The sequence below is a fragment of the Macrotis lagotis genome, chromosome 1, assembly GCF_037893015.1.
Source record: "Macrotis lagotis isolate mMagLag1 chromosome 1, bilby.v1.9.chrom.fasta, whole genome shotgun sequence".
Lineage (NCBI taxonomy): Eukaryota > Metazoa > Chordata > Mammalia > Peramelemorphia > Peramelidae > Macrotis > Macrotis lagotis.
In genome coordinates this window covers 218,006,350-218,078,438 of record NC_133658.1, presented here as the reverse complement: position 1 = coordinate 218,078,438, position 72,089 = coordinate 218,006,350, and the positions used below count along the sequence as shown (strand labels likewise).

At 36.5% G+C, this 72,089-nt stretch overlaps 1 protein-coding gene across 2 annotated transcripts; it reads left to right on the top strand.

Moving 5' to 3' along the window:
- The first annotated feature begins 27,664 nt into the window (after window positions 1-27,664).
- LOC141504562 (14-3-3 protein theta) lies at window positions 27,665-60,597 on the top strand. Of its 2 annotated transcripts, none has more exons than XM_074209643.1 (6): window positions 27,665-27,686; window positions 29,138-29,489; window positions 54,776-54,899; window positions 55,726-55,889; window positions 56,483-56,578; window positions 59,530-60,597. In XM_074209643.1, exons 2-6 carry the CDS (start codon window positions 29,196-29,198, stop codon window positions 59,587-59,589), a joined length of 738 nt encoding a protein of 245 aa, XP_074065744.1. In that variant the 5' UTR covers window positions 27,665-27,686; window positions 29,138-29,195; the 3' UTR covers window positions 59,590-60,597. The 2 variants fall into 2 exon arrangements, with proteins under 2 accessions (XP_074065744.1, XP_074065743.1); XM_074209642.1 differs by lacking the exon at window positions 27,665-27,686 and adding an exon at window positions 28,410-28,590.
- Window positions 60,598-72,089: the final 11,492 nt, after the last annotated feature.

Below are 72,089 nucleotides of genomic sequence, written 5' to 3'. Positions count from 1 at the left end.
CTCACTGCACTACCTAACTGCCCCTACTGGAAACAAAGTAAATCCTCATTGATGGGTTATTCAAAAATTGAAAATTCAGATATTTTGGAGGGGTTGAATTGAGTATTTTCTGAGGACCCCCTCTAGTCCTAAAATTGTAAGATCCTTCTCTGAGTCTTAATTTCCTCTTCTAGAAGTTAAGGGATTGGCCTAAGTGATTTCCTGTTCTGATTCTATGTCAAAAGTCACTTGCAGTTCTGACATTCTATTAGAAATGCCAATCTACTACCTTCCCCAATCTCCCTACTAATATTCAACTGACAGAGATCATCTTTAGGGAGAGCTCTTCCCAGAATGAAATGTGTTTCCAAGCCAGAACTTTTTTAAACTAGACCATATATTCAAAACTATGCAAAGGTATGCAAAGCCTTGCCAATATCAGCCCATTTTTTTTAATGAGGCATGGAGAGAAAATTATGATTTTGTCTGTTAGTGCTAAAAAACACCCAAGGCTCAAACACATAAATACCAATGACTCTTTGATACCATATTTCCCCATGTATAAAATACACCTTAATTTTAGGGCCCAAAATTTGAAAAAAAAAAAATATATATATATATATTATAAAGTTATTGAACTCAAGTTTTATTCATTATAAAATTCAAGGACCTTCTGCTCATAGCTTTCAGGCATCTTTTGGGCAAGTCCAGTGCTTGGACTCATGCTTAGTACTTTCTATTTCATGAACCTAAAGCACCAATTCTGACCTCCTTTGAAATCGGTAACTTCTTTTTCATCAGCAATTCATCTTCGTGGACACAGAAATTCCAATGGCCCTTTGCTCTTCAATTCCTTCTTACATCAGGCCATTTTGCTGATTTGTCTCTCATGGCCTTCTGCCTTTTCATTTTCTGTAGGTTTTCTTCTTCCAGTGGCCAGTCTCAGATTGTTTTCTCATTTAGAGGAGGACCAAACTGACATTCAGCAGTATGATTTCCATTCATGTTTGCAAACTGTATCAGACAAAAATCTTTTCTGAGCTATTTCTAGGTAGAACATGGCAAAATGTCATCTAATACACCAGTAACAAATGTAAAACAATGATTGCAAAGACAAGTGCAAAAAAGTGGGAAATTCAAGTTAAAAAATCTACAACTGGGGTGGCTAGGTGGTACAATGGATAGAGCACTGGCCCTGGAGTCAGGAAGTACCTGAGTTCAAATCTGATCTCAGACATTTAATAATTACCTAGCTGTCCTTGGGCAAGCCACTTAACCCCATTGCCCTGAAAAAAAAAAAAAAAACTACAACCATTGTATAAGACTTCCAGTTTTTAGACCCCAAATTTTTCTGAAAAGGATGTGTCTTATACATGGGGAAATATGGGACCTTCTACCAGATAAAGCGGATTGCCCTCCCCTTCAGAAGGCTGAGCTTTAGGAACAGGAAAGCTTCAATTGTTCAAATTGTGCTAGTGAAGACAACTCAAGCTACCTCACTCTGAAACTGCCAGCAGGTAGCAGATTAAAACTGGGAGGCAGAGAGATTTAGGTGTTGCAGCTCCAGAAGTTGATTGTACTGACAGGAAGGCATAAAAGAGAACCAAATGAGGACTGATTAACTAGAATCACAAAATGTAATAACTGGAAGGGACCTTAGAGATCTTTAAATGGAGTTCCAGAAATATCAAATGACTTGTCCAATGTCAATAGCTAGTAGGTATCAAAACCAAAACTTGGACTAAATTTTTGACTCCAAATCATTTCCACTATGGGATGGGGAGGGGAGGGGATGGGAGAAGAGGGGAGGGGAGGGGGAGAGGGAGGGTCATTTATTTCATGCCTACAATAAGATGGGCCAAGTTTCACCAAGTGTTTTACAAATATGGTGTCATTTGATCATATAATGTGTTGATGTGCATTCTTAAATGATATGCATTCATCTTGGGGAAGCCTTTCAGTTCTGTGCTGGAAGTTGCCTGAGAGCTTAGACAAAGAAACGGAAGACCTGGGAGTGGTGACTGTCACAATAGTGAGATCCTTAACAGTTATCTACTGAACTTTTCTTTTGACAGGTGATTCTCAACTATGCAGTTGTACCCCTAGAGGAAGTACCATAGCTATTATAGGGGGACCTTGAGACCAAATTTATGACAAATATTGTTAATTTGATTCTTGTTCCCACAAAACATTTGTGTGAACAAATTAAGTCTCAGAGAACAGCTGATGAAACACATTCCTCTCATTCTTCTCCAAAGAGAGATGGTAGATTATAGGTCCAGAATATCACATTTGATACCATATATGGTTATTCTGTTGGTTAGTTTTGCTTAACTAATTTCTTTGTTATAAGGGAGAGTTAATTGTGGAAAAAAATAATGACATTTGTAAAAACAACAACAAAAAAATTAAAGCTAGTGATAAAATTTAAATATTCAGTATGACAGTACAATAAGCAAATATTATTTAGATTGCAAGACTTCACACATACTCATTACTGGGTTTTTTTGAGGTTCATGTAAATGCTGTTGTGATTAACAAAATACAAATTTATTTAAAAACCTTATGGATGAGGTAGCTAGGTGGTACACAGGAATAGAGCACCAGCCCTAAAGTCAGGAAGACCTGAGTTCAAATTTGACCTTAGGTATTTGATACTTACTAGTTGTGTGACCTTGAGCAATTCACTACCTCTGATTGCCTAGCCAAAAAACAAAAACAAAAGAAAAGCCTTTTGGCATTCATAGTAAATTCTTTTTATGTATTGTTTCATTCAACAGATATTAATAATATAATTACTATCTCTTCAGAATCAAAGAAATTTTCTAACTCTGACAAAGGGTCCTCATACTCCAATAGACTATTAGCCATTGTCCTTGGTGTGTCTGTATTTGAGATGTGTTTTCCCCTTCAAGGCCACCCTTGAAGTTCATTTTGGCCTGATTGGACTTGGATACAAATGTATATGTGGGAGAACATGGAGAAATCAGGGAGGGAAGGGACACATTGTGATTTGCTCCCTAAAGATGACCCTGTGTGCACTATAATCTGAGAAGTTTAGAGCGAGTTCCATTCTATTTTCTAACTAGTAAGGGATGTTTCCAGACCTAACTTCCAGAGCACCTCCCTTCTTAATGAAAGTGTAGTAAGTCAGGAAGCTGGTTTCAGAGCCTGCCATCTGTCATTACCAAGGCAATTTACCAGTTAATGTAACAACCTAGGATTTTAAAGTTGGAAGGGATCCTAGAATTCATCAATCAATCTAGTCAAATTCCCTCATTTTAGAGATAATGGAGCCAAGGTCCAGAAAGGCTGGGTGACTTGTTCCACAGTTGGCAAGTGATAGACATATCTGGGACTTGAACCTAGACTTCTTAACTCAAAACCCTGGGCTCTTTTCAATACATTCTACTCAAAAAAGAAGACAAATATCTTGGAGTTTTCCATCATCCATCCTATGGAAAATCAGTGAGCAAAGAGTTAATTCTAATCTCAAGTCCAAAATTTTTCAGGGTCTGAAAAACTATATTTTCTAGAAAAAGATCCAGATCCAATCCTATGTTCCCTGTTTCCCTCTCCCTCTCTTTTTAAACTCAATGAATTGGAAGACTTTCCTGAGCAGCAAAGTTAGGCAAGCAGCAGTTACTAAAGAGCAATACAGACTTTCCAGTCACAAATGACCAGGGCAGAATTTGAATTTCCATAAGGAAGTCTGTGAAAGTAGGAGACTCTTCTCTACCAGAGATTTGATTGACATATGAAAAGGTATTTTCTATTTCTATTTTTTAGTAAGTAGTAGTTTATTTTTTCCATTTAGATGTTTTCAACATTCATTACTAATAAGATTTTAAATTCCAAATTTTTCTTCCTTCCTCCATTCACTCTCCTCAAAACAGCAAGAGATCTGATAAAGGGTACACATATACAATCATGTTAAACATATTTCCACATTAGTCATGTTGTGCAAGAAGAAAGAGAAAAGCAATGAAAAACAAACAAAAAGTATCCAATCTGCATACAATCTCCATAGTTCTTTCTCTGAATGTACTTAGATCACTGTATTGCTGAGAAAAGCTAAGTCAATCATAACTGATCATCCCACATTGCTTCTGCTTATATATACAATGTTCTCCTGGTTCTGCTCACTTCACTCAGCATCAGTTCATGCAAGTCTTTCTGAAATCTACATCCTGATTATTTCTTTTTTTTATTTATTTAACGATTTTGTTTATATGGGGTTTTACAATTTTCTCCTAATCTTACTTCCCTCCCCTCCAAGGCAATTTGTCAGTCTTTACATTGTTTCCATGGTATACACTGATCCAAATTCAATGTGATGAGAGAGAAATCATATCCTTAAGGAAGAAACATAAGGTATAAGAGAGAGCGAGATCAGACAATAGGATATCAGTTTTGTTTTTTTTTTTCTAAATTAAAGGTAATAGTCCTTGGTCTTTGTTCAAACTCCACAGTTGTTTCTCTGGATACAGATGATATTCTCCGTTGCAGAAAGCCCCAAATTGTCCCTGATTGTTGCACTGATGGTATAAGCAAGTCCATCAAAGTTGATCATTGCCTCCATGCTGCTGTTAGGGTGTACCGTGTTTTTCTGGTTCATCCTCATTATTTCTTACAGAGCAATGATTCTCCATAACATTCATAAACCATAACTTGTTCAATTTGCTCAGTCATAACCTAATTCTCTCAATGTCCAATATTTTGCCACCCCAAAAAAGATTGCTATAAAAATTTTTGTAGGTCCTTTCTCCTTGTTCATGATCTCTTTGGGATACAGACCTGGTAGTGGTATTGCTAGATCAAAGGGTAGGCACAGTTTTATTGCCCTTTGGGCATAGTTCCAAATTGTTTTACAGAATGGTTTGCTCAGTTTATAACTCTACCAACAATGCATTAATGTTACAATTTTCTCATATCTTCTCTAACATTTATCATTTTCCTTTTCTGCTATATTAGCTAATCTGATAGTTATGAGGGGGGTATTTCAGTGTTCCTTTAATGTGCATGTCTCTAATCAATAGTGATTTAGAGCATTAAAAGATGCTTTTTAGAAGGAGGCTTTTCAGGATATTTTTGCTCAGGGAATCAAGATTTAAACCTATATCATACATCCAGAGCTGAAAGGGACCCTCAAAGCTAGCTGAGCCAACCCCTTTATCTTGCAGTGAAGAAATTGAGGTGAGGAAATTCGATGACTTGTCAAATATTAATGAGTAGAACAAATGGGATCTGACTTTTCTTTCCTCTTATTATACTAGCAGCTTATTCTAGAAGACAAAGAATGTCTCCAATAACTGATTATTATAACTGACCATTGATTGGCAGCTGATCATCTCTGAAGATGGAAACCACTCCTTAAACTGGGTTAACACCAGATTGCTTGGGGTTTGGAGTTGCTGTTTTACATTCTTTTTTACAATGATTCATAACCTTCAGCAGGTGGTTTCCTCCCAAAGAATTACAGATACCTAGGTCCCAGGCGGGCGTGTGCCCCAGACTTTTTTGAGAAGAGTTGATTTTCACTTCCTCAAAGCCTTAAGGTTAAGGATTTGGGGTCAGAGGACCCGGATTTGAGTTTTAGCCCTAACATTTATCCCTTTGTAACCCTGGACAATGTACATCCCCCTCCCTCTCTGGGGATCAGTTTCCTCAATTGTAAAATGGAGCTAATACCTGCTCACATAGTTATTATATGGAACTATCAAAAGTAAGTAAGATTTTAGGGTTTTTTATTTAATTTTTTTTTGGCAAGGCAATGGGGTTAAGTGGCCTGCCCAAGGCCACACAGCTAGGTAATTATTAAGTGTCTGAGGTGGGATTTGAACTCAGGTACTTCTGACTCCAAGGCTAGTGTTCTATTCACTGTGCCATCTAGCTGCTCCCGAAAGTAAGTAAGTAAGTTTTAAACATATTTCTATAAGAAGTGACTGGAAATTCCCCTATTTCATATATCCTCCTAATAATCAAATTAGGGAATAGAGAGGAATAGGTAAGGTCAAAACAAAGCACTCCTGATAATCAAGCCAAATAGAATTTGAAGAGACTACTTAGAGAAGACTCCTTTTAGAGTAAAACAAAAGGGTCACCTACCAGTGCCATTAATAGACCACTGAGGTAAAGACTCTCCCTTTTAATAGAATGCCTATTCCCCATCCCCTCCTCCTCCATCTCTTGGATTTCCTCCACCTTTTCCACACTGCTCCCCCCCATCCTACATTAGTGTCTATATATTCATTTTTGATTGGCTAAGCCAAAGGTGACATTTTTAGATCACACCTTGAGATCAACACAGAATCTGTTCCTCTGTGAGGGGTCTGGTCCTAGGGTTCAACACCTTCTTTCAACATAGAGAAATAACATGAAAATGAGTCTTCCTGAGTCTAACCCTAGTATTCTATTCATTGGACCACCTAGCTGCCCCAAATCATCTCATTCAATCTGTGTTGCAGTTCAATTGTTTCAGTCAAGTCTGACTTTCATAACTCTATTTGGGGGTTTTTCTTGACAAAGCTACTGGAGTGATCTGCTATTTCCTTCTCCAGCTTATTTTACTTATGAGAAAACTGAGGCAAACAGAGTTAAGTAACTTGCCCAAATTAATGTTTGAGGTCAGATTTTTAAATCAGGAAAACTTATCTTCCTGACTCAAGGACCAAGCACTCAATCTACTACACTACCTAGTTGCCCAACATAAAGCAAAGTAAATACCAAAAGATGTGTGACAAGGATTGGGGGCAGGGAATGGGGAGGGGGTCAGGGTCACAGAAAACCTGGAGCATTTATAAAGACAGAAATATTGAAATATAATGAAGAGGACCTCTTGGTTCACCCTTCACTAGATTTAGGTTCCTTAAAGGCAGGGGCAGTAATTTTCATCTCTATATAGCTACCCCCAGAAGTGAATATTGGATCTTGACACAGTAGGTACATATGTTAATATTGTATTCATTTCCTTTGGCAGCTTAGTGCTTGTACACTAGCTTAGTGCTAGTCTCAGCTAAAAGAATGAGTGACATCATCCAAGTGGTATTTGCCAGTGAAACATAAGACTATGAGGGGATGAAAGAATAATTGGCAGGAGAGGAAATGGATGGGGAGAAAAGTGATGATTCATGTGTCAATTGTGGGGCAAAGAATTAATTGACCCTCTGAGGTTTCTTCTGAATGTAAGATTCTAGGATTCTCTGAAAAAGAAAAAGAAAGGGAAAGAAAGGGCCTTTATATAGGGAAGAGAAAAGCACCATTCTTCTTTTTGTCTTCCTATTTTAATATTTTCTGTTTGAGTTGTAAGAAAAAGCCTTGAGGGTATGGATGTAGCCAGGTGACTGACTCAGAAAATTCTAGAGCTATTTGCTAGAGTAGAAAATGTATCTGTAATGTTCAGTTGACATTGGTCCTATAATCCAATTGACTTCGAAGGGTCTTCCTGGAATATTCTAGAGAAGCTAGATAATTAGTCCAAGACATTTTACTTTGTTTCTCATCCCACCCTGCCTATCATTGTTTTTGACTGAGCAGTGATTGGTAGTAGCAGGGAAGGTTGTTACATCTTCCTTATCCTTCATCACTCATATTCTAAGGAACAATACTTTTTACTCCTCACAGATTATCTTGTGAGGCATCTAAACTATGTAGTGGATAGAGAGCTAGGCTTGAAATCAGGAAGACTTGAGATCAAATCCAGCCTCAAACATTTACTAGCTAAATGACTTTGAGCAAGTCACTTAACCTCTCTATGCCTCAGTTTCCTCTAGTTTAAGATAGGGATAAAAATAGCATTTCCCCCTAGGACTGTTGTGAGGATGAAATGTGATAAGATTTATAAAGCACTTAGTAGGTTATCTGGCATATAATAGAGGTTACATAAATATTTCCTGCTATTATGATTCCTTAATTCAGTAAAAGCCCAAAGCACAGATTCATTCACATATTTATTAAATGCCTATTGTATCACCTTCTTATCCTAGAAGGTCAATAATAAGCATAGCTAAAGTATATATTACTAATGATTACTAGTATATATATATATGTACATTACTTTATATTATTTAATACTCACAACCCTGAATGATAGGTGTTATTTTTATCCCCTTTTTATATATAAGGAAACAGAGAAATTAAGTGATTTGGCCAAAATTGGTATCCAAGATAGTATTTGAATCTAGGTCTTTCTCACTCTAAGACAAGAATTCTCTAGATAACATAAAATCATCCCTGTGCTCATGGATTTTACAGTATAGTAGGAAGATTAGAAACAAATACAGATTATAACACATATTAAAATGATAAATGGAGCTTTATATGAGAGCTATAAACATAGAACCCTGTGTTTGGGAGAGCAAAACAGAGCTGGGGGAAAGGGGAAAGAATGAAGGAACGTCTTCACTCCTCTCCTCTTTACAAAGAGCCTCAATCAAAGGACTTACCTAAGGTCACACAAATAGTCAAGTAGTAGAAATGGAATTTGAACCCAGCTCTTTTGACTCCAAATCCATTAATCATTCTACTTCATCTGACTTCCTGCCTCATAGGAAAGTGCCAGTTGCCAATCATATGTAGAATATATTCTGTCCCTTTTAATTTCTTCTTTCACCTACTGCAGAACAGTTCTTCTAATTCCTATTCCTTCTCAGGCTCTCTTCAGTTTCTCCTTTTCATTTTCTCCTATCAGTTTGTTGCTATCACACTTTTATAATATTTTTGTATTCCTTCATTTTAGGTACTACCTTCCAATTGAAACCTGATTCCCCTGCCTTATGGGGGTTTTGTGAAGAGCAAATGATATGAAACTCTGAAAAGTTAAACATTCTGTACAAATTAAAATGATATTTCTACTTTCCAATGTCACACATTTCTGAAAAAGCACCAGTTAACAAGACCTCAAGATCTGAAGGAAAGGGGTGCAAATGGTAGGGTGGAAACCTGGCCAAGGATTATGTATTATTATTATTTACAAAAGTATTACAAAAGTGTGACAGCAACAAATTGATAGAAAAAAATGAAAAGAAGAAACTGAAGAGAGACTGAGAAGGAAAAGGAAATATAAGAACTATTCTAGGGGCAGCTAGGTAGTGCAATGAATGGAGCGCTGGCCCTGGAGTCAGGAGGTCCTGAGTTCAAATGTGACCTCAAACACTTACTAATTACCTAGCAGTGTGACCTTGGGCAAGTCACTTTAACCCTTTGCCTTGCAAAAAATCTACTTTCTGTCTCCATCTGTCCTACTCCCTCTACCTCCCCCCCTCCATGTTGACTGTGTTATTGGAGGCACTAGACCATTGGGAGACAACTCATTCATAAGGGAGCACAGAGAAACTCAATGAAGACAAACACAAGAAAACACAGATAAATGTGGACAGAAGTAGCTAAAGAGATCCAGATCTCTTTCACAGTGAAGGACAGGGAAGATGTAACACCCTTCATTGTGTTCACTACAAACTCTACAAAAATACAGATTCTTAGAACCCAGCAGAGAACCATTCCTAGGAGAAACATCATGAGGTCTCTTTGAAGGGAGAAAAGGAAGTCTAGTAACCAGAAGTGAGATTCCCTTTTACTTGATATGTTTTCTACACACATCTCAAAGCCATTTTACTCTGTTTAAACCCACTCTCCCAAGGGATCTTGTGTGAGCAAAGGTAAAATTTGTTCCCAGTTTAGAACTACTACTCACAAAATGCCTTCTCAGTAAATATCTTTTCTAAAAAGTAATTGTATGACTGGTTGATGTCAAATTTAAGACAGATTTGGTTATTGTGGTGTTTAGTTTTGGTAAACTGATTTTTTTCTTCTTCATTTTTTTTCTTCTTTTTTAATATGGAATAGTTAGTCTTCTGAGCTAAGGAAGGAATAAAGGTGCTGCAAAAACAAAAGATATCAATAAAAACTTACTTTTAAAACCATAGCATAGAGTCAGCTAGATGGCACAGTGGATACCGTTCTGACCTTGGAGTGAGGAGGACCTAAGTTCAAGTATGGCTTCAGATACTACCTAGCTGTGTGACCTTGGGCAAATCACTTTACTCCATTACCTCTCCCTGCTACCTCCTCAAAAAAAAACACATAGTGCTTGAAGAGAAAGTATATTTATTGATAAATATCAACCTAACAGGGTGTCTTATCTCTTTAGATTTAATAAATATTTGTTGATTAATTGAAAAACCTGCTAATATCTAGAAAGAACAATTAGCAAGTTCTTGAATTATCCTCTGCAAATAGCTCTTTATTAATTAACCTAACAGTATATTTCTTGATTTCAGTCCATTGCTAGTAATTAATTAAAACTAAATATATTTGTATTTCACAAAACAAAATCCCTAAATGACCTAAGATCATTCCACTAGGAAAAGAACAATGATCCTAAAAATACTATTGAAGAAAAAAAAATATGATGTTGAGAAGAAAAAACTGAACATGTAGTCAGAAGACTCATAGTTGTAATTCCTTTTCTTCCATTTACTTTATGAATTTGATTCTAACAAATCAATTAGAAACAAAGAATGTTAACTCTAGAAGAACCTAAGAAATCATCTAATTCAACTTTCCTAAGACCCAGAGAACCATGTGCTGTTAACCAAGTCACTTCCTCTCTCTGACCCACCTATATTGGTGAGATTGAACTAAATTATCTCTTAAAGAGGTCCTCTGTAGCAGTGAAAGCTTGAGATACTGATATCTTTCCTTTTTTTCACCCTTATTAATGAATTCCTCTATGAAATTACTATTTTGGGGTGGACATAATCCTAGACTCTCGAAGACTGAGTTGACTAGAGGGTAAGGGCAATGAGTATGGTAATAGACCTTGAATTCATTTCATATAAAGATCAGTTGAAAGGCTTTGTTGTTGTTTAGCCTTCATTTTTGATGAAAAAAAATAACACAGGTAATATCTTAACTTGCAGGTAAATTTAATTTAAGTGAGGCAGAGTTGTACAAAGTTGTCAGACTTACTCTTTCTTCCTGAGACTTTGAAGTCCAGTGACAAGAGAAAAAGTCAAGATGATGGTGATGACCCAAGATGCAGTGAATGATCTTGGCATCTTTAATGTCTAAAACCAAACTCTAAGTGCTATTCATCTGCTATTTCATCCAGTACCCAGTAGACACAAAAGGTGTATAAGCAACCCTGAAAAAAATCTTAACAAGTCCTCACACCAAAGGTGATAATTCTACCTGAAAACCCACATACAACCCAGTTGAAGGACTAGAGACATTTACATGAAGAAAACTGAAGGATCATAGGATAGCTGTTTTAAGTATCTGAAGGGTTGTCAAGTGGAAGAAGGATTAGGTTTGCTCTGTTTGTCCCCCAAGGACAGAACTAAAGAAATTGAAAAGAAGCAAATTTAAACTTGATATAAGGAAAAATTAGAGCTATCCCAAAATTGAATGGACTACCTTGGAAAGTAGTGAATTCCTTCTCCTCAGAGGTCTTAAAGTTGAGACTGGACAACTACTGTTCTGATCAGATGGTCACTAAGGTCCTTTCCAACTCTTAAATTTTATGATTACATGACTAGAAAGTAAGAACTGGAAGTTCTACTGAACTTAGAAGGTTTCATAAATTAGTCTGGTAATATATTAAATTGTCTGTTTTGAAGCACAGCCTAAGTTCAGAGAGACTCTCCACTAGGTTACCCAAGAGTAATGAATTTTTCTGCCACAGTCTCTCACTTTGCATCTGGGTCTGTATACAGAGTAATCACACCAATGAAATTACAGATTCTTGAAAAATTCATGGGAAGGAGGAAGAGAGTAACTTGCAGTTTTGTCAGTATGAGGAGCTAAGAAATTCTAGATGTGGAAATTCCCTTCACAGGTGCAGACTAATAATATTTTGATGCTCTTAGGGAGTTATTTATGGGAAATGAAAGGTTGAGTGATTTGGCTCTGGTCATATAATTCCTATCAGAGATGAGACTGAACAAAAGTTTTTTCCAATTTCAAAATCAGTCTTCTATTTCCCATGCCCCTTCCCTCTTTCCAGTTTTTGTCTAAAGTCAAATCTCTACTCCAAATATTCACATGGACTATTTGTGTCCAAACTGTGGAAGAGCCTTCTGAGCTTGTATTGGTCTGATCAGCCACAGTCAGACACACTATACCTTGACACTTCCTCCCCCCATAGTGATGTCATTTTGGTCATCTTCAAGAATAAGGTACAACAATGAAGAAAGCTGAAGAGAACAGAATGAAAGTTAAGGAAATGGTCTTCAGATGGGGTGCTACAAATATAAAGGAAAGAACAACAGTCACTTTCCTTCTCTGGGGCTCAGCTTCCTACTCCATTAAATTAAGGCCATGGACTAGAGGAGGTCTATAGTCCTTTTGAGCCCTTAATCCTATAAACTCCTATCTGAATCATACCAATCGCTTTTGCTTGTCAATGTATGGGGTTTTATTATTTGTATAAATTTCTCAAGACTTTGATTTCACACTGGGAAGCCCAGACATGGAGCATGATTTAACAAATAGACCCAGAGCTCCTGTTAATGCATTATAACAAGATTATGAATTACCCTTCTATTCATTATTCTTTCCTGAGACTTCAGGCAGAGTGGTACAGAGCAATCAGGATAAAATTAACACCAGGGCAAGTAAAGGGGAAAGGACTCAAGGGCTGGGTTCAAGAATTCCTCTTACAGCTAGTAATTATGTTTCTCAGGGTTTAGCCCAAACAAAAATATCTCAGACTTCCCTAGAATCCTCAATCTCCCCTCCTTTCCTCCTTTCCCCTCCCTGCTCAGATAGCTCTTTGAAGACATTATCAAAACTTATTCTCAAGAAAATATCAGCAAACTCTAAAAAGAATCCTGAATTTGAAATTTGCAAGCATGGATTGGAATTACAAATCCATTACCTACTGTCATCTGTTTGAGCAACAACCTTATTCTACTTGGCCCAAGAAGGCAGAATAAGAAATAATGGGTGGAAGTTGCTAGTAGGTAGATTTAAACTTTAATGGAAAGAACAACTTTCTAACAATTAGTTATTCTAAAGCAAAAAGAGCTTCCTCAGACATTAGTGGTTCCCCAGTCTTCCTCTCCTCTATCCCTCTGCCCCCTTTTCCCAGCTAAATCTGAATGATCATTCCTAAAGAAGATTGCAAAGGAGATAAAGCATGGATTAGGATTGATCAGTGGGTGAATGCAGTATTTAGGAGAACTAGTACCTCTGATGTTAGCCCTTTATAGAGCTGCTAATCCATCTTTGGTGTCTACCTGGCATTCAGCTCTCACCTATGACTCCAAGAAGCTGTAGCATGATCAGTGACCACACCCAGTAGTAAATGATGTTTGTCCTTCACTCTTGAAAAAAAGCATGACATCAGGAAGGTGATGCCGTGACAAGCACATGAATTGGATTTGAGTGAGGGGATGTTGTCTCACTTTCACCTCCTGATCCAGTGGCCAGATATGAATCAGGACCACTGGAGATGGTCCTGAATGTGAGACAGTCAGGGTTAAGTGACTTGCCCAACGTCACATAGGTAGTAAGTATCAGGTGTCCAAGGTTGGATTCAAACTCCCATCCTCCTGACTCCAAGGCCAGTGCTCAATTCACTGTGCCAATTAGAGCCCAAAGTGAGAGCAAAACTATCATCAAGCTAAACCAGGACTGAAACTCAGGCTAAAGACAGAGACTTGTATAGAGACTGGTGAGTAATCCACATAAAAATGATAGTCAAACCAATGAGATCTGTTGGGATTATTAAAAAGAGGGTAGAGGCAGCTGAGAAGAGAGATTAAGAAAAGCTAGAAAAAGAGACCAGGAAGGAACAATCAGAAAAGTAAGAGAAAACTCAGGACATACTAATTTGCAAAATCCCACAGAATTTCTAGGAGAAAAAGATGGTGTCAAATGTAACAGAAAAATCGAAGAAGAATGAAGTCTGAAAAAGGCCAGATTTGACAATTTATGATTGTTATATCTTTGGAGAATGCTATTTACACTGACTAATAAGGTTAGACATCATATTATAAAAGGGCAAAGACTGAATGAGGAGAAGCAGACAGCAAATGTAGACAGCTTCATTAAGAAGGTGGCCTAGGAAAGAGAAAGATGTAGAGCAATAGCTTGAAGGAATAAAGGCCTAGAGAAGACTTTTTAAAGATGGGGAAGACATGAGAAAATTTGAAGATAGTAAGAAAGGAACCAGTGAATAGGGAGAGATTGAAGATTTGGGGTCATGGATGATGATGATTAAGGTTACAATCTGCTCCAGAAGGTAGTAGTGAATAGGTTCAAGTTCACATAAAGAACAATTGTCTTTGGCAGGAAGGGCTACCTCTCTCAAAAACCCAAGGAAAAGAGAGGTCCCAAGGTTAAATTAATTGCCCAAGGTCATATAGATGGTAAATAGCTGAACCAAAATTTGAAGCCAGCTACTCCAATCCCAAAATCAGCCCTCTTCACATTATCTCACTCTTCTGAGCAACACATATACTTCTTTTAGATTTAGAGTCCTCATCTGTAACATTAGGGTGATCATTCCAATTTATGCCTAATAAGGTGTCTAATTCTAATGAACTTACTTCCCTCATCTATAAAGGGAGAAGAGTAGACTAAAGTATCTTACAGCTCAAAACCTATGCTATCCATATATTATTCTATCAAAGAAATCAAATATTTCCTTCCAGTAGAGGAGTAGCACAGCAAAGAAGACAATGTTGCAAAGAAGTTGAGGTGCTCAGAAGTCAGCAGCTGCAGCTGATAGCCCTAAGATGTTCTTACCAGTTTTAATTACTGAGGAGTATCTTGCTCTCTCAGTTTAATTTGTTTTTAAGCAATCATTCTTAGTCTCTTTGCCCCATCTTTCTCACCTATCCTTAATTAATGAAAGGCCTTGCCTCAGTCAACTATGAATTGGGTTTTAAAGACCTAGCTTTAAAAAGCCAAAATCTCCCACTGTATCCAAGCCATCTCCACTGAGCCATATCTGGCCACTGGACCCAGATGGCTCCAGAGGCGAAAGTAAAACTGAAGACTTTGCATAGCACCCCCAACCCCCAAGTCCCTCACTTAAATCCAACTCATTTGCATGTCATGGCATCACTTTCCTTACGTTATTGTCTTCAAAATTGAAGCTCAAACAACATGAGCAACAATTCATCCTGTAGGCAGATTCAAGAACTAGGTTTTTCACTGCTGGTGTTTAGAAACCAGCCTTTAACACTACCTCAGCCATGGGCTCGAGGCAGCTAGATGGTATAGTGAATAGAGCACTAGCCCTGGGGTCAGGAAGACCTGAGTTCAAATCCAAACTCAGACACTTATTAATTGCCTAGCTGATTGACCTTGGGCAACTCATTTAACCCCATTGCCTTAAATTAAAAAAAAAAAACAAAAACTTAGGCCTACAGTAAGGAGAGAGAAAAAGATAGAACTTGGTTGCTGTATAGTGAGTGGTACCAATGGAATAATCACATATTCCTGGGTCTTTCCCTTTGTTTATATGGGAATGTTTTGCCTTACACTGTGAATAAGTCCCTGGAGGACTGCCAAACTACCCAAGGTCTTGGACTTAGAGCATGACAAAGGGTTTTTACTCTGACAAGTATGTGTAACAAGGTCAGTAAAAACTGTGTCCTTGAGAGCACTTTCTGAGCCTTTTTTTTTCCTTTAGGGTGAGTCCATATCAGAGATTGAGAGATTTTTGAGCATTCTCAGGATCCTGACAAGAGTATCATATTACTCAGGTGTGTTCTTCCTAGACAATATTCATTCAATTAGTGTTTCTGAATATGTGAGCTCACCCTTTCCAAACAGAAAATGGGCAACATTCATTGTCCCTGTTTCTGAAAAAAATAAATACTTGCTTAAATTCTAGTTTTTTTACTCTCCTTCTTTTAAAAAAATCCAGTAGTTAATAGAAACTGATCTCCTCACTTATCTGGCACTTCATTTGCAATTTAAACAAATTAATTAATATAATCTGCATAGAATGCTAAGCAAATTAGTTGGATCAACAAAGTCAGAGAAAATGCATAGAAGTGACTCCTACCGAACCAAGCAAAAAAGATTTAATGATGTGGTGAATATCTGGAAAGTAATCATGACTCTTCAAAGTGGTATTTTCAAAACTGGAATAAACAACTACCAAACATATTAACCAGAACAGGTTTCTATGGGAACATTTATAAATGCATCAGGTATTATAAATGCCATTTTGTTGTTGTTTTTAAACAGAATTAACTTTCAGCATTCGTAAAGATCTGATCGACTAATCACAGGTTCTATTGATTTTCTGAATCTTAAAAGACAGCCTTGATTTCTTTGCTCTGTGAAGAACTTCAAACCCTACTTCAGTTTCTAATGTATAAAAAATAAACTGCAGAGACTTTAAACTGTAAAATTTAAAGTGGTGCAAGAGAGAATGAGATAAATATAAAATAGAGATTCAAGCAAACTGCTCTTAGAAATTTGAGGATGAGGACAGCTGGGTGGTATAGTGAATGGAGCAACTGACCCTGGAGTCAGGATGACATGCGTTCAAATCTAGTCTCAGACTCATTTGCCCTTAAGAAAGAAAGAAAGGAAAGAAAGAAAGAAAGAAAGAAAGAAAGAAAGAAAGAAAGAAAGAAAGAAAGAAAGAAAGAAAGAGAAAGAAAGAGAGAGATGAGAGAGAGAGAAAGAAAGAAAGAGAGAGAAAGAGAGAGAGAGAGAGAGAGGAAGAGAGAGCAAGAGAGAAAGAGACAGAGAGAAAGAAAGAGAGAGAGAAAGGTGAAAAGAGAGAGAAAGCAGGAGAGAGAGAGAGAAAGAAAGAGAGAAAGAGAGAGAGAGAGAGAGAAAGAGAGAGAGAGAGAGAGAAAGAGAGAGAGAGAGAGAAAGAAGAGAGAGAGAAAGAAAGAAAGAGAGAGAAAGAAAGAGAGAGAGAGAGAAAGAAAGAAAGAGAGAAAGAAAGAGAGAGAGAGAAAGAAAGAAAGAAAGAGAGAGAAAGAAAGAGAGAGAGAGAAAGGGAGAAAGAAAGGGAGAGATAAAGAGAGACAGAGAGAGAGAGAAAGAAAGAAAGAAAGAAAGAAAGAAAGAAAGAAAGAAAGAAAGAAAGAAAGAAAGAAATTTGAGAATGAAGAGATTATTATCAATTGTAGGGTGAAGAATCAGGAGAGGCTTCATGAATAAGGTGATTTTTAGATTGAGTCTTGAAGAAAAGGAGGGATTTCAACAAGTAGAAATGAGTGAAAGGAGAAGTCTAATATAGGCATGAAAGGTAAGAATAAAGTTCAAAAAGTGGCTCAATTTGGCAGGAATGTAGAATATGAAAGGAGATAAAAATGAGATAAAATCAGATTTATAGATAGTATTCATGTCATGGAGGGTCTTGAATACCAAGGCCTGGAAATGATCATTTATTCAGTAGTTTATAGGAAAAAGCTAATATGTGATTTTGAGGACAGGTGTGATGTGCTCCTAGTGATTGCTTTAAGAGGATTACACAGACAGGATTTTGAAAGTAGGAATGAAGAAATGGTAAGACCAAATGGGGGTTAATGAGAGGTGCTGAAGGCTTGAACTAAGTAGTGACAGAAAAATAGGTTTTGGATACAGGAGATCTTATTGTGGAGGAGTTGGCAACTGATTGGATATGGGTGGTGAGGGATAAGAAAGAATCTAAGATGAATCTAAGGCTATGAGCCTAGGTGACTGGGAGGATGGAGTTGTCATCAACAAAATAAAAAAATAAATAAAATGGAGGTCAAGTGAAGGATCTCATAATTTCAGGAGTGTAATGTAAGAGGAATCTTCTCCAAAGGGCTTTTAAAAAAGGCATATTAAAGATAAATAACATGAAAACAAAATCTACAATAAGAATCTACTTTATAAGAAAAAAAGATTATAAGAAAAAAAAAGATGGTTTTATGATTGGAATACTAAGGTGCAACAGAAAACGAGGTGGTACATTATCTCCGTATTTCTTCTATCCCTATTTTTTCTTTAAAAAACACTAAATACAATTTTTTCTCAGAATATGCAATGAACTGGAAGGAATCCTATAGATCATCTGGTCTAAGTCTTTCATTGTACAGATGAGGAAACTGAGGTCCAGGAAAATAAAGTGGCCATAGTAAAAGTGACCATAGCATAGCATGTCTTCATAGAGTGAAGAATGTGTTTTAAAAAATAAAAAATAGGGGCAGCTAGGTGGTGCAGATGATAGAGCACCAGCCCTGGAGTCAGGAAGACCTGAGTTCAAATCCAATCTCAGACATTTAATTACCTAGCTGTGTGACCTTAGGCAAGACACTTAACCCCATTGTCTCACAAAAAAAAAAAAAATAAAATAAAATTTAAAAAACTAAAAATAAAAAATAATACTTCATAGGTATGAGAAATTGTAGGTGGGCTGGCACAGGGAGATAAACTAGGAAAGATTTTGAAGAGAGAAAGAACTTTCAGGTCTCTTCTGACCCCTTTGCCTGATAATGTCAGTTCCTGATTTTTCTTATGGAAGTGCAAGGAGTTCAACATTGTTAAGAACCTCAAAGCAAATCTTTTAAAAAGCAAATTAAAAAAAAAAAGGCAACCTAACTGTTTGTCAAGTTCTGTGGTCAACTAGCAAGAACACAGAAGCCCAGTCAGCCAGCTTGGCCTTGATGTTCCAGTAACTTTACCTAATACAGCAACTGCTTTGAAGATCTTGTTAAGATCTTTGAGTTCTCCCAGTCATGATAACAAACTGTTCTGGGTGAATGGTCTTTGTTTTTTTAAAGAAGTTAATCAAAAGCTAGTAATAAACAAAGATGGTTCACAGATCTTACTCTAATGAACACTAAAGTAGGGAAACCTCATAACCTTTATCACAATATCACTACTAAAATATTTGTGAGCTAAGATGCTCATAGAGTAGTGCTTAATAATAACTTTGATATTTATATGCATTTTCTCTGTCCTTAATATGGGAATTCTGTATAAAAAAAAGGAAATTGTCAAATGATGGGATTGGACTAGATAAAATCCATATTCCATATTCCTTTGAGCCTATATCAAAGTTTCTTTTATCAATCAACTATTATTTTACTATGTGTGAGAGGGACAGTCAGATTTTGCTGTGGATGGAATATCATGCCTGAAGTCAGGAAGACTTATCTTCCTGAATACAGATCTGACCTCAGACCCTTACTAGCTCTATTACCCTGGGCAAGTCACTTCACCTTATTTGCCTCAGTTTCTTTATCTGCAAAATGAGTTGGAGAAGGAAATGACAAACCATTCCAGTATCTTGGTCAAGAAAACCCCATTACTGGGTAATGAATAGTCAGACACAATCGAACAACAAAATGTGTAAGGCACTGAGCTAAGGGCTGGGGATACAGAGGAAAAGAAAATGAACAAAAAAATCTCTCTCCTTGAAAGCTGAAAAAACAATATTTACAATTAGTGTTTCTGGTAAAGGCCTCATTTCTAAAATATATAGAAAACTAGGTCAAATTTATAATTTATTCCCCAATTGATAAATGGTCAAAAGATATGAACAGTTTTCAGATGAAGAAATTAAAGCTATCTATAGTCATATGAAAAAAAGACTCTGTCACTGTAAGTTGAAGAAACACAAATTAAAAGAACTCTAAAATATCACCTCACACCTATTAGACTGAGTAATATGACAGAAAAGGGAAAATGATAAATGTTGGAGGGGATATTGGAAAATTAGGACACTGATGCACTGCTGGTAGAGTTGCAAATTGCTCCAACCTCTCTGGAGAGCAATTTGGAACGTTGACCAAAGGGCAATAAAACTGTGCATACTCTTTGATCCAGCAATATTACTACTGTCCAAAAGATCACACAAAGGGGGAAAAGACCCACATGTACAAGAATATTCATGGTAGCTCTTTTTGTGATATAAAGAATTTGGAAATTGAGCGGATGCCCATCAATTGAGGAATAGCTGAACAAATTGTGGTTCATGAACGAAAAGGAATATTATTGCTCTTTAAGATTCAATGAGAAGGGAGCGGCTAGGTGGCGAAATGGATAAAGCACCGGCCCTGGAGTCAGTAGTACCTGGGTCCAAATCCAGTCTCAAACACTTAATGATTACTTAGCTGTATGGCTTTGGGCAAGCCACTTAACCCTATTTGCCTTGCAAAAAAAAAAAAAAAAAACCTAAAAAAAAAAATTCAATGAGAAGGCAGATTTCAGATAAACAAAGACTTAAAAGAACTGAGGTTAAGTGAAGTGAGCAGAACCAGGAAAACATTGTATATTTTAGACTTAGCTCTTCTCAGCAATACAATGATCAAAGACAATTCTAAAAGACCTGTATTGGAAGATGACAACCACGTCCAGGGAAAGAACAACGGAATCTGAATGCAGATAAAAATATACAATTTTCACCTTTTTTAAATTTGCTTCTTCCTTCTCATTTTTCCCTTTTTATTCTGATTTTCTCAGTGTGATTAATATAGAAATATGACTAGCATGATCATATATGTATAATCTGTATCTGATTATTTGCTCTCCTAGGATGATAAAATTGAAGGATGGTGGGGAGAAAAATGAAAGTTGAAAATAGATTTTATCCTTGTCATCATTGTTGCTTTATGTATTAGATTAGGTTGTATGTTCCCTTTTCTTAATTTAAAAATCCAATGAATTAAACTTCTGTTTTTCTATCTCTATTCTTCTACCACTATGAAAAAAAAAACTCAATTAAATTACCCTTTTCCTCTCCTCCAGTAACCCTGTCTTCTCTGAGGCTATATGAATAGATCAAAAACTCTGGAAGATCAGTAAGTCAAGAATTTCTAAGTTCATTACACTTCATTGCAATCCAACTGGTTAATCAAGATATTAAGTGATTTGATGGAGACTCATGGCTAAAAATTGTCAGATACATTATATGAATCTAGGTTTTCCCAACTCCAGGACCATATCGTAAGCTACTCAAGGATAGTTCCTATGGCTTATCCAGAAGTAGTTCCTTATATTATAATTTACACATAGTTAGAAGTCAATAGATACTTTCTGATTAAAGATCCTGGGTATAGTTGTAAGGGCCCCAACTTCTCTAGGCCTCATTTTTTTTTTTTTTTTTTTTTTTTTTAGTTTTTGCAAGGCAATGGGGTTAAGTGTCTTGCCCAAGGCCACACAGCTAGATAATTATTATGTCTGAGGTCGGATTTGAACTCAGGTACTCCTTACTCCAGGGCCGGTGCTCTATCCACTTGGCCGCCCCTCGGCCTCATTTTCTTTACAAAGAAAATGGGGCAAATGTAATAATGCCATTATAGTTCCTTATATTATAGGTTACATATAGTTAGAAGTCAATAGATACTTTCTAATTAAAGATTTGGGTATAGTTGTAAGGACCCCAACTTTTCTAGGCCTCATTTTTTTTTACCTAGAAAATAGGGCAAATGTAATAAAGGATCTTTGAAGTCCCTTCCATTCTGAATCTGTGATCCCCTGACTATTACATTCTTTAACAATTTACCTTGTTATTTTGGGAGGGTTTATAATGATTAAGTCATAATGTTTACTGATATCTATCTATTCCAATCTATAGCTTTAAAAAATACAGATCTTCTCTTGGTCTTGCATTCTCAGATTCATTCAGATTAAATAGACACATAAATATCAACTACATGTAAAGACTACTGTTAGGGAGACATAGTATTTACATAAGACATGCCCTTGTCCTTACAAAGCATACCAACAGATAAAATACAGACATAGCTAATTGAAATAAACATGACATTACATGTGCATTATACAGATGCATAATAGACTGAAGATGATCTGGAACCTGGCCAGCTGAACTCATTGGGCTTCTGGCAAAATTGATATGTATATACTGTCTGGACTAATTCAGACTTCTGATTTAGTTGAAAAAGCAATGTATGTGCAATTAAAAGATATGTGATCAAGTTTTGGCTTTGCTCACTTGGAAAAAAAGTCATTTAAACTTTTGGGTCCTTTTTTCCTCTTGATCTAGAAAATGAAGAAATTGGTTAAGAACACCCCCCCCATTTCACCCCAGTACTGAATCCTATGATTCATAAGTCAAGGAGACAGTGAGAAATGACAACATAGCATTGTATGGAATCAGATGACCTGGATTAATTATAATACCTATAAATTACATAATATTTCATTGGTATTTACATTATCTCATCATGTCCCCCCTCCACTTCTAACTAGTTACATAACCTTGAAACAAATAAATCATTGACTTTGGGCCTCCATTTCCTCATTTATAGAATGAGAGAATTGAACCAGATGATGCTTTCTAGATTTAATATCCTATGATTTTGTGATGTTTACCCTGAGATATATCCAGTACTAAATCCTCTTAGACACATCTGTCTAGCCAAAAGTAGGGATAGGCTTTTTTTTTTTTGGTTTTTGCAAGGCAATGGGGTTAAGTGACTTGCCTAAGGTCACACAGTTAGGTAATTATTAAGCATCTAAGACCATGTTTGAACTCAGGTTCTCCCCATTACAGGGCTAGTGTTCTATCCACTGTGCCATCTTGCTGTCCAGGGACACCTTTACTTGAAAATTGCATATGATCTTCACAACAACTTTGTGAGATAAATAGTCATTATCCTCACAGAGAGCAAATGATTTTCCCAGGGTCACGCAGCTAATAATACTCTGAAGCCAGATTTTTTCCCCCTTTTTATTTATTAAAGATATTATTTGTTTTACAATTTTCCCCCAATCTTACTTCCTTACCCCTACCCCCACCCCCACCAGAAAGCAATCTGTCAGTCTTTACTTTGTTTCCATGTTGTACATTGATCTAAATTGAGTGTGATGAGAGAGAAATCATATCCTTAAGGAAGAGACAAAAAAAGTCTTAAGAGATAACAAGATCAGACAATAAGATATCTGGTTCCCCCCACCCTAAATTAAAGGGAATAGTTCTTGAACTTTGTTCAAACTCTACAGCTCTTTATCTGGATATCTCCATTGCAGACAGCCCAAAATTGTCCCCGATTGTTGCACTAATGGAATGAGCCAGTCTGAAGCCAGATTTGAATTCTTCTGGTTGCCCTCAGACTTACTGTGTCACCTAACTGCCTACCAAATAAGGTAATATTTTAAAGTTCAGAGTCTGGCCCTTGGTAGGGGCTTAATAAATATTTCTTAAGATAATAATTGTAATTAGCTGGTACAATGTCTGCTACATAATAAGTGCTACAAAAATATTAGCCATAGTACAGCTAGGTTTACTGTGTCACCTAACTGCCTACCAAATAAGGTAATATTTTAAAGTTCAGAGTCTGGCCCTTGGTAGGTGCTTAATAAATATTTCTTAAGATAATAATTGTAATTAGCTGGTACAATGTCTGCTATATAATAAGTGCTATAGAAATATTAGCCATAGTGGGGTAGCTAGGTGGCGTAGTGGATAGAGCACCTGCCCAAGAGTCAGGAGTACCTGAGTTCAAATCCAGCCTCAGACACTTAATAATTACCTAGCTGTGTGGCAAACCACTTAACCCCTCTTGCCTTGCAAAAAAGAAAAGGAAAGAAATGTTAGCCATAGTGATGGGCCTTTATTATAGATAAATAAAGAAGCTTTTAGCAAGAATCATACAAGACTAGAAGAGGTGGGGGTGGGGGTGGGGTGGGGGGGGGAGGATTAGAGTGATGTCGATCTAAGTAAAGAAATCAGGGGGGATAGAGAGGCAGAGAAAAATCTAAGAAGGAGGCATAAGAAAAGGCTAATGAACCTAGCTTTTTTTCTCACAATTAATTATGGACTAAGTTGAAGGAGCTGGAAAAGACCCTAGAAATCATGCGATCCATTCCCTTTTATTTGACAGAGGAAGAAGCAGACCAAGGTCACAAAAGCAGCAAGTTGGGAAGCCAGGACATGAACTCAAGTCCCTTTATTTCTTTCCCTAAGCAGCCATGTCTAATCCTGACTCTGTGTCCTTTGACTACATTCCTGCACAGCAGCCTAGTGTGTCCGCACAAGCCTCCCTTCAGTTCTGTGATGTATATTTGTGAACAAGTGTGTATGTACTTAACTCCTCAAGAAAAAACGGTCTTTAGGAGCAGCTAGGGGGAACATTAGATAGAGCACCAACCCTGGAGTCAGGACCTGAGTTCAAATTTGGCCTCAGACACTTAATAATTGCCTATCTGTGTGACCTTGGGCAAATCACTTAACCACATTGCCTTAAATAAATTTGGAAAAAATAAATAATCTTTAGTCACAAGAAATGATCAAATAAAGATGAAAAGTATATTGGAATTCTGAATGGTAACTAATCCAATGTCAGTGAATTAAAAGCCAGATGTGAGGAGAATCTTCCCTAACTTTAACCCTGTGGGGGGAAGGGGGAGGAAAGAATGACAAGTAAGATTTTGTTCTAGTATTCCTAGTGTGAACAGAACTCATTAGTTTCTGCATTGCAGATTTAATGTAACTACTCAGTCGATTGTGAGCTCCACCAATGATAAAAATAACATGGGACAGCCTTTATCTCTCACATTTTCACACAGCACGCTCTAGATTACCTTCAAGGACTGGGGGGTAGGAGGAAACTCAGAAAGATGTAACAAGAAGACTGGTTAGAATTAGAAAGCTTCTGTCCTTACTTTGTTACATATATCTGGTATTTCCATATTATGAATGTGGACTCTGAGCTGGCTTGTATTCAATATTACGCTCCAGGACATGTATTTCTTGAAGGCAGGAACAATGTCATTACTTCTCATGTCTCCCCTACAAGGCAGCCCAGGCACTCAATAAGGAAACAATAAGTATTTATAGATTGATCAGTTATATGGCATTAAAGATATCAAGCTTTTGGACCTGTTTTTTTTCATCTGTAAAATGAGGGGTTGGATGATACCACCTAGAAAGTGCCTTCCAGTTCTAAATTTTTAAATTTTTAAAACTTTTTCTCTTTACTTCAACAAAGTTCTCTTAAGTGTTGAAGACTCTGAAGTCAAGAATGTTGGATCTTATATAGTGCTTTGCTTTTCATTTTTCTAATGTAGTTCTTGAGCAGCTACATTGCAAACCTAGGTGTATATATGTGTGTATAGTAAGTCATTTAAACTATTTGCCTGTTTCCTCATCTGTAAAATGATCAAATTAGATAATTGTAAAGCACTTAGCACCATGTCTGACATGTAGTACTATATGAATGTTAGCTATTATATTATTATATATTCAATTATATTACATAGTATTGTTTTTGTTATTATATAGCAGTACATATGTATTCTATACAATATCACATTATTATACAATATATAATTATATTATTATATATTCTTATAGCATCTATGTAATGTGTATTATTATATATATACATATATGTATGTGTATACAACTCGATTTAATTATGAATGGGATAAAACCTGTGTGTGCAAAAACCAAAAGGCAGAAGTGAGGAAGGAGGGAGTTCCTCACCTTGGGGATAATCCATGAAAAAGAATCTAGGGAGAATTTGGAGTATTATATGCAAAGCACAGGCAGCAGTTCAGTGTCACTAGATCACCAAGTATATGGAAAGGATTAAAGAAAAATTCTAAGGAAGGGAAGGAAAGTGCTGAAGATAAAATCTGTTTGCCTGTTGTCCCCCCACCCCAATTAAATGTAAGCTTCTTGAGTGCAAGGACCACTTTTTTCTTCCCCTTTCTTTTGATCCTGAGGGACTGGCACATAGTAGCTCCTTAATAAATATTCGTTGGCTGACAAATAGAGATAATGATAATAATATATGGGTATTCTGAATGAAAAAATACCATTTAGATGTTTGTGAATATTTTTTAAAAACACATTTTTTGGGCTTAAATTAGATTCTAAATTGCATAACTATGTGACAGAGATAGGACCTGAGCCCAGGGCTTCTGCCATCAAATCCTCTGTCCTTTCCACATTACTTTCTAAATTTCCACAGAAAGGTCTCCTGGGGAAAGCTAGGTAGTACAGTGGATAGAGAACAGGTCCTGGAGTCAGGAGGACCTGAATTCAAATTTGTTTTCAGACACTTAATAATTACCTAATTGTGTGACCTTGAGCAAGTCACCTAATTCCATTGCCTTGCAAAAACCAAAAGAAAAGAAAAATGAAAGGTCTCCTGATCTCCAGTCCTTTGCCTTTCCATTGCACCCTTCTGTTTGAACAGCAGGCCCTCCATCAAATAAAGACCAAAGGTATAGAATGGAACCAGCCCACTATTGTGACCAGCCTCCTATCACTTGCTTAAGAATTTATGACATAAGCCCAGTCTTCCAATGTTTTTGATTTGGCTCTTATGTCAGTCTTGTGGAAATGCATTAGTTACACAGCAGGCATTTTATCTGACCTATCATGTCCCCTTCCACATGTCCCCTTCTTTCCATTGGAATTTCTCCAAGTCGATAAACACTTGTGTCTGAAGCCCTGCCCCAGGGATTCCAGGAATAACACCAGGGCATTATGTTAGGAAGGTCAGGACATTTTTACATGAAGACATGCATTATCTCTCTCCAAACCCATTCTCTATTGCTGGTCAAAATAGAATAAGCTCTTTCCTAAATTAAATTCCTGCAAGATTTTTGAGCACTTACTATAGGTAAGGAACTGTGCATCTTTAAAGAGGTCAGGAGGTAGTGTGCTATGCTTATTTCTGGAACAGCCTTTCAACACATTCCCTTCCCTTCCTGAATTCTGCCCTTCCATTCTAGAGATTCTCCAAATATGTGGCATTCTGAACTGGGAATTTAAAGTTCCTTCCTGTTCCTTGGCCTTTACTAACCCACTCATTAAGGAATTTCAGCTAACAAAGGCATTTTCTAGTCCAAGCAACTTGTGAAGCCATCTTGCTATATAATGGTCCTTACATAGGAGGAAGAAATAAATTTTTGTGTTGACTTCCCCCTATAGATTGTAAACTCCTTGAGGGCAGCTCTCAGCACAGTGCTGGAACATAGGAGACATTTAATCCATATTTATTGGATTGGATTAGAAGAGTAACCAACCTTGAGAGAAACTTGCTGGGGGTTTTTTTTTTTTGGAGGGGAGGTTGTGGGATGGAGAGTGTATGTGGCAATATTGGAAGGAACCTTGAAGGTCATTCATTCCAGCCCTCTCATTTTAAAAAGATGAAAACACTGAGGTTCAGAAGGGAAATGACTTATCTGAGGTCATATAAAGGTGGTTATGAACAAAGTGAGAATTGAAATCCAAGTTTGTTTATTCTGGGTCTTGTGTTCTTTCTACTCTCCCTAGGAAATAACCAGAGGTCCAAGCACAGAGAGGGCAGAGAGAGAAAGAGAAGGGGAGAATGGAGTTGAGGTTTCTGCATTTCCGCAAAAACTCAGTGTGGAGAATAAAGCAGATAAACCTGGGTTGGAGTTATGGCTATTTCTCTTAGTTTCTTCCTTGACAAAATGAATGTAGGGGTGGATGAAATAATCTCTAAGATACTTTCTACTTCAAAATTTCATGATTTGCAAAGTCCTGCCCAGGTGTGACGCTCAGCTGCCATTGCCTTCCTTTCCAAGGGCCCTGTATTGACTTCCTTTATGCTGTCAAATGTTCTCGTTTTCCCTACTAGAAGGTAAACGCCTTTCTAGGAGAGATTGCTTCCTCATTTGTATCTCTGACACTTAGCAAGCGCCCGGCTCGGTATTTAATAGATGCTCATTGATTGATTGCTGGGGCCCTGGAATCAGCTATTCCATCCTTCCTTCTTGGCTGTGAAGGAGCCGGGGCTGGAAGGCGGCTCCCCGAGGTAGGTCAAATTAAGTCATTTCAACTGGGGCTGATCCTTCCTAGCCCCATTCGGGGTTTTCTTGGCAAAAGTACTGGGGGGGGGGGGGGGGTCGATGTGCCCAGGAGGAACCCGGGCAAACAGGGCTCGGGGGCTTGCCCAGGGCCACGCAGCAGCGCCGCTGTGAGGGTGACCGAGGGCCCCGAGGCAGGGAGGGTGTGGAACCTTCCGAAGCCGGCTTATCCCACAAAAACCCTCTCTTAAGCCGTTTTGCCTGGGCTTTCGCGGTAACTAACTGCCTTAATGGTGGGGCCGCGACCGCTCCCGGTTGGCAGCTGGAATCGCGTTCCCGGGTGGGGCGCGCGCGGCGGCCGCCCGGCAGCCTTTGTCCAGGTCGGGTCCGGGCGGGCCGATGATGTCAGCCGGGCCGGGCTGCGCCGGGGGCTCCAGCTGCGGCGGGGCCGCGCGGCCCGGGGCGGGCCGGCCCGGCGGGAGCCTCCGAGCTCGGCCGCGGCCCGCGCCGCGCCCAAGCCGGCCGCGGGGGAGGAGGGGGCCTGGGGCGGGGGGAGGGGGCTTGCAACTGCATCGCCATGGCAACAGTGACGTGCTCTCACCCTGGATCTAATTGGAGGAAACCCCGTGGCCGGAGCCGCAGCCTGCCGGCCAACCGAGCTTGCGGGCCGGACCCGCCCTCCTCCCCTCCGCCCCCCCCCTTCCGCGCGCTGCGGCCCCATTGGTCGGCGGCTGGGGGAGAGGCGGGCCGGGCCGCGGAACGGCCGCGCCGCATTGGGCCGCCGCGGGCAGGGGGCTGGCCTCCGCCGGCGCCCGCCTCTCGGCGCTCGGGGGTAGGGTGAGACGGGGAGGCTCCTTCGCCAAAGCCTAGAGCGGATCAAAGTAGGGGCGATCGGAGGCGGCGAAGGTGAAGGTGAGAGCTAGCGAGGGAGTGGCCACCCCGGCCGGGCCGCGGGCCGTCTCCCGCCCCGGGGAGGAGGTGGTCGGGAGGCCCCTCTGGGTGTCCCCGGCGCGGAGGGAGGGCGCCGGTGGGGGTGGGGGTGCGGCGCTAACCGCCAGCGCATCCATCTTGTGCTTCCTGGAAGGGGCCGCGGCCGGGGCGGCTGGGACCGGCCCGCGGCCCTTTCCCGCCTTCCCGCGGGCGGCCCGGGGCCCGGGGCGCGCGGCCCCCACCCCTCGGTGTCGGGCGCCACCTCCGGGGACGGGATGGGGGCTGGGGCGGGGCACCCCGCGGCCCGCGGGCCTGCCCGCGCGGAGCAGGGCCGGGGGCGCGGAGGGCTTCCTGGCGGCCGCGGCCCCTCCTCCCGGGGGCTGGGTGTGGCGGGGGCGGCGCCGGGGGGCGGGGCGGCGGCCGGGAGCGCGCCCGAGACAAAAGGCGGCGGCGGCGGCCCAGGTGGGGCGGGGCGGCGCGGCGCGGCGCGCATTGTCTGACCCGCTCCCCCGGCGCTCCCGCCCTCCAGGCTTTCGAGGATTCTTCCGGATCTGGGTCGGTTCTCTCCCGCCCCGCCGCCGCCCGCCATGGAGAAGACCGAGATGATCCAGAAGGCCAAGCTGGCCGAGCAGGCCGAGCGCTACGACGACATGGCCACCTGCATGAAGGCGGTGACCGAGCAGGGCGCCGAGCTCTCCAACGAGGAGCGCAACCTGCTCTCGGTGGCCTACAAGAACGTGGTCGGGGGCCGAAGGTCGGCCTGGAGGGTCATCTCGAGCATTGAGCAGAAAACTGACACTTCGGACAAGAAGATGCAGCTCGTCAAGGACTACCGGGAGAAGGTGGAGTGCGAGCTGAGGTCCATCTGCACCACCGTGCTGGTGAGGCGCGGGCCGGCGGGCGGGGGCTTGGGCCGAACCCGACCTAGGTTCCGAATGAGAACTAGAGGCTCCACCTTCCGAAGGGACCCTGAACAAAGTCCTTTTGCTGGTGGATTTGGAATTTGTGCTAGCAGACTCCTATTTCTGGTTCCCTGATAGATGTCAGTACTTGAGTCGAAAATGCTTTTTAATGAGCAAATCTTTTCTACAGCATACCTTGTCATCCACCCCGTATCTGTTAAGGTGTTAAAAACTATCGGGAATTCCTTTTTCCATCCATATATATATATATATATATGTACATATGTATACATATACATATATATATTTAAAATTGTAAGCAGGACTTGTTACTAAAATAACAAAAATATAAAAAAGTCTAATTTTCGAGCCTAATTTTCACCAGTTTAACAATTTAATATAAAAATATAAATGTGGCCTGAAGATTTTCCTCTCGAGAGCTTTCATAATGGCAAGTTCTAGATGGTTATATTATCTGCCTTGAGGGGGAATAATAAGTTTGGCACAATTTGCAAATGCAGAACAGAGAACACTGATTTTCTTGATGGGGGACAGGTTGGCGGTTCTACAACATAAAGACAATTGTGATTTAGAATTTTCTATTTCATACTAGGAAAATTTGAACTTGGAATTTTCAAACTGCTTCCCTTTATTAAAGGAATCTAAACTTTTGTTGTTGGCACAATTAAAAACAGATTTTTTTTAAACATTTAATCTTAATTGTGAGACTCACTACACCTTTTTTAAAAAAGCCTTTTAATATTGTGGAAGCAAAGCAGCTAATCATTTTATTTTAGGCAGTATCGGTTCTAGGAGTTTACTAACATTTTCCTGCAGTTGCCTTAGTTTTACCATGATATGTTAAAATGGAATCATTTCTGGCAAGCAGTAGGTAAGGGAAGTTTTCCAAGCTTTGAAACTGTTCTGCCTTAGTGGTAAGGGTGGATATGTTGGGTGGAGTGGGTGCCTACTGTGATTCAGCCTTGCTACTGACAGATAAAACATTTTTAATTTTTTGTCGTTGCATGTACAGAATTTCACTCTTATCAGTAAGGTTTTTAATTTAATATTACATATCATAAATTATTAATTTTTAGCCTAGGTTTATCTAGACTTTTAATCTAGGTTTTATCTAAATATATTAATGTTTTTAAAGTCTTTATGCATGATGATTCTTATTTCAGTAGTAGAAATATTTTTTAAACTTTGAATAGTCTTTGTCCCCTAAGATATTTTTATTTTTATTTATATTTATTTTATTTTTATATTTATTTTTTACACATTTGATTTTGCATTTTTAATACATATGGTTTATGGGTTTTTTTTTATAACCCTAATCAATGTTGAGTACATTTATTTTTTCTAAGCAAACATGGGGCGGGGAATGGCCATCATATGTAGCCAATAAATATGTTAAATAGGTGAGGGCACTGAGACTGTTTTGAGGATTTAGCACATTTATAATGATTTTACTTAGAATGTTGAGTCACTAGCTTTAATTCTTGAAATTCTGGTACTTAAAAGAGTCAGGGAAGTGACTGTGAACTAAAGAGAAAGTGAATCGAAGAATATTAGACAAATCATTTTGCCTTTGTAGGCCTCAGTTTCTTCTTAATTGAGGGTGATATTTGCATGAACAGAGTTTTGAGAAAAAATTAGGATTCTAATTATGAATGTGAGTGTTCATTTTTTTTGAGGGTTGGTGATTCATCAAGAGTAATTAGGATGGGGTCATGCATCTTCCATATGCCTCATCTATGCTTATTGAAGGATTAGCGTGATTTCTGGTGACCTTTGAAAGAGAGACATTGTCTCAAATTAGCTTCATAGTGTATTAATTCTATGTACCCAGTCTGGGGAAAAGGCTGGAGTTGAAGGTAGAGTATTTATACACCAAGGGAATCCAGAGAAGTTGAAACTGAGAGACCAGAAAATTATATGAGTTAGGTAACTGGGCTTGTTATTGGTGACTTAACTGTGAACTAGTAAAGAGTTTTATGGGCTAACATGGATATGTTTCATGCAGTAATTTAGGAGTAATTATTAAATATAGAATATATGTGCTTATTGATGACAAGTAGACCAGTAAAGTAATCCAGATGTTGGTATCAAGGATATATTGGGGCAGCTAGGTGGCAAAGCAGATAAAGCACCAACCCTGGAGTCAGCAGTACCCGGGTTCAAATCCAGTCTCAGACACTTAATAATTACATAGCTGTGTGGCCTTGGGCAAGCCACTTAAAGCCATTTACCTTGCAAAAAAAAACTTTTAAAAAAAGGATATATCCGAGAGGTGACATTAAGATGGTTCCAAGATTCTGTGTACAGGAGAGGGATGAAATGGAGGACCTTTTCAGTATGCTCTAGAAGATAATCATAGTGTTAATTACAATGTAAGAGAAGTCTTTAGAAATTTCCTCAGTATCCACAAAATGAGGTGATTGGATTAAATCATAGAAGAACTTTAAAAATCATCTAGTCACTTATTGGGGACCTTAATTTCCTCATTTGAAAAAATGAAGGACTGAGACTAGTTAAACTAAATTTTTCGGGTCCTCTACATTTCTTTTTGGTTCTAGTAGTAGTCTAAATGTTGTGATTGCCTTAAAATATTGTAATTCCAACAAGCAGGGCTTGGGTTTGGGAGGAATAGAAGTATAAATGGAATGAGGTTAGCAAAGTATCTCTTAGAATTGATTAGTAGGTCATTGAAAGACATGGTGAAATTGGATTGTACCCATGTGAAGTAATTGAAGATGAATAGATCTAGACAAAAATTAGGATCAAATTGGTCAAATGGTGTGTGTGTGTGTGTGTGTATAATTTCAGCAATTTAAAAGGTTAATTTGGAGTGAAGTGATGAGAAGACTTTGGGTTTGTTCATTTGCTACTGGAAGATATCACAACTGAGCTGTCTTATCTAAACAGTTTAGCCCTTCCCTAATCTACTTCCATTTCTTGCAATCTGGTCATTACATAGCTTTCCCATACTATCCTCTCCCTCTCAATAGAGGGGAAATTCTATTGAGTTTCTCTACTGAGAAAATAAAGCTATTTCAGCTCTCTTTATGCAACTCAAAACTGTTTGACATTAATCCCCTTGCTCTCACCAAGGTTTAACCCTTCTACCCATACTCCAAACCCATTCCTTCTCTTGACAGATTTACCCTTAAATCATTCTCTTTTACATTCAACTGAATTCTTCCTTTTGCACTGACTATCCTATACCTGAAAGGCATTCCTTTCTTACCTTTTAGACTCCTTAAAGATTCCTTCAAGGTTTAGTTTAGCTCAAGTTACTCCTTCTTGAAGCCTTTTTTTATTCTCCAACCCTTCTAAGTCCCCAGTTCTTAGTGCCTTCCACCCAAATTATATTTGTATGTATTTTGTGTATATTCTGTGTAAACCTCTGTTTGTACTTGTTTTCTTACATGTCTAGACTGTAAGCTCCTCCAGGGTAGTAATTTATACTTTTGTCTGTATTTCAGCACCTGGCATTAATATAATGTAAATTATTGTTGATTGCTCACCAACATGCCTAGGTTTCCTCTTAATTAACTCTTCACTTAACCAGAACATCTTAAATTGTTATCCTATATCTTGCTTCCCTTTAACAAAGCAAAACCCTAGAGAAAAATGTCTATTCTTTTTTTTAAGTGGCTTGCCTAAGGCCACACAGCTAGCCTCCCTGAAAAATGTCTATTCTTAATGGCCCTTCTTACACTTTTCTAACATTTTAACTCCTTGAATTATAACTTCCAACTTCATTACTCAAAACGAAATGAATTCCTTCAAGGTGCTTCTAATGATTCCTTAATCAACTAAGCCAACCCTTTTTTACTTTTCAGCCTTTGCTGAATTAGCAAGAGGCAGCTAGGTGGTGAAAGTGTTTATCGATAAAGCATTGGCCTTGAAGTCCAGGACAGAAGTTCAAAACTGGCCCGTGCGTGACACTTGATTCTTACTAGCTGTAGTAACCTAGGGCAAGTAACCCTGATTGCCTTGCATCCAGGGCCATCTCCAGTCATCCTGCTTCATATCTGGCCACTGGACCCACATGGCTCTAGAGAAAGTAAGGCTGGTGAGTTAGCACAGTTACTCCTTCACTGGAATCCAATTCATATGCTTGTCATGGCATCACCTTCCTGATGTCATGGTCTTCTTGGAAAATGAAGGACAAAAAATTATTAGCAACATCTTAGCCTTCGGCTTTGAGTAGCCTTTGAGGTTCTTCCTAGATTCCTCTACCATCTCATTATTTCTGTACTTCTTGCTCTTGTCTCCTAAACTCTCTTCCTACATTGAGTTGTGTTTGACTCTTAACGACTTGTTTGGGGTTGTTTTTTTGGGGGGGGGGGTTCCCTTTGGCAAAGATACTATAGTGGTTTGTTATTTCCTTCTCCAGCTCATTTTATAGATGAGGAACTGAGGCAATCCAAATTAGGTAACTTGAGCCTCACACAATTAAGGTAGTCATAAGCTGTATTTGAACTTTTGAAGATGATTCTCCTTGATTCCAAGCCCAGTGCTCTACTGTGCCACCTCACTGCCTTCATTCCTACATTTCCTATTAGAATTTTGCTATTTCTCTTTAAGGCACCACCATTCTTTTACCAGTTACTGAGGTTTATAACCTCAGAGTAAACTCTACTCCTCATTCTCCATCACCTCATAAATAAAATCACCTGCCAAATCACATTTGATTCTTTGTCCACAACATCTCTTTTCTTTTCCCTTATTTCAACTCACATGCCCTTCACTCTATGGACCTTTAACACATCACTTATAGTATTGCAATAGCATCCCAGTTGGTCTCCTGGCATCAAGTTTTTCCTTTTTCCATTCCATCTTCCACACATGACAGTTATATTCTTAAAACACATCTGATTGTGTCACTTCCCTACTTGGAAAGCTTTAGTGACTTCTTATTGCCTCTAGAATAAATACAAATACTTTTGGCATCTAAAACCCTTCACAATCTGGCTCTTGCCTACTTTTCTAGACTTATACCACTCTTTTTTTTTTTTTACATCCTCTGAGGTCTAGCCATATTGACCTATTTAGTCTTATTCACAGATGATATTCCATTTTTTCAACTGCTTCTTAGAAAGAAGTTTCTTTACAAGTGTCACTTCCTACATGTGTGTTTTCCTATATGTATATGTTGGGTTTTTTTTCACTGAATGTAAACTCTTTAAAGGCTGCACTGGACTAGCAGGTAATGTACAATAATTTTTAATTTAGTCTTGAGATAGTCCATCCAACAGTGTTTTTGTGGAGGTTTTTGTTTTGATTGGTTAAGATCAGTAAAATGACAGATAAAATTTTCAGAATTAAATTAAAAGGAATCAATTTGAGGGATATGCTAAAAAGATAAGAGGATCTTAAGTTTGTTCAATAAGGATAAATAAGGAACATAAAAAGACTTGAGGATGAGATTACTATCCACATTTTGAAAATATTAAAACCCTGCAGTTTGCTGTTCCTCTCAAAATTCTTTAGGCAGTGACTTAGAAGCAGAATGCCTAGAGTCTTTTTCTCCTGAAATATCATTTTGCTTTTACCCTGAGTATATTTAATTCATTGCAGTTGAAATTCATTTTGATTTTCAGTATGTTCAATACATTATATAGTTCAATGAAAAATCAGTAGGTATCTTAAAACTGTTTTCAAATGATTCATGTTATCCAAGTTTAACAAGCAAATCCATATAGATGAACATTAAAATGCAACCATATAAATCAGCTTAAAGGTTATGTTAAAGTTGATAATTTATAGACTTGTAATGTTGTTGATTTAAAATGACTCTAGTTTAATAGGATTCTTGAAGAAGGTTAATTTGGTTCAATTAGAATCTCAAATCAATTATAATTTTGAAATAAGAGTCCATCCATCATTGAGAATTTTATGGATTTTCTTTACAAAGCCTATTTTGTGAAGGGAAAGCATACCGAAATAATGAAGAACCTTACCTACAGAATTTTGAAGGAATAGAATATTTACTGGTGCAGTAGTCTACAATGATCTAGTAATACTGTATAGTTCCTACTGTGTACAAAGTACAACTATAATAGATAAAGGCTACTTGACCTTCCTTTATTTTTTGGAGGGTTTTTTTTAGATTTTTAAGTTCCTTGGAGCTTCATTCTTAGTTTCATGCTAAGATAGATCCATGTTACCCTTTACAGGCATGCAAAGTATTAATTGACTGCTATAAGTAAAATGAACAACGTTCAGTTATACTGAACTGTTTTCATTAAACTTCTTTAATCACTATTGTTTTATATTCTATCATTTATTCCTGCCATAGAAATTTAAGAAAAATAATCATATTTCAGAAACATAAGTGTCCCTTGTCTTGTTTTTTAAATTTGTAATAGGTTGATCAGAAGTGCTCCTGATGGACCAAGTGTATAAGAATTCATTAGCAGTTTTAATTTTGTAGATTGTCAGGGAGGTCATGAAGATACAAAAGAACACAAATAATCAGTAGTGAAAAATATAGCTATGCTCTTAAACCCCCAAATAAAGTTTAACTATAAACAAATATTAGAACAACTTTTATTGTATTATAGTTCATCTAGAAGATGGTACTGGAGCATGGATCCCTCCTATGAAAGTTACAGGGAGTGTACTTTATACTTGTGACTGACTGAAAATTATCTAAACAGGATGTGTACTTCGGTCATTTTAAATTACAAAAAGAATTAGTGAAGCTTAGTAAATTAAGGCCGAATCTTAAGAGTCAGGAAAAACTTGTTCAGGTTCTGTCTCTAATGTTTAGGTTTGGGGTCAGTTTCATCCTGCCAAATCTCTAAACCAGACAATAGGATATGGAGGAGCTGTGAATTTCTAACCACTCCAGTTCCATCTCCCCCCCCCCCCCAAAAAAAAAAAGATAGTATGATGGCAAACATCTGCATTCAGTGCTAGCTTTTCAAAAGTGCCAGATTTTTTAGGCAATATGAATCTTAATGGAATTGGATAATAGATTCAAAGATAAAGTGAAGTTCAGTTATTTTATTCCAAATTTGTATAGCTAAGATCAATACTTAGTCTTTACTGGATGCTTTAAGGTCATGGTTGTAAGGTTTCTTGGTGCCTCTTCTATGTGGAAATGCCTTGGATTTTAAAAAACTACCATTGCAGCTCAAGCTATAGCAGGTCCTACCAGACAGATCTTTTTGACGGGTCAGCCCAGATAAAAGTTTTTAAAGGCCTTATCGACAAAAAGTGAGCCACCATTCTACCTGCACTCTAGACTCTTCTTTCTTTTTTGCCTGTTTTTTTGGTTTTTGCAAGGCAATGGGGTTGAGTGACTTGCCCATGGTCACACAGCTAGGTAATTAATTATTAAATGTCAGGTCAAACACCATTTAGCTGCCCCGCTAGACTCTACTTTCCTCTGAAAACTTACCTACTCCTGGGACCCTGGGCTTTGATTGCTGAATTTTAACCTTAGTTTGACCAGACCTACCTCATTCCCTTCTGAAATATTCCTTCCTTGCTACCATTTGTTCTGTTAGAATTTGGAGGGAAGAGTATGGTGCTCCTTGAGTAGTTTCTCTTTCTTGCTTATATTTCCTCTTACCCCTACACCTTGATACAATGTCTGTCACTTAAGTACTTAATGACTTTTTATTCATTCATTTTGGTACTGGTTGGTGCTTTTTTGTTTGCTTATTTATATCACTTTACAATGCTTCTCTTTATCTTGATCTTTACGGCTTAAGAAAGTATCACTGCTGAATACCATATTCATGATGTCCATGAATTAAAAATGCCAATTGGTATGGAAATGTTTTTTAGGCTTCATAGATATTTTATATTGCCTTAATAGACACCATGAACAGCTGCAATACTCTGCAGAAAACGAAAATAAAAACTAGTATTTGTCTAATCTTGAAGTCATATGAAAAACCTGATGGAAAGTTCTTGGTACAAAGAAATGACCTCTTCATGGTACACATTGAAGACATAGACAAAAGCTTACATCTTATAAAACTCATTTTTTTTTTTCAGGAATGCCAGTGTGAATGCAGTGTGTCAGCTTGCCTCTTAGGTTGTTTCTGTCGATTGTCATGCTCTAATCTAGAAATCTCTTGTCTTTTGATACACAGTGCTACCTTCCTAACAAGTTACTATGGTAATGGTTAAGCACAAAGCAGTTTCCTTCCTGTGCAGATGCTATTCCATATTAAAGAGGAGTATATTTCCTTTTATTTCTTATTTAATCTAGAAGTGGGGAGGTTATAATGATCTTGTTGGGAAGGAGAAAAGATTGACTAAAGGAAATGGGTGAATGAGAAGTCCCTATTTTCAGGGAAATGATAGAGACAAAAATATTCTTGTTTTCTGATTAAGAGTACTTGAAGCATCAATTTAATTGCTTATGGATGAAAAGTATGCACATGATCTTTTACTGCTGAAGGACAGTAGATACGAGAAATTTTTAGTTTGATACTTATTTGGTCAGCATTGACCAAAGTATTGTGAATAATAGTATTATCAGGCTCAAATAGCAATAGATCCCTATTGACTTAGAGTACCAAAATTCAGCATTATCTATTTTGTATTTTTATTTTTTTAAACATTTTCTAATTAAATTTTTAACTAGACTACCCAGAAATTGACACCTGGTATAGAGACCTTTTTTTTTTCCTGGTTATGTTTACAGTTAAAATATCTTCTTCAGTTAGATACATTCATTTCTATTTTTTTTAACCAAGCGAGTAGTTTTCCTTTCACACCTGGCCTTTTCCATTACTTGGATTGATTTGGTACATGGTGGTTTGATTCACAATATTTCTTAATTCACCACACAAAGTAATTGTGCTAGGAGTAGTACAAAGACTAACAGCAGTCTACTTTCAAGAAGTTTGCACTTTACTGAGGGAGGTGGCCTTATTTTAGCGACATATACTCTCTAGAAATCTCTTACTAGTTAATTTTCACATCAGTAGCAAGAGATGCTTTCAGTTTTTCATGATTACTTCCAAGTATCCTTTTATCATTTCCCATAGATCTCACCACTTAAAAAAGGGAAATAATGCTGCACAAATGGAACCATGTCATCAAGGACTTCCTGTAGGTTTAGTATTTAAAATTATTTTATTCTAAAGCCTTGGGCTATTTTTAAAGTAGTCTATTTTCTTTAATCTGAAAAATGTTCCTCCCTCAAATTCCACCTAGAAATGCACCCTAATTGACTTTCTGTTTTCCTCAGGTAGATATATATATAGGTTGGAGGGGTTTTTTTGGGGGGAGGTGTTGGTTTCTTGTCTGTAGTAATTTATGAAGATAATCTACTTGGGCATGTATATGCTAATGAGGTCTCCATCAATGAAATGGTAAAAGCACAGATCCTTAAAGAATTGAATTATATTACTCACTAAAGTTGGTAGCTTGGTGAAAGCTCTCCCTTTTTTCATCTATATTCTATAACTTTAGTAAATGAGAAAGTTTGTAGATTTAGAGTTAGAAGGAATTTAGAAGTTATCTAGTCAAAATGCTGCTTGGTAGAAAGGGAAACTAAGGACCAAAAGGGCTAAGTGATTGACCCAAGGTCACACTGATAGCAAAACTAGGATTTTGTTTCAGATCCCTGACCATAAAGCTAGTGTTCTTTCCATTATATATCACAGCTTCCTAGTTAATACCAATTATATTTCTTACATTATTGTAGATAATTTTCTTAGTTGGTGCCTTTGATTCTGATTGACTAGTGTTAGAAAAGTTCTACTAATTACTTCTAACCTTCATCTCTAGATTGAAATCAGGCTGCAGAAACTATGCTTAGTACTTAGAACCTGAAATGTGCATATGGACCTGTCACTAATTCCAAGAGGATTTATTCTACTGGATGTTAGAAGAGTTCTGAAGAAAAGTCTTCACAGAGACAATTTAAAATGAATTGTAAAACAAATAGAGAAATTACAAAGGATTATAAAAAGAAAAATCACCAGGACTTACAGTAGTGTTATAAAATGTCTTCTCAAATGTGGTCTGACAGATTTGGGGAGAGGTAAGGAGGGGAACACAGTTAGCAGTGTCTAATTTTTTAAAAACTGTTGGCCATTGGAATGATGGTGTGGGTATTAGAAGCCAAAGCAAAATATTTTTAGATCTTCATTGCCCTGTGTACACAGAACAGATTAGAGATGGGAGGAGTAATGTGAAAAGTATGTGGTGAAGGTGTTCTGTGGTGAAGGTGTTCTGTAGCGTAGGTGATATAATTTGTCACAGATGCACCTAAAGGAAACTTGGATTACAGTAAACAGTTGTATTTAGCATCTGGTAGAATACTTTAATTTTTGAGTGTCAGATTAAGATTTACTTGATTTTTAATCTTGGGTTGATGCAATCAAATCTACTTTGCATTATAGAACATTGCAAAGTTTGAACAATTCATAGGACATGGTATTAAAGAGTATAAATAAATCACTGTTAGGGATTGGTCATTTAGATAATGAAGTAATGAAATTTTTAGCCATACCAACAAGGAAATAAACCAAAAATATGTTTGCATAAACCTTAGGAGTTTCACAGAAATGTAAAGGTTATTTCTCTATTTGATGATCTGGTAAGAACATAACCACCCAGGCAGGAATAGATGAATAAGTGAACAAATGATTAAGAATTTAATGAAGGGCAGCTAGGTGGTGCAGTGGATAGAGTACTAGCTCTGGACCTGCATTCAAATCTAGCCTCAGACACTTAATAATTGCCTGGTTGTGTGGCCTTGGGCAAACCACTTAACCCCATTGCCTTAAAATAATTTTTTTTTAAAAAAAGAATTTAGAGGATGTACCAAGTTAATTCTTAATACAAGTTGAAATGTGAAAATGCAAAAAAATAAAGGGTTGCTTGTGTGAGTTCAGAAGAAAGAAATGAGAGATTTTCTCATTTGGTAGATTGTAAACTCCTTACCTACAATGATTATATCTTATTCATCTTTGCATCCTTCCAAGTCCTTTGAACTTGCCAGACATTCAAATATTTGTTAAATTGGTGAGAGTTAGCATTTATGAGAACGATACACATTAAGATTCCTGATTAATGGACCAGGAATATATGTCCATGCATAAAAGTCCCCAAGCACAGTGAGAAGTACTTTCTTCTTTACTCATTCTTAAAATTAAATCTGAAAATATTTGTACCATTGACATTTTAATAGAGTGAGTTTATTAGGATAGCTTAAGCTTATTTTTTTGTCTCTTAGAAATTAACGTATCAGGGGCAGCTAGGTGGCGCAGTGGATAGAGCACTGGCCCTGGAGTCAGGAGGACCTGAGTTCAAATGCGGCCTCAGACACTTAATAATTGCCTAGCTGTGTGGCCTTGGACAAGTCACGTTGACCCCATTACCTTAAATTTATCAAGTCTATAGGGTTGCCACCTTTGGAAAATACTTTTTAAGGCATATTATTGTAAAAATATCAAGCATATTATTTTAGTTATTTACAGTTTAATTCCTACCTATTTAATAGATATCTTAAGAATCTGATTTTATCGTTCAGACATTCCTTCACTGTTGTAGATTGAAATAACTTCTGTATGATCTTCAGAAGTTGCAAGGATCAAAATGTTATATTACTCTCCCAGTAACCTAATGATAGGTTGTATTTTGGGTTGTATTTAGTTGATTTCTCTGACAGAAAAGCATGCAGGTCATCACAGGGCCAAGATACAAAGCTTTTCAAATATGGTAGCACCTGCCACAACTTGGATTTGACTGGCATGTTTTTTTTAGAACTTTGGGCTACTTCTACTTCATGATGATGAATCAGAGAAGGATTTTGTTTCATTCTTCAAATTTAGTATTATGAGTATTGCTTAATTCATATTCTACTCCTCCAGAGTGACCTAATTAAATGATGTAGTTGGTTTCACTTCTTTATTGACAGTTAAAGAAGAGGTTTACCATGAATAGACCTGTGCTAGGCATGTAAGTATTCAATTAAAATAAAAGTTTTTTTGATTGGTGGGGTTTTTTGGTGAGGAAAGGGGGAGAAACTAAATGTGTGTGCATGCATTTTAATAGCTCTTGGCTTTAAAATCATGAGTTGAAAGGAGTTAATACATGAAATGCTCTAATTGTATTTGAATTTTCTGCTCTTGATTGTGTACATGCACATATAATTGCACTTTTATTTTTTAAACTGGATCTTTGTTTTTTTGAATTTTACATTTTTTCCCCCAATCTTGCCTCCCTCCCCCCACAGAAGGCAGTCTGTTTGTCTTTGTTGTTTCCATGGTATACATTGGTTTAAGTTGAATGTGATCAGAGAGAAATCATATCCTTAAGGAAGAAAAATAAAGTATGATAGAAAAATTGTGTAAGATAATGGGTTTTGTTGTGTTTTTTTTTTTTTTTTTTATTAAAGGTAATAGTCTTTGGCCTTTGTTCAAACTCCACAATTGTTTGTCTGGATACTGATGATATTTTCCATCACAGATACCCCAAAATTGTGCCTGATTGTTGCACTGATGGAACTGATGGAATAAGCGAGTCCATCAAGGTTGATTATCACTCCCATGTTGCTGTTAGGGTGTACAGTGTTTTTCTGGTTCTGCTCATCTCACTCAGCATCAGTTCATGCAAATCCCTCCAGGCTTCCCTGAATTCCCATCCCTCCTGGTTTCTAGTAGAATAATAGTGTTCCATGACATACATATAACACAGTTTATTAAGCCATTCCCCAATTGATGGACATGTACTTGAATTCCAATTCTTTACCATCACAAAGAGGGCTGCTATGAATATTTTTATACAAGTGATGTTTTTACAAACCTTTTTCATAATCTCTTCAGGGTACAGACCCAGAAGTGGTATTGCTGGATCAAAGGGTATGTACATTTTTATTGCCCTTCAGGCACAGTTCCAAATTGCTCTCCAGAAAGGTTGGGTGAGGTCACAGCTCCACCAACAATGTATTAGTGTCCCAGATTTCCCACATCCCTTCCAGTCATTGTCCTTTCTGGTCATATTGGTGGACCTGTGATTGATTTTACTTAGTATAGTTTTGTACCTACCTGTCTGCAAATTAGAATCATTTTGTATTGTCTTGGACACTGAGAAGTTAAATGAGTTGCCCAGGCTCACAGTCAGACGCAGAACTTGTTTCAAGGCCTTGCTGATCTGTAACCCAGTCTCTAGTCACTGGGCCAACAATGCTTTGTCTTACAGGACTGCCTTTGTTGAGAACTAAGAAAAATCCTGATAGTCAGAAAAGCAAAAATATTAGCTGTGTGACTCTGGCAAATTACTTAAACCTCTGGAAAGCCAGGGAGCTCTCTTTAAAGTCTATAGGTTGAAGAACAGCCTAGTTTTCTTCCCTGGGGATGGATTCCCTTTATCAATCACATGTATAGAACAGTAAAAGAAATAAAAAATACCCAACTAAAACTTATTTTAGCTACTGAAGCATACTTAAGACTGTCAGTGCCACTGGTAATACCATTTAATAGATGTGCACAATGATTGAGGGAAATAGAGCCATAAATTTAATGTAATAAACTCTAGAGGAAAGAAGGTGGGGGGGTAAGGAGGGGAGGAATCTTTTTGCTAACCAGTCTTTCTCTGTAATAAATATTTCTGTTTTTCTTCTATTCTTAGTCATCTGTATTGAACAAATATAGGTTCTTAAGTTTATAGTTTTGTTGAAACTATATCCTTAAACGATTATCTGGAAAATCAGCTCCCTAATAATGATATATAAATGATTCTATATAGAATTGCAATGCTTCACTTTTTAAAAAAGGTAAATCATGTTACACTTGTAAAAAATACATTTCTTTCCACGCTTCACACTTAGATTCCTTAATCTAAATGCTACCTTCTCCTGAAAGAGGCATTTCCTCCCCACAATTATTTTGTGTTTGCTTTCATTAAAGTTATATTCATTTGTGCCCATGTTATTTCCTCAATAGACTGTAAACAATTTGAGAATGGGAATGGTTTTACTTATGTCAGTTTTTCCAGTGATAAGCATGTTGCTCAATAATGCTTATAGATTATTTTTAGTTTTTTTTTTTCTTGGCATAGATGAAGACAACCCATATATTCTGGAGCTAGCAAAGCAGTATTGACCTATTTTTAATTCTTATAACATCCTTACTATGACTTCAGGATGTCTGTCTAATTTAAGATTACTTATGACTAAACCAAGATTGTGACTTCCTGTGCAGCTTTTTTTTTCCTTTTAAGGAAAATGAACGTTTTTATTTCCTCACCAGTATTTTTTACTTTTTTCTTTGCTTGTAACTAAGTACTCATTTCAGAATTCTTGAATGACAAAAGAGCTTTTGGATGCTAATTTAACAATGATAAACTACTTCATTATTTGACCTTCACATTTTTTTTTCTTTGAAACTAATCTGTTTTTAATACTGGCAGACAAAAATTTGGAGGTTTTTTTTTTTATTGACTTACACCAATAAATTTTGAAAGAATACTAGAACCATCAATATATGTTTACATTTAGCTGTCATCTGGATCTTAAATTTCTTTGGTCAAAAAATGATGCAGCACCCTTTTCTTAATGGTTTTGGGATTGGTGAAGGAGAAGAGCCATGGTTTTGCTGATTGTGGTTTAACTTCCTTCCTGAGAATTAGCTTCTTTGAGTATACTTGTCTTTGGGCATAGAAATTTCTCTCCCTTCTGTTTCTAAATTTAACTGATTTAAACCCAAAGTTGAAACCTACGATAAGCCTACTAACTTTATTGGTTCCTTTCTTCCAGAGACATCTCTGGCCTAATCCCTAAATTACATTTCTTCACTAATATTACTACTAGACAGTTGATTGCTTCATTCTGGCATCTACTCTCCTCTTGTTCCTTCAAAATGTATTTTCTAATACAAATGCATTCTGCAAATTCAGAAATGGTTAAAGTAAATAGTGCATGTAAGAGAGAATCATGCCCAACAGCCACACTGTGACTTCTAAGATTTCTCACCGAATCTTTAAAATTTCCCAGTTTAGCTATTCCATCTGATCTTTTTGTGGGTAAGAATCTACCCAGAGAAAGTTCCCTAAAATGAAGGACTTCCTCAGTACTGATTTGGGATCTTCCCATTTGTGCATTCTGAACATAATTTACCTGTTCTTTAATTCCATGCCCACTTCTCGTATCTTCTCTAGATTCACAAACTATGCTTTCACCCCCATGACTGCATCACAAAATTTCAAATGCAATCAGTTATATCAGGGATTCTTGATCTTTTTTGTGTACTTTGATGGCTAGGGGAAACCTATAGACCTCTTCTTAAATGCATAAAATAAAATGCAAGAGAATACAAAGGAAACTTTTTATATTGATATATGCTTATCAAAGAGAACCCTAGATCATCTTGTCCATCCCTTCCCTATTTTAAAGTTCAGGAAATTGAGACCCAGAGAAAGTGGCCTCTTCCCCCACCCCCCACAGGGTAGTAAGTTTCATCATCTCAAGAATATAACAGACCATCACAAAGGAACAAGTTAAGTCCAAAATGTTGTAAGGTTATTATTTAATTTCTACTGTTATCCCTTGTGGAACAGACATGGCTTCTGTGAGTTATGAAAATTTTAAGACTATAGCTCCACAGTACTGTGCTTTTTTTTTTAACTTTGATTTTTATACTTTTCTTCTTGTTCCTTACTATCAGTGTACCTATAATTACCAAAACTATTTGCTGTGTATGGAAATAAAATCACAATGTTTGTAAGAATTGGGTATATAGTAATTAAATATTCCTGAGACAGGACTCTCCTAAGTAAAGTATTTGAACTTTATTAATACATGGACTTACATATCTTGGCTACTCGGATCTCTTCATTTAAATGAGGTTTAGGGGTGTCTGAATCCCACATTCAAAAGTGTTAATAAATTACACGTGTTCCAGGAATCTTCCATAGTTATTTATTTTTCATGGATTTTTTTCTAGCATTTCTGGGATTCTCCATTTTTACTATTATTAGCAGTGATGAGGATGGTACTTTTGAACTTCCTTTTTTATCATAACTTTCCTCCTATGCTTATAGGTCTGTTCTATTTAGTCCTTGGTCTGTTTTCCTTAGGTTTGGCTACAGACCTCTTTCAGCTCACTTTTTCATTTTCTAAAGAGCATGGTTTTTAACCAAGCTGACATCTATAAGTTCAATTGATCTCTTTTTAAAAGTTCTTTGACTATTGAAATAGCTTTGTGTACATTCATATTTACAATGCAAACATCCTAGTATTAAAAAGGAGTATTCAAGTTTCAACTATGTAATTCTTGGCAGAGTCACTTCTGAACCAGTTTTCTCATCTACATTATTAATTTTAGTATTGAGGGAAAATAATTTGTAAACTTTTAAATCGTTATAAAGTACCTTTTAGTATTATAAATGTGTGAATGAGTGACCTTTTGTTATAAATAGCTTTCAGTCCTCTGTTACCCAGTATCAGTGATTAAGATGTCATATTAGAATTCAGGTTAGCTAACTTAATAGCCGAGTTTTAAATGAGATCTTTTATTTGAGGTTTGTTTTTTGGGTTTATATAACTTATTAATAATAGCATTTTGTAGGGCTTTTAAGGTTTGCAAACAAAATTTAGATGTATTATTTCATTTGTTCTTACAAGAACCTTTTTTTTAGGTATAAATGCTTTCATTATTCCCATTTTAGAGAATGAATCAGAGAAGTTAAGTGATTTGCCAAGAAGTTACTCAGCTAGTAAGATCTTAATGATTATACAAGTCCAAACTGAGCACTCTCCAATGATAGTAATAAGGATAGCTAACATCGATCAAGTACTTTACAAATATTTTATCATCAACAACAATGGAGGCGGGGTGTTGTTGTTATTCCTATTTTCCATATAAGTAAATGACTTTACCCCAGGGTCCCAGCTAGTAAATGTGTTGAAGCTAAATTTGACTCATGATGGCCTAATTCTCTATCCTAAATACCCTTTACAATTTCACATATTAACTATTGACTGTTTTAAAGCCTTTCTTTTGTTCTCTTTCCCCAGAATCATCATGTTTCAAGTTTTAAATTTCTCAAATATCTTTTCAATTTGATTTATTATTTATTTTTGGAAAGGCAGTGGAGTTAAAGTGATTTGCCCAAGATCATACAGCTAGGTAATTAGTGTCTGAGACTGAATTTGGACTCCGGTTCTCCGGACTCCAGGGCCTGTGCTCCATTCACTGTGCCATGTGGCTGCCTCCAATTAATGTCTATTTTTAAATTTCAAAATTTCAAAATTCAAGGGGGCAGCAGATGGCATAGTAAATATAGCACCAGCCCTGGAGTCAGGAGGACCCGAATTCAAATTGGCTTCAGACACTTAATAATTAGCTGTGTGACTTTGGGCAAGTCACTGCCTTGCAAAAACAACAACAAAAAACTGTGAATTGATCCAGCCATTTTTTTGAAGACAATTTAGGAAGAGTGAAACAAAACCAGGACATTAATCACAATAACTTTTTTTTTCTTTAAAAAGATTTTACTCATTTTGAACTATACAATTTTTTCCCCAGTCCTGCTTCCCTTCCCACCCACAGAAGGCAGTCCATTTGTCTTCACATTGTTTTCCATAGGTATACATTGATCTAAGTTGAATGTGATGAGAAAGAAGTCTTATCCTTAAGGAAGAAAAATAGGGGCAGCTACGTGGTACAGTGGTTAAAGCACCGGCCCTGGAGTCCGCAGTACCTGGGTTCAAATCCGGTCTCAGAATAATTACCTAGCTGTGTAGCCTTGGGCAAGCCACTTAACCCCCGTTTGCCTTGCAAAAACCTAAAAAACAAAAAAAAAATTACATTTCTAAGTAAAGTCTTCCCTAATTTAAATATAAGACATTCAGTCATTTTATTAGGCTTAAATATCATTGAAATGGGGACACCTAAAAAACTTAGGTTTGGTGCCACTCATTTGAGAACTAGGGGCCTCAGGGCTTAGAACTTTTTCCTCTTCACTGGTTCCTGTAGCTTGAATAGGGGGTGAGGAGTGGGGGGCTAAGATGAGTCATGAAATAGTAGAACATGTTTTGGCTGGTGAGTCAACTTGGATTCTGCTCTTGATTTTTACCATTAAGTGGCTGTTTTATTTCAAGGTTACTTGATCTCTCTGGACCTTTGATTTCTAGCAGTACAATAAGATATTTAAACTGAATGATCTCTAAGTTTCTAGCTTTGATTTTTGTGGTTTGGGGCTAGGAAGCTTTATAAATAACCTGGAGTGTTTTTGATGTAATATCCCAAAAGATAACTTGACTATACTGCCAAAGGATCTTATAAATTTTGTGAATTATTTTATAGGGAAAATAGAGAATAAGATCATCTAGGAGATCCAAATATTTAATCTGAAACTTACCATATTATCTTTAACTTAGATGGTCCTACCTCTTGACTGCTTGACAGATACTTTTAGGAAATTCAACTTGGAATTTCTTAGTTTTAGTCTCCTATATCACCTACTTCCAAGAGTTTGAAGCTTAGAAAAGTACTAAGGGGGGGTGGCTAGGTGGCCCATTGAATAGAGCAGGGGCCCTGGAGTCAGGAGTACTTGTTCAAATTGGGCCTTAGACACTTAATAATTACCTGGCTGTGTGGCCTTGGGCAAACCACTTAACCCCATTGCCTTGCAAAAAAAAAAAAAACCTTAAAAAAGAAAGAAAATTACTTATCACAAACAAGCTCCAAAGGCAGCCCTGACATTTTAAACTTTAAAGTACCAGGAGCAAACCATGAATTTTCCTGAGTACCCCGGAATTGTAACATTTTTTCTGCTTTAGTCAGTTTTCATTTAGCATTCTGTCACTCTTCTTTTGAAAAAAAAATCTTTTATTGAGAACTTGCCTTCATGTTAAGCTTTCATTTAAAAAGATTTAGATGTAGTAGAATGACAATCTTGGTATCCTCATGAATTTTTTAGTGAGAGTAGCAAGAGATTTTTTTTTCCTCAATAGAAAAAGAAAAGAGCTTTTTAAAAAAAACCGATTAGTGGTACAGTTGATAGAGTACTGGCCCTGGAATGAGGAGTACCTGAGTTCAAGCCGGCCTCAGACACTTAATAATTGCCTACCTGTGTGGCCTTGGGCAAGCCACTTAACCCCCACTGCCTTGCAAAATAAAAAATGGTTGAACACCACTGACACAAATAATCAGGCATATAAAATAAAAAATATTTTCATTAGGGATAAATATGTTGAATTTATTGTGATAACTAAGATAGCTTTTTGTTCATCTTGTTATTTATACTGAGACTAATTGATATTCAAGTGATTTTCTAAAATCATAACTGTTAATATGGCATCCATCTGTGTGTTTTCAAGAGACAACTTCATTGTTATTGGCCCTTCCCCTTCCTAGAGAGGTAGATCCCCTTTTAACAAAGTATAATTTTGAAAGATGAAGGAAAATTTTTTTTCTTAGCACAATCAATCAACACAAATTTCACCATGGAGGCATAATATTACCCTTCTCCAAAAGAGCTAGCTAGTTTGAGGCCCAGCACAGTCTTTTATCATTTTGCAGCATTTTTTTCTGTGATAGTTGTTCTTTCATTTACATTGTTGTAACTATTTTATAGATTTACCCATTTCTTGTAAATCAGTGGTCCAGAGGCAGGCTTTAAATTGATCTGTCCTATTTTTAAAAATCACTATTTCACTATAGTGAACTCTGTTCACTAGTCATTTCTATTACCCACTCCCTCATCCCATTGGCAAAAAAATGTGACCTTTTATGAAATGGAGAAAGAGAGTAGAATTTGTTTTCTCTATAGGAAAGAAACTTAGAGGTAAGAGCTAGCTGGTAAACAAAATATTGGATGGTAGAACCTTGATAGAAGACTTAGTATAATTAAATTAATGTAAGGAATTTGTATCAGTAAAAAAATTGAGTTCTGTAGCTAGAATTAATTTTGGAGGGGGTGGTTACTCTCTTATGCAAAGATATTTTTATTGATAACTATCAAAATTATGCTGATACCTTTATTTTGAAAGGAAATTCTTGATTTAGAATAAAATGTATATTGTACAAATTTATTAGTCTCTGCATAGTACATGTTGATAAATTTGAAAATTGTCATTTGCTTGTATTACTACTTCATAATATTGAGATTTTATAAAATTTTTTCCCAAATGACTTTTATACCTTCCTAAAAGAACTCTAAAGGAAAATGTTTCTAGTAGAATTTCTTTAATAGTGACTTTTGAAGGCTCTCCTTTCTCCTCAAATATGTTCTGTCTATTCAGCATCTTAAGTAACCAAAAAAAAAATTCCTCTTTAATACCGTTGGAGGAAGCCTTCATTAATCCTCAGAGTCTTAAAACATCAGTGTAATGTTTTCGCTAAAGAAATTGTCCCAGACCAGCCTGTGTAATTTATAAGAATGTGCTGAAATTTGTGGGATATGGACCCATTTTTTAAAAAAAAAATTTCTTTTATTAAAGATTTTGAGTTTTACAATTACCCCCCATCTTACTTCCCTTCCCCTCACCCCACCCCCATTTTCTAAATTTTTAACAAAGACTAGGGAAAGATATATGACAAACCAAAATGCCAAGTCAAATATTCTCTATAGAGACTTACAATTAGCTTTATCTGGAAGATTTTTCTTAATCAAGAAGTTACTGTCCCATTTTATGTCTTAGGTTTTCATAATTTTTAAAAGCTTAATTCTGAGGTTTTAGATCTGAAGTAGCTATATCCTATGTAACTACCATTCTCTGCTACCAGACTTTGATCTCATTAGTGAACCATTAAGTAGAACCCATAATTGGTTTTGTTTTTTTTTAATTGGGCTAGTATGTAAATCTCTGCTATTGATAGCATATAGAGAGACAGAAGAATTATTCTGTACCTGTTGTTTCCTTCACAGAGAGCTAGTGACATCTGACAAAGAACCATGATACCTGGCTGAAACTCCAGGATGGAAGTAATGCACAAGTCACTTTATAAAAGCCCAACACTGTAAATCGTACGTAACAGCTATATGCAAACTAGTAGTGAAAGTTAATATTTTTAGAAGGAAAAAACCTTTATTTGGCTCTTTGTAGCCTAGTAGTTACTAATGAAATAGCTATTTCACAAATCCTTAGAACATGCAGAAGGCAGAGGAGTAAGCAGTAGCACAGATCCCATAGGAATATAAAATGATGATGGGGGAGGGGAGAATAGTAGCTATAAATACTATATCCTTTTTCTATACCAGTCTAAGATAGTTTTCTCATCTTTTAATCTCCATTTTAAACCATCTATCTCCATCCTCCTAACCTGATCCCTTAAAAGTATAAAGCTGTAAGTTTCTGATCAATGTGTGTACATACATACATATATATATACATATATATATTTTTATATATATATATATATATATTTAGTGATGAGCACTTTTTTCAGGGAAAAGTCTATTTGATAGCAATCTTGTCTTGTCTTTCATGTTGACTAATAAAGATATGAAAGAACAGTTCTGAAACAAATTGAAAAAAATTTTAGAATATTGCTCTTTAGCTCTGGGCTAATTGTCATCATTGAGTAGTGCAAGTTAAACTTATAGGAGAGAAATTAAAAATCAAATTTGTGAAAATAATTTAGATTATGGGAAGGATAAATTATTTTCCATTTAATTAAGACTATATTGAAAGTGTACAATGGTTAACACTTGTCCAGTGAACAGTGTTAATTTTATAAGGAAACAAACTCATAGATCATAAGATACACAATCTAATAATGTGATTTTTGTGTGGTTACCCACCTAAATGAGAATTCTGAAGTTGCTGACATTTCCCCCATGGCTGAGTTTGACTTTTCATGGTCCTTGATGTCATCTGACCCTACCCACCCAATTAATTTGTGGTGATTTGTTATTTTGGCTTGGTGTTTTGTTTTTTTTAATCTAGATTTCAACTGATAAAACCTTTTAACTGATAAAACCTTTTGAAGAGATATTCCCATTTCAGTATATACACCTGCTGATGCTTTATCACTTTTTTTTTTCAAAGCAGTGGGGTTAAGTGGCTTACCCAAGGCCACAACAGCTAGGTAATTATTAAGTGTCTCAGGTCGGATTTGAACCCAGGTACTCCTGACTCCAAGGCCGGTGGTCTATCCACTGCACCACCTAGCTGCCTCTTTATCACGTTTTTATTTGAATATTTCTGAAATATTTTCTAATTGTAGTTATAAAAATAAGCATATAAGCTTATATTTTTAATGATTTCTTCCAATTTACTTGAATATTATCCTTTTTGAATATGCAAAAGGACAGTGGTATCAGTGAACTATATGATAAATAGAAAATGCTTAAGTTTATTATCAGTGAATCCAAAGTGCTTAATTTATGGCATAGCTGGCATGCTCTTTTAAAGGTATTTTAAATATATTTAAGTATATTGCCTGCTAGCTATTGTAAACAAGTTTAATCAACTTATGCAAAATAGTATACATTTTGAATTTTTTATAAAATATTTATATAAAATAATTCGTTGATAGTTCTTGTCAAGTTTGTGTTTAATTGACTGAACTATTCTCATGATGTAATGTAGATTCAGGTATTCATCTCAGAATCTAACTTTAAATTTACATCTTTGATGGATATTTCCCCTTTTCATTTAAATGAAAAGAATATACTTTTATGTCTCCAACTGGATTGAAACATTGCCCAGTTTTTTGTCTTTTAGCTAGGAATTTCAGGTAGGTTACACCATGTTGGTCTACTAGTTTATGTGGACTAGCTAATTTAGACATATTTAAAGCTTTTTTTTTTTGCTAGAAAATATCAGAATATGGAGGCTTCTTCAGCCAAAAGGTCTTGTAATAAATAAATAAGTACATTTGACTTTTGATTATGGCTTGTTTGGGGCTTGTCAGATGCATTGTAATTCCTGATTTAAAAACTATAAGTTTATACTTCAGTGATTTCCAATAAACAGTTGTGATAATATACAAATGTTTATAACTAATTGATATGTTGCTGTAAGTATCTCTATTGAACCAAGGTGACTTGAGATTTGACTAGGAGATTTATAAAGCCCTAGCTTTTTTTAAAGATCCTAGTGTCAGAAGTAAGTTTTTCATGGTTTTTAATTAGTATTGCAGTTTCAAAGTGTCACTAATTCAGATTATGCATAAAATAAAAGTAGCACCAATTAAATTATAGACTTGTTATTCTGAAGTACTTAAATTTGTTTGGGAAAGATTTAAAGATTAGTTTGGTCTTGGTTTTTCAGTGAGCTTGCTTGCCAGACCTTTTGGTGAGTCATTTAACCCTTTAGCTTCAGTTTCTTCATCTATCAAAGAAAATCATTATATTTATAACTGCTTTATCATATTGAATGTCTAGAGATTATAAATTACCTTTACCAATTCAAATCACTCTTGTTTGTGATTTAGTGAATCTTTTTCTCAAAAGCTTTTATAGGACATCTTTCAGGGGACTCATGAGAAGTTTTAATTTCTAATATGGTAAACATCTATAGCTATAATCCACATAAACAAAAACTCATTGAACAATTCTCAGCAGTGTAAAGAGAGATCCTGAGACCAAAATATTTTACAATAGCCAGCTTAAATTTAAGATGCCTGAAGCACTGAAAAGTTAAATGATTTTACCTAGTCTTTTTGACTCAAAAGAAGGCATCCTATCTCCTTTTTAAACTGCCACTATTTTGAGATTCAAATGATATCATTTCTATAGCTTTATACTTTTAGCTATTATCAATTTATGGTACTAAGCTTATGAAGTAGAAATTGATAAGAAGTAAGTTTCTTCCTTACTCTAAGGATTAGTTTTAATTAGCACGTGATTTCTCTAATTCTTGAATGTTGAACTGTTATAATTAAAATACTTTGTATTCACTGATTCTCATACATTCTCTTTTATAAACGTTTCATATTAATACAAATGGATTAATGGTTTTACCACTTTTTTTTTAAGGCAATGGGGTTAAGTGACTTGCCTAAAGTCACACAGCTAGGCAATTATTAACTCTCTGAGGATGGATTTAAACTCAGGTCCAGGACTCCAGGGCTTGTGTTCTATCTACTGAGCCACTGCACTGGTTATACAGCTTTCTTAACCCAAGTTGTACTCTAAATGTCTGCTACTTTTTTTGACTACTGTAGGTCAGATTCTATCATAGTCTCAAAGGGTTAACCATTTTATTGTGTTTACCATATGGAAATTGTTCTGTTCTTTTCTAAAGAAGCTTTGTTTCTGCTTGCTTTTTTATATTAGAGGATCTCTGGAGTCTAAATTATTTGAAGACAGAAGTGGAATAGAAATCTACAAATGTGTAGTCAGCATTTTTAGAGTCAACAGCAAAGTAGGGGAGTAGTTAAATTTGGTAAAAGTACTAAAGAGAGACCTAGTACCGTTATATTTAATAACTCTGCTTTTTAAATGCCTTAATCAGATTGAAATAGCCATTGGTAGTGCCTTTAGTATTTGAATACCATTTCTGGTCACCCTGCCTAGAAATCTTGTCAGCCTGGATTAAGATGAAGACTAGAATTATAATTCCTAGTTTAAGACAAAAGTTTTAATAGTTTTATTCCTTCAAGGAGTGCTGCAAGTTTATTTTTCTCATTAAATTTATGAGTACAAGTAACTCACTGGAATAAAACTTTGTATCAGTTATAATCTGATTATCCTGTTTAGATCCCTGCCCTGATATAACATTTTTTACTCTCTTGCCTAAAGCATTATTCAACTTTAAATGCTTTTGACTTAACATGGTTAATTTTCTAAAAGGCGTTTTCATGGAGATTTGGAGTTTCATTTATATGGATTTTTTTTTAACCAATCCTTACCCTCTCCTACCCCCAAAGCGGGACATCTGTTACTATCTTGTTTGCTAAAGCTTGGGAGGTATTCTCTTTGTTATACTCTTCTACCTCCTTTCCTCTGTTCTGGATCCATGAGGAGGGTGTTTTAAACTAAATATCTAATTTTCTAATAGTGTAATAATATTTTATATGTGTGTATATATATATATATTATCTATATACATAGATATCTAATAATCCAATAATATAATATATTGACTTTGGAACCAGATGTTTGCCACAAGCAAATTAATACAAAAATGTCCAGGAAAACAAAGTTAAAACAAAAGCAAACTGATCCCTGCCTTCTAAAAATTTGCTCTATAGTAACTGATCTAGTATCTCTGTTCAGTTAATAAGTAAAATATACATAATGCAGAAATATATCATAAATGTTACCTGAAATTAAATGACTTATAGTGATAATATACCTGTTTTGGTATGGCATTTTTCTTTCAGGAATTGTTGGATAAGTTTTTAATAGCCAATGCTACTAATCCAGAGAGCAAGGTCTTCTATCTGAAAATGAAGGGAGACTACTTCCGGTACCTTGCTGAAGTAGCCTGTGGAGATGACCGAAAACGTAAGCATGCTTGTTTTGATGCTATTTAAACAATTTGCAAAAATTTTTAAGGCATACTCAAACAAAGATCTATACAGTGCCCCAAATAATGGGGAAAGGCACAAAGTGTGTTGTGATGGGTTATGGAGTCTATGAGGAAAAAACTAATGACCTCTCATCCTTCCCCTTTGTCCTTCCAAATATTGCAAGTTCAAGGATCTTTGATTTCTTTTTTTTTCTTTTTTTAATTTATTTTTATTAAAGATATTATTTGAGTTTTACATTTTTCCCCCAATCTTGCTTCCCCCCCCCCCCCGCCCCCAGAAAGCACTCTGTCAGTCTTTACTTTGTTTCCATGTTGTACCTTGTTCCAAAATGGGGTGTGATGAGAGAGAAATCATATTCCTAAAGAGAAGTCTAAGAGGTAACAAGAAGGGATCTTTGATTTCATAGGTTGTAGGTATTCCTTCTACCACACAGATTGCAGGGTTTGTTTCAGAGAATTACTGTGTGAAAAAGAATTCATCCCCTGTAGCCAACCTTGTGATGCATCTTTAATTGACCTTTTCTAAAACTGAGGGTTGTAGGACCCTAGAGAATCACTGTAATTTAAATCTTAATTTTTTTTTCCTGTCTTCATTAAACTAAACCAAACACAGGACTCGACTGATTTTCATATGTAATAAATACTGATTTGGTTAATTTGAATAAAAGTCTACAGTTTTAAATGAAAATTCGAATACTAAGAGAAGTGTTGCTTCCACTAAAACTTAAACTCATGACAAAAGGATGCTAAATAACCTAAGTAAGAATTTTCATTATTATATTTTTTTCTCCCTATTTGTAGAAACAATAGATAATTCCCAAGGAGCTTATCAAGAAGCATTTGACATCAGCAAGAAAGAGATGCAACCTACACATCCAATTCGCCTGGGGCTAGCTCTTAACTTTTCTGTATTTTACTATGAGATTCTTAATAACCCAGAGCTTGCCTGCACATTGGCTAAAACGGTAAGGTGTTTGTTTGGAATTTTTCTTTTAATGTAAATCTTTTGAAATGTTTGTGAAAGTTAATTTCTTCCCCTTATCTACTTTACACACATAGAAAAGCCCATCAATTTTTTAAAAAAACTTTTGTTTCCTATTCTTGCTTTTCTTTTGATTATAAGCATCAGGATGTCTCTGAAATCACGGTAGTTAATAACACAGGAATAATTAAACCATCAGAAACTCTGAAGGAAATAGTTTATCAGGATTTGGATTCGGGTTTTAAAATCTTGAAGTAATTTTTCTCATACCTGTGTTTTATCAGTAAGATGGTTTCTGAGTAAGAAGTTAGACTACTAATGACTGAAATAGTTCACATTGCTCCAAAATATGCTTATAAATAATAAAATATAGTATTTCCTCTAGAAGAAGTACTTGTTTTTTTAACGTAGAAGAACCACAAGTCAAACCCAGTGAGTTCAGTACTGCCCCCCCCTTTTTTTGTATATATTAATAGTATTTTAAATTGTGATCATTAGGACATTTTTGAAGACATGTGAAATTTATAGCTTAAAGGATCTTTAAAAGTACAAATAATTATTATGTTTCTTAATCAGGCTTTTGATGAGGCTATTGCAGAACTTGATACGTTGAATGAAGATTCCTACAAAGACAGTACCCTTATCATGCAGTTGCTTAGAGACAACCTAACAGTAAGTTGCCCCTTTATGTTTATACCTTTCTATAGTCAAAATGAAAATACTAAGAAAGCCTGATCCTTTTCCTAGGTTTTGGGGGTGTTACTCTGATTAAAAAGGTGGGTTAGCTTTGGGGGAAAATGGTAGAGCTAGCATATAAGCTGGAGAATAAAAAGCATTTAATATTATTGAGTATTGCATAAAGTAATCATTTCATCTCCCAGCCTATAAAAATTTATTCAATGATAAAATTCTTCCTAAGTGATATCTCAGTTGGTGTTATAAGTATTATGTCATAATAAATAGTAACTACTTATTTTAGCATCTTGTCTGTAATTTTACTTTTTGACACTATATTCTCTAATGATAGTGAGCATTTGAAGGGGTAGTGTGGTATAGTACATAGAGAACCGGAACTGTTTCATAAGTTCTACCACTGGTACATATTAGCTATGTGACTCCAAGAGAGTTGGTTAATTTTTTAGCACCATATGGAACTCTCTTAAGACTAAGTTGCTGTGAAGATGCTGACTTGTATCAGTAGAGAAAGTTCTTTTATTACCAGTAAAATAATTGGTCTATTCCTTATTCTCCATATAATTTTATTTATATTCTTCTGGGCTAACTTTGAGACAAAGAGAATGGAAATTTGTTAGCAAGACAATTATTCAATTATTTGAGGGGTTGGATGGAGAGATGACGTGTAAATTGAGAATTAAGGAATTTTACAAGTATGGATACAATTTTTTTTGTTTATCAGTGTTCTGGGTCAAAGTAGAAATAATAAATTATAAGACTGATGTAATTTCGTGGGGACAATCTAACAAAATATAGGTTGCTTTTCCAGCCTTAATGAAATTGATTGATTTTGATTAATTTTTGTTTCTACTCCTTTTTCCACCTTAAATCAAAATCTCTTTTCTACGTGTCACTTTTCAGATTTGTCCTTTAAAACTAACTTTTGATAGGGATGTTTAAAACTTAAAGAATAATTTAGAAATAAAAGTATAGAACTATTGGGTGTGTGTGTGTGTGTGTGTGTGTGTGTGTGTGTGTGTGTGTGTGTGTCCCAAAGCCTAAGACTGGAGAAATTTTTTCAGTCTTTTTTGAATATTCATGTATTATAATAGTACTTGAGTTTAATAAAATGACATTCTTGCACTTCAGTAAACCTGTTCAGTTTGATAAAATCAGGAGGATAAGCAGGGAGATGTATTCATCATTCTTCAGGCTGAAGAAGGAAGTACCAGTCCAGTGGAAAATCTGTTAAGTGCTATTATAAGATAAAAATGAAATTAGTGAAGATTCCTATTCCTAGCAAACATGACTACTGCATCCTTAATGTGCCTTAGGTCTGACTATCAGTCCTTTTTGTTTGTCGAGTTCAAACACCAACAACTATTTTCATAAATAAACAGAAAAGAGAATTGTATGAAAAATTGTGACACTCTAAAGTATAAATTTAACATGGTAGTATTAAACTACCCTGATTGTCTATATTCCTTTTTTTGGAATTACTTTTTATTCTTTAAAAATACTTTTCATTGGGCCGGCTAGGTGGCGCAGTGGATAGAGCACCAGCCCTGGAGTCAGGAGTACCTGGGTTCAAATCTAGTCTCAGACACTTAATAATTACCTAGCTGTGTGGCCTTGGGCAAGCCACTTAACCCCATTTGCCTTCCAAAAAAAAATTACTTCCCATTGATTCTCTTTTCTTTCCCCCATTCCCCATCTTCTGTTTGTAACAAATAAGTATTCTCAAGCAGAACACAACCACGCATTATCTCTTGTCTCATTCTGCACTCCCAGCCTATCACCACTCTGCAAAGAAGTGGGGGAAAATATGCTCTATCAACATTAAATCCTCTTCGAACCAAAAATTTTCAGTCTTTTTCCTATAGGAAAAAGTTAACTTTGTGGCTGTAGAATGTGTGCACACACATAGAGAGAGAACTTCGCACATAAGCCTTCATAAATATATTTGAATTAAATGATAATAGTCTTCCTGTTGAATTACTTTATAAACTGATTAATTCTTAAAAGTGTTTGCCCTAATGCTAGATGTTGCGGGGAATAGAAAAGTAAGTATAAGACTTGATCATTACCTTCAAGGGACTAGCCAACTAGTCTATTAGAAGAGACAATCACATGGAACAAACGATGTGACATAAAAAAATATTTCAGAGATTACTAAGATAGTATATCCAAATTACATACGTACATGTCTCTGTTTATATACATATATATTGATTGGAGGGGGAAGGAGGCAGTCAGGATTAAATGACTTATTAAGGCCACACAACTTGGTGTCAAGTGTCTGAGCCTGATTTGAATTCAGGTTCTCTTGGCTCCTGAGCCTGCGCTCTATCCACTGGACCATCTAGCTGCCCAAATTATAATGAATGTTAGTTAGAAATAAGTTGCAGGTGATCTAATGCATCTTCCTGACCTTCCCATACAAGGAGTTGTTCTGTACAGTCATCCTCAATATAATTAGTCATTAAGTTTTCACTTGATCATGTCAAGAAGTATGGGAGCTCACTACTTTATAAGATAACTTGGGGGCAGCTAGATGGCACAGTGGATAGAGCACCAGCCCTATAGTTGAGGACCTGAATTCAAATCTAACCTAAGACAATGATCTTGCTGTGTGATTTGAGTAAGTCACTTAACCCCCCATTGCCTTGCAAAAAAAAAAGATAGTTTATAGACAATTTTTCACTACTGATTTTAGTTCTCTGGCACTACACCCTCTTCTGTGTATGCAACATCCCTTCAACTGTTTGAATGCAGATGTAATACTAGTAGCAATTTTAAAATGTTCTGTTTGGCCAAATTGTAATTTGAGAATAAGTTTAGTGAGATAACTTATCACCAAATATATAACGTTTATTTTGCTTAAGAGACTTGGCATGATAATTGAATGTATCTAAAATAACAATCCAATGTGGTTCTTTCCTTTCTAGTTATGGACATCAGACAGTGCAGGAGAAGAATGTGATGCTGCAGAAGGTGCAGAAAATTAAAATTCACACAGGGTGTCATCTTCCTTTCTCTCAAGAAACCTTTTTACACGTCTCCATTCCTTATAGCTCCACTTGGATTTCCTATAGCAAAGAACCCATTCATGTGTATGGAAATCAATCGTTTATAGTCTTTTCACACTGCAGCTTTGGGAAAACTCCATTCCTTGATTTGTGTTTGTCCTGGCCTTCCTGGTGTGCGGTTACTGCTGTAGAAAAGTATTAATAGCTTCATTTCATATAAACATAAGTAACTTCCAAACACTTATGTAGAGGACTAAAGTGTATCTGGTATTCAAAAATCTGAACCAGTTCTGCAAGTGATGACTGTGTTTTGTATTACAGTGAAGATATGAAAATGTAGTTAAATACAACTCAAGTGTTTTACATAGCTTCCCCTGCCTACCCCCATAGTCTCATCTTGTTTTTCAGGGTTTTTCTTTCAGCAAACAACTTTCACATACTCTTAAATATTCCTTTTAAGGAGGAATCTGGAAGTATTTGGGTCAAATGGAAACAAATTTGGTATTATAGAGTTAGGGATCACAAGCTGAAATAGTTCTCCTGTAAGATATGTCCTGTGACAGCACGAAGTTTTCTTACCCTTCAGTTGCTGCTGTTTCATTTGACAATTTCTTCTCAATAAAAGTTCACTCACACTCCTGCCTTTGTAGTTCTGGTGTCCACTTTACTATGTAATAGAAGTAGCATGTAACTACCAGAATACAAATGTTGCTTTCTGGCAAATTAAAGTGCATGTCATTTCTTAATACACTAGAATGGGGGAAACCATTGGAAATACACGAGTCCAGGCCTAATTTTTTAGTACTTTTCCATGCAGATTTGTGCACATGTGAGAGGGTGTCACGTTTGTCCAGTGATTGTTTATTAGAAAGTTTGGACCACTATTGTGTGTTGCTAATCATTGATTGTAGTCCCAAAAAAGCATTGTGAAAATGTTATGCCCTATGTAACAGCAAAGTAACATAAAATAAAATTGCATTTTATAAACCATTTACTCCTGCTTTGTAAGGATTATATACCATTATTTTAAAGACCAAATGAATTATTTGGCATACTACTTTTATCTTTAAAGGTCATTGACTCCAAAATATTGCTTTTGCTTTGTTTGTACAAAGTGTACATCCATATATCTTTGTTTGATGATACTTGCTATAGTGGAGAACTATCTTGTCTTTGTGGAACTGACAAAAGTTATACCTTTAGAATTCTACATGGGATTTTAAAAGGTTGGGGCGTTTTCTTCCTCTTACCCCTTCTGTCTTCAGGGTTTCACACAGTACCTTGTACACCAACTGGTTCTTAATAAATGCTTACTGGGTTTTTTTTTTCCCTGAGAAACATGTTAAATGCAAATTATGTAGATTCCAGTGACCATCTCTTCCTCTTGTGTGAGTGGTATCTGACAACATAATTCAAATAAGATCTACTCTTCCCACCCCAGCTCACCTTCACCTTTGATCTTAGAATATTTTTAAGACACTTGAGTCATTGTAATATTTACTTTAATACAGATGCATATCACTTACCTACATATGTATGACATGTAACATTAACATCTTTTTGGTTATAGTTGGTTATAGTTCCTAGAATTTTCCTAAAAGCATATTGTATAACAGAATGGCTAGCATCCCATCATGTCCACTCCCAATTTTGTCTTTTCTAGTCTGTATCTGATTCTTTTTACTGATACTCCTGGCATGATTCTGAATCCGTTCACTAATATTGTTATAGATCTGTAATTGAAGAAATATTGAAAAATATGGTCTGAATATTTTTTAGATGAACCTCTATTCCTCAGCCCAGTTGTGGGAGAAGATGGGGATATTTATGCAATATTAAATCCACTACTCTAATACAGGTACATTACACTGATAGTTCTTTCTCATGAAGTGGAACTAGATGGCCACTGGGGTCCCTTCCAAATCTAAAATTCTATGATTCTATAACTAGACTTGTTAGTGATAGTTAAGTTCTAATTCATAAGACTTAGTTTTGTTTGTTACTCATTTCAAACTTTACAAAATAGATTAGGGTTTTATAGTTAATCCCACAGTTAATTTGTCAGCATTTGTTTGTGTTTGTTTTACATTAATTTGAGGTCACTGAATACTGTCCAAAATAAAAATAGGTTTTTACGTATTTCACCAATCATCTTAGTTATAACATCCACTTCACCATTCTAAATATTTATCATAGATTTTATTTCAGGTTGTTAAATTGTTATATTTATAAATGTTATTTATCTACTCTGCAGTTTGCTTAAGGAGCAGAAAAGGTTAGTACTTGGTTAACAGAAGACTAGTACAGGACTTCAGTCTTAGCATTAATCATGTTTCAAATATCTATTAATGATTTTGTCATGAAGATGATTTTTTCTGGTACTAAAGCATTCCCAGGTTAGATCTAAGATTTGGGCTGATGTAGAATTTAAAAGCTCTTTTAAATTTTTAGGGTATTGAAGAGAGACTCATTTGGGGCTAATGGATGAAGTCCTTAACCATTTTTGTGCCATGGTTTCCTTCACAGAATGTTTTTTTTAAGTGCATAAAATATATGATTTATTGGTGTGTGTTGTGATTTCCTTCACGAAGTAGTCTGTGACATCAGGAAGGTGATGCCATGATAAGCATTTGAATGAGGTGAGGCTGTGTTTAGTCACCAACCTCACGATCTACTCCAGAACCATCTGGGTCTGGTAGCCAGATATGAAACAGGATGACTGGAGATTGGTGGCCCTGGATGTGAGGCAATCAGGGTTAAGGGACTTCTCCAAGGTGACACGATAAGAGTCAAGTGTCTGAGAGATTCGAGCTCCCATTCTCCTGACCCCAAAGCCAGTGCTCTTATCTTCTGCATAACCTAGCTGCCTATTACATAGAATTAAAAGAAAAGATTTTTTAATTTAAATATAATCTATTGAATAGTCTCATTTTATGTGTATAGGTTCATGGGATCTTTGGTTTTTGGATAGGTAGGCTATCTTAGGTCTGTCACCTGGTCCAAACTTAAAATTTTATAATGAGAAAAAAGGCCTAGAAACCTTGTGGTTTCACTTAGGTGAGAGAACAAGAGTCATAACCAAAATTTTATAACATTAAATTCAATGCCCCTTTCACTACATTATACACAGGAATGTTGACAGTGTATGTATTTTGATGGATGTATAGTAAAAATGTAGATTGTGCATCCACTGTGATTCCTGCCTGTTTTCCCATATTCTCCAGAAGCCAGTTCAACTATTTTCAAATCCTTCCTCTAAATTCTTGACAATGTTTTAAGGCATAATTGTCTAATCTTTCCTGGTAGTTACATCTCTGTCTTTTGTGTCATTTGTTGGTAATATGTTGTGCCTACTTGTGTCAACAAAGTGTCCTTGATACTGTTTCTATAACAGTATCTTTTGTTCTTTGGTTTACTGCAGCATTAAAAGTTTAAATGACTTAAGATGTCTACTTGTAGTCAATAAGACATTCATCCACTTGATTTTTCTTTTGTGGATGCTTAGTATAAACTCTTTACATGAATATAGATCTCAAGTAAGATAACAGTGTTAAAGTACCTGATACAGTTAGCACAGTCATTTGCAACAAGTAACACCTGGACTACTTAACTACAGGGAATCCTTTTCCTTTTGGACTCTATGATAGGGTCAGAGAACCTCTTGGTCTGGCATTGCCAAGGCAACCATTGACAGAACTTGAAATTCACTAAATCTAAGAGTTTTATAGGGATGCATTAAAATATTTGACCAAATATAGTCCATGAATGATTAAAAAAAAAATCTGAAAGACCCTTGGCAGAAAAATAGGTTCCTCACCTCTCTGATAATAGAAAATAGCCTTGGCCATCTCTTCTATATTTGTCTTGATAGGGTCATGTAAGAATATTTTACTCATTCATTCTTTCAAGTTTGGTTGGACTTAAGTGTTGGTTAGCTAAAGTGGTGCACTGCTCTTTAGGAAATTGTGGGCTTCTCAAATTAAAATGTTTTGAAATGGTAGCTCAATGTGATTTGTTCTAAAGATGTTAGAAACCTCTAGGAAATTACGAAGTTTAGAATTTCATCCATCTGGTAGTCTGGATTATAGCCAGCTAACTGATTAGATTCATTGTTAATGGTTCTTTGCCATGTTGGGCCATTTAAAACTACATTTCCGAGCTTGATAGGTTTAAAATAAAAATTTGCTGATGATCATCAATGTTGAGTGATTTAATTTCTTTTTCTGTGTGGCAGCATAAAATTCACAGGGAACATAATATAAATTGCATTGTCAAAAAATTAAATCTTTTCAAAGGTTAGTTGAAAGTCAATTCCTACTTCTACCCCCTAAGTATCTAAAAGCAGGCTTTTGTACTGCCTGCTAATCAAGGATAAATTATCAGTCCTTTTTCACCTAAAGTTTGATCCCCATCTCACTACTGATTGGAGACCAGCAGGTGTAGAGAACTTAAAACTTTGAGCTAGAAGGACTGGGGTTGTTACTCTAGGGCCGGAGCCTGGGTTCCCTTCCCACTTATGCTGCTTGCCACCTGTTTGACTTTATGGACAAGTTACTTCCCATTTTACAGATCAAAAAACTGAAGCAAAGGTGATTTTTCCAGGGCCACACTGTGTAAGTGTGAGGCAAGATTGAAATTCAGAAATACAGGCTCCCAAGTCCAGCATTCTGTCCGTTATACTACCTAGTTGCTGTGCTTGTATTTAGGAAAGATTAAGGATCCTCAGACTGTTCTCTGGACAAGTCATTTAACCTTGATTATCTTACATTCAGAGCCATCTCCAGTTGACTTGATTCATCCTGGCCACTATACCCCAGATGGCTCTGAGGGATAAAGTGAGGTTGATGCTTAGCACAGCACCCCCTCAAATCCATTTTTCTTGGGTTTTTTTTTTTTATTTTTCAAGGCAATGGGGTTAAGTGGCTTGCCCAAGGCCACAAGGCTAGGTAATTATCAAGTGTCTGAGGTCAGATTTGAACCCAGGTACTCCTGACTCCAAGGCCTGTGCTCTATTCACTGCCCCACCTAGCCACCCCTAAATGTATTTTTCTTGTCATGGTATCAATCATCTCTAGTGTTACAGTCTTAGCAGAGGACAAAACCTCTTTAGATTGTTCCAGACATAGTTTTGGCTTTAGAATCACATTTTCTGCCTGCAGATTGAACATTGCATCTGGAAGCTTGATCCCTTTCTAGGCAGGAGATAAGATGACATCCAAGAAATTTCAGTAGTAGGTGCTTTCTGACAAACTTCAAATTAGAACTTGGTTTATAGTATTTTGGAATGGGCAGCTGTACTACAAGTAGGTAGGATCCATGTCTGGAACAGTGACAGTTTCAGAGGTCTTGGAGACCTATCAATACAATCAACTAGTTGAAGGGAGGTAAGAAATAGAAGTATTGGGTTCAGTGGTCTGTAGAGTACTAGCCATTCTTCTTTATCCAATATGTTCCTGATTTTCCCAACACTTATAGCACAGGTATGGGTGAGTCTGGAATGACAGTTAATAAGTGGTGATGAACAGGTTTGCCAAGAATAGAAAAATCTTAGTAAAATGAAATAGACCATAAGGAATCTTAAAGACAATAGTAAGTGGAAAGTCAATATGTAAGAATTACAGAAAAGAGTTATTTTTTAAACTGGAAAAGAAACTTGGCATAGGAGTGGCATGAAGGATCTATCACACCCTTCAAGTACTTATGAAACCTGGGAAAGGGATTAAACTCACATGCCAAACCAGGAAGAATGAATCCAAGTCCCAGAGGCAGATTGCAGCTTGATATAAAAGAGTGGGATTAAGGTGAACTTAACTGCCAGTAAGTAAAATGGTTCTGCTTTAGGAGGGAGTGGAGTGACAAAATCTCAAAATTGGAAAAGTATTTTGATGCCATTTAGTTCAAATGGCCTAAGGATCCCCGCCACACTATTCCCAGCAAATGGTCCTCCAGCCTTTGCTTAAAGGCTTCTAGTGAGGAAACATGGAACACATTAGCTTTACAAAGAAAACCCATCCCACTTCTGAGTAACTCCATTTGTTTTTCTTAAAAAGGAGGTGGGTAGCATGCTTCATTCTTGGTCCACAAATCTTGATTGTTTATTAATTTGATCAGGGTTGTCAAGTCTTTCAAAAAATGTATTTAATGTAAATTGTTCTGGCTCTGATCACTTCATTCTGTATCAATTCATACAATAATTGTTGATAACGAGATCTCAATTGAAAGTTGATTGAGACCATTATTAAGAGTCAAACTTGGCTTATTCTGAAAAAATTACTTCAAAGATGTCTTTTCCATTCCAACAATTACAAATTCAGGGATAGCTGAACCAGCTCTGTTCAAAGTCAGAAATGCGTGTTTTTACAGCTTACAAGAAATAAACTGAAGTGTAGGGTTTCTACCCTATCTCCTTCTGAGCAACTTCCTAACAATCCCTTCAGTGGGCTAGATTTCAAACAGCATTCAAAACAGAAAAGCAAAATGTAAACAAGATTCAAATAACCTATTTGAACTGGGGGGATTGCTTCATTGTAGAAAAGTATTGCAAAATCCATACATGTATTTCCGAGGAATGAACAAATAAATTGTTCCTTATGAGACTTATAACAGAAAATCTTGGTTGGGAGTGATGGAGAGTTAGTTTTTTAAAAGCACTGAAATATTAAAAATAGAGTGGGGCCACTAGGTGGCGCAGTGGATAGAGCACTGGCCCTGGAGTCAGGAGTACCTGAGTTCAAATCCGACCTCAGACACTTAATTACCTAGCTGTGCAAGCCACTTAACCCCATTGCCTTGCAAAAAATAAAATAAATACAGAACCTCCCTTCTCTCCAAAGGTGAAGAAACTATCAGTGGGATTTTGGTTTTTTTTTTTTTAGGTTTTTGCAAGGTAAATGGGGTTAAGTGTCTTGCTCAAGGCCACACAGGTAATTGTTAAGTGTCTGAGGCCAGATTCGAACTCTGGTACTCCTGACTCCAGGGCCGGTGCTCTATCCACTGCACCACCTAGCCACCTGGAAACCATCAGTGTTAAACAACATAGTCTTTTGATCTATTGGCCAAGTTTGCTAAACGACTTTTTCCTTTTTTTTTTTATTCTTTACAAGAGATGACTTCCAGGGGAAAGGAAGGGGAAGTAATAATCTGGAATGAAGATAATATAAAATCAAGTAATGCCAATAAAAATTTTAAAATCAGAAACATAACTATATTAATGCATGTAATCACATATCAGAGAAACAAAACACATAACATCAAAAACCAAGATTAGTTCATAGGGTACCACACTCTTGACTCAAGCTGCCAGCCATCTCTATACACTTGGACAAACCAATAAATAGACCAACACCAACTAGCTTTTGAAAGTATAGTTTCCACAATATATCAAAAAAAAATTGCCATTATTCAGAGATCTTTGGTTCATTTGAAAGATTGATATATAGGAAAAGGATTATTAGACTTGACTTGCATGGACACAGGGAAGACCTATTAGCAATAGGGGAAAGGTATAAAGAGGCACATTTCTGCTGGTGTCATGAGCTATTTTCCAACAATCAAAGCTATTCTAGAGTGGGCTACCCTGGGAGGTAGTTGGGTTATCCTGAATTGGCGAGACATAGGCAAAAACTAGAAGATAATCTTTAAAGAGATGTAGACAGAGGATTCTCTTGGTCAGATCTAAATATAGTTAGAATATCTTTGAGATCCTGTAAGAGTCTTACCACGCCATTTTTGCTTCTCAGCCAGTCAGGACATTTGCTGCTGCCTTTCCCCAATGTCAGGATCTTACTCTGATGTGTCCAATGGCCAAGTTTTTTAGCAGAAGTCACAATTCCAGATGTTCCAAATCAGAAATTATCTCCATTTGAGGCTCAGTCCTTTTAATAGAGTACCATCAGAATGAAGGACTATTGTGTCTTTTCAAGTAATCTTTTTTCCTTTGGAAACTTCTGCTCTGGGACCCAGTTTAGTCAGTAACTTGACCTTGTAAGTAGGATGAGAAATAAACTACTTAACAGGTGTACTTCCTATATCTCAATATCAGGGTTGGTTGGTATTTTCCCCAAGGGATTAATCCCTCCTTATTTACAGGATTTCATTTCTCTTTAGTTGTCCCTCTATCACTTAGAGTGTAGAGTGTCCAGAATAAGTACTGGTCCCACCCCATCCCCAGTGAAACTGTGTTAACATCATTCAAAAGTTTATGTTTACTCTTATCAGGTAAGTAGAAAAAATACAGATGAAGAAACTGAGGCTCAATGTTAGAAAGCACTGGAAAAGAAAGATTTCATGGAGATTCCCTCAATTGAACCTTGAAGAATTATGAAAGGCAGAATGATGAGGGAGATATTGCTGCTTGGGAGACAGATTATGCAAATCTAAAAAAGTGAGACATGGAAGGTCCATTATGGAAAACAGCTGGAAGTAAATAGTCTTATAGTGTGTAAAGGTGAAGCATAGTGTGTAATGGTGAAGAATGTGAAATAAGACTAGAACGATAGCTTGAATCTAAGTGGAGGACTTTCTGTGACAATCTGAAGGGTTTATATTAGAGGCAATGCAAAATTGCTGGTAATTTTTGAGTAGAAGGGCATAAACCTATGTGTTTTCAAGATTATATTTGTGTCATTATTGCTTCCCGCCCCCAATTCACCCTTCCTCAAAATTTTCCCTCTTTCAGTTGAGGGTCCACTATTCTGCCAGGCTTACAGGTTCACAACCTGAGAGCCACCTTTGACTTTTTTTCTCCCTCACACCTTGATGTGAGGGAAAGAGAAGTATCAGTACCAACATTTTGTGCCTGGGTGACTGGGAAAAAAGTAATAATCTCAACAGAAATGGAGAAGTTTCTAAGAAGGGTAAGTTTAGTGGGTAAGATATTGAGCTCATACTGGTTATTCTTAAGGTATGAGACGGGGCGGCTGGGTGGCGCAGTGGATAGAGCACCAGTCCTGGAGTCAGGAGTACCTGAGTTCAAATGTGGCCTCAGACACTTAATTACCTAGCTGTGTGGCCTTGCACAAGCCATTTAACCCCATTTACCTTGCAAAAACCTAAAAAAAAAATATATATATATATATATATATATATATATTATATATACACATCTGACCATTGGCAAAGTAATTTTCTATAGGTTAAATTAATTCTTGATTAGTGGTCTTGTTATCCAAATCTTTACTACTCCTTTTCAGTCTCCTGCTTTTTATCTATCTATCTATATGCATCCCCTAAGTAGACTGAAAACAGAATATGAAAAACAGTTCTCAAAAGAAGAATTTCAATGTATTTACAATGATAAGAAAAAAAATGGCCCAAATCACTAATAATAAGAAAAATGCAAACCAGAACAACCTATACCAGGTAAATTGGCAAAGATGACTAAAAATGGTTAATAGTCAATGTTGAAGGGCTTATGGGATGATGGGATGATAGGCATACTAATACATTGTTGATGGAACTGTAAAATGGTATAACCATTTTGGAAAATAATTTGGAATTATGCAGATAAAGTGATTAAAATATCCATACCAGAGTTTATACTCCAAAGGAACTATCAATAAGAAAACTCTCCAATAAAATATTCATAACAGTGTAAATGGCTAAACAAATTGTGATACATGAATGTAATGACATGAATATTACTATCCAACAAAGAATGATGTGTATGATGAATATAGACAAGTATCAAAATATCACATGAATTAATACAGGAAGAAGTAAGCAAAGCCAAGAAAATAATATACATAATAGCTGCAGCAATGTAAAAGAAAAGAACAACCACATACCAAAAAAAAAAAAATCAAAAGAGAATATTGTAAAATAACAACGTTCAAACATGACTCAAATGAAGAGAATGAAAGGACAGTCCAACCCAACCTTTCATGGAGGTCCATAGATGTTTTCAGACTTTTTCAATGTGTCAATCAGATATGCTGATATTGTTTCCTCTTTTTTATTTTTTTGTTTTTAAAAATACTTTGTTATATAAGATGATTCTTTGGGAAGAGGATAGGTAGAAATACTAAAGATAACTATAATGATGTAAAAAAAATAAGATTTCAATAAAAACATTTTTTAAAAAACCTTAGTTCTAATCCCACTTCTAATATTTATCATCAATGTGACTATGGACAAGTCACAAAATAATTTATAAAAACTACAGGTTGAATTTATTATATACTTTTTAAGTAAATACATTTCAAGTTGTACATAACAGAGACCTATACTTCATGGATAAAACTATGTATTTTCATTTACTATGTATATGGGGGTATCTAGGTGTATAGTGGTTAGAACACCAGGCCTGGAGTCAGGAAGAATCATCTTTGTGACTTCAAATTCAGCTTCAGATACTTCCTAGCTGTATATCCCTGAACAAGTCATTTAACCCTGCCTCAGTTTTCTCATCTGTAAAATGAAAACTCCAAGTGGGGTCACAAAGAGTCAGTTAAAATTTTATTTAGTGTTTGTACTGAATCAAAATACATTTCTTTTCAAAAAATCTCAGTCAACTGATACCTTATTGTCTGATCTTACTATCTCATATTTTATGATTCTTCCTTAAGGATATGATTTCTCTCTCATCACATTCAGTTTGGATCACTGTATACCATGGAAACAATGTAAAGCCTGGCAAATTGCCTTCTATGGTGGGGGGAGGGAAGTAAGATTAGGGGAAAAATTGTAAAACTCAAAATAAATAAAATCTAAGTACAAAAAATCTGTCACTTAAACACTGAATCTATTTCCTCATCTGTAAATTGGGATGAGCTCCTATCTTAAAGGGCTATTGGGATGATCAAATATGATAATGTTTGAAAAGTTCTATAAAAATGTCAGCTTACAGTTACTAGTTCCAGGTTAGGTTGCTTTTGATTCATTCAGCACCTGATCCAGAGAGAGGCACTTTTTGGGGGCCATGTTCAATATGTATTAACTTGAATTGTTAACACCAATTGATTTGAAGTTGAGGTAAGGATGAAAACAGAAAGGGAAAATAAAGGGGAAAGCTGCCTGAATTATATACATTGAGGGACGGCTAGGTGGCCTAGTGGATAAAGCACGGCCTTGGATTCAGGAGTACTTGGGTTCAAATTCGGTCTTAGACACTTAATAATTACCTAGCTGTGTGACCTTGGGCAAGCCACTTAACCCCATTTGCCTTGCAAATACAAAAACCTAAAAAACAAAGACTACATATTGTTGACTTTGTATAAATTTTTCTCTTGGTTATGCTCATTTCACTACATCTGTTCAAGCAAGTCTTCTCAGACTTCTTTGAAACCGTATTCCTCATTAGTTCAACATATTTCTATATCAAATATACTGAACCATTCTCCAGTTGAAGGACGTCCTCTCAGTTCTTTGACACTAAAAAAGAGATCTTTTTTTTTTACAACTTTAGAGTTTGTTTTGATTAGGAATAAAGCCTCCCTGAGCTACTCTCCCTTAAATTCCCCCTCTACTACTTTCTTCCCTTTTCCTCCTATTTCCATGACTGAAATGTTTATCAATAGCCAACTGTGTGTATATGTATTCTGTCAGTTTTCCAGTATTGGGTTCTCTTGCTAGTTAGTTCCATTTTAATAATTCGCAAATTTTTAGATTAGTTGAATATTTACAATTTTTATATAAATAAATTTTGTATAAGTATTAATATTGAGTCAGGTAGATGATATGGTGGCTAGACCTGTATTCCGGAAAGATGAGTTCAGATATGGTCTGTATGGTCCTGGGCTAATTACTTAATTTCTGTCTGCCTTAATATCCTCATCTATAAAATGGGCATAGTAATAGTACCTTCATCCAAGTTTGTTGTGAGGAGATAATGAGATAATATTTGTAAAGCAAACCTTTCTAACTCCCATCTAAAAATTCATCTATATGGGAATCTTTAGGTTGGTAGAAATGAATACCCTGCCCTGTGTGAGAATGCCTTACCCTGGTTGTTGAGACAAATGAGAAAACCTTTATCAGCCCCATTTGGGATTCTACAGGGTCAGTTATCTGTGGCTCATCAAACTTTGAACCTTGGTCAATCAAATTGGACATTATTGATGCCTAGTTTTCATCTTCTAGAAAGAGGATGGAAGAAGAAGAGTGCAATATCACTGCAAATTACCAAAGGAAAAGACTCTAGGAAGAGTCTCAACATGTCCTTACTCTTAGCCTGCTACTCAAGACCTTGAGGAGTTTTGACTTGACTGAGAACCCTCTTGGTTGAGCTGAGTTCTCTCACTCCTAATGGGAGAGCTTCTTTACTCTGTTTTGTCTTGTATATATTCTTCTATTTATACTTTCTCTGATTTCTGCTTTGCAATGATTTGCATAATTGATTCTTGCTATTTGCTCTTTGTTGGACATAGAACTTGGGGGTCCTCCATTCCCCCCCAAAATGTCAAAGCAATCAAAAGTTATATGGAATCTAATTATATCCTCTAGACTAACAATATTTAGGGGACAGAGACATAATTCTAGTC

Excerpts from the sequence above, each read along its gene's own strand:
- LOC141504562 (XM_074209643.1), top strand. The coding sequence starts at position 29,196 with ATGGAGAAGACCGAGATGATCCAGAAGGCCAAGCTGGCCGAGCAGGCC. Across the intron at positions 29,490-54,775 it reads CCATCTGCACCACCGTGCTG|GAATTGTTGGATAAGTTTTT; the intron begins GTGAGGCGCGGG and ends TTTTTCTTTCAG. Across the intron at positions 54,900-55,725 it reads CTGTGGAGATGACCGAAAAC|AAACAATAGATAATTCCCAA; the intron begins GTAAGCATGCTT and ends CCCTATTTGTAG.